General features: G+C 42.2%; 1 protein-coding gene across 1 annotated transcript; it reads left to right on the forward strand.

Moving 5' to 3' along the window:
- Positions 1-24,137: 24,137 nt before the first annotated feature.
- Positions 24,138-53,116, forward strand: LOC147884746 (uncharacterized). The gene is made up of 6 exons (XM_087397687.1): positions 24,138-24,442; positions 24,928-25,495; positions 46,551-46,669; positions 52,363-52,402; positions 52,495-52,639; positions 52,745-53,116. Exons 1-6 carry the CDS (start codon positions 24,397-24,399, stop codon positions 52,865-52,867), a joined length of 1,041 nt encoding a protein of 346 aa, XP_087253813.1. The 5' UTR covers positions 24,138-24,396; the 3' UTR covers positions 52,868-53,116.
- Positions 53,117-72,089: the final 18,973 nt, after the last annotated feature.

A 72,089-nucleotide genomic window follows, 5' to 3' on the forward strand; every position in this document is an offset into this window, starting at 1 on the left:
AAGAGCAAAGGCATGTGCATCAGCAAGTGCAGCATCATCATCCAAACATCTGTCATATGCATCAAGTCTATAAAGACCTCTAGACAATGTGCCAGTCAAAACCAAGGTAAAGCCATGCATAGCATCATACACTACACACCTCACACCATCAAAAAGGACCTGAAAGCCACATGTAGCAATGGTTGAAATAGAAATGAGGTTCTTATGAATGTCTGGAACATAAAGCACATGTTGTAGGGTAGCAATACCACCAAAGACAGAAGTAAGAGCAACTTACCCAAAACCTTTCATGGTATATGATGCATTATTGGCACATGTGACATTGCCCCCCTTAGATGTAAGCTCCAATGAGCTAAATAACTTCCTACAGGAAGTGATGTGCTTGCTAGCACCACTATTAAAGAACCAAGCATCACGAACATCTGAAACTACCATACAAGCATCATGAACATCGGGATTATAGTGACATGTAACCAAGAAAGCCCAATGCTAGTCTTGTGCAAAATTAGCGGACTCATGTCAATCTTCTGCACTAGAAGAACCAAATAGTACAAGAGCAGACTCGTTCTTTTTCTTTTTAGATGCTATGCACTCTTGCATACAGAAATATCATGCCCAGTTTTCCTGCAATACTTACATCTCCTCTTCTTTTTGTTATCCCCTGAAGAAGAGGCACCATGTGAATGATTAGCATGGGAATGAGAGGGCTTTTGAGTTGAAACCTTGCCTTTACCTTTTTGTTTATGATGGGTAGCAAATGCTTGATCACTAGCCATAGAAGCATTGCGATTCACACGACTTTGCTCCTCTTGAAGAAGAAGAGAAACCAGTTGGTCAAATGAGAAATGATTGGCATCACCCCCTGCAACCAACCTCAATGTGGTAGCAAAGCCTTGATATAAATCAGGCAACCCATCAAGGGTATTAGAAACCAGTTGAGAATCAGGCATAATCTCATCAATGTTAGCCAACTGCTCTTTCAAATCCTTCACATTAGTGAGATAGGCATCCATGTTACCATCCTCATCAAGCTTCAAATCTTTCAACTGCGTGTGGAGATAGGTGACCCTCGCCTCATTCCGCACCTCATACAAAGATGCAAGCTAATCCCATGCTTGCTTAGCTATCTTGCAAGATTGAATATGAGGGATAACAACCCGTTTCAGTGAAAGAGCAATCAAGGTATGTGCTTTGGCATCACGATCATCCCACTGAATTTGCTCCTGTGAAGAAGGCAAAGCACCTGGAGTAGGAGGTGCAGGAGTCCTGGCTATAGCAGTAGAACCATCACCTGAAGAAGCAAAGGCTATAGGTGTAGCACCAGTAATAGTGAATGTAGGCCTAGCCTCAGAACCTGAAACAATATGCCATAGATTCTTGGCAACCAAAACATGTCCCATCATGTATGACCACATGGGGTAATTGGTGCCATCAAGCTTGTCATCGGCCCCAATCAGCCCAAAAAAATCATCTTTGCCACTAGACATGGTGCTGAAATACAAGGCAAATGCACCAACTCGCAAAGCAAATGAGAGAAAGGCAACCTCTTAGAATCAAGTGCCAAAAATCTGCCCAAGGTTCAAAGCTTATGTCTGCAAAAGGCTCTGTTGTCCCAAGGTGTACTTGTTGCAAGAAAAATCCCAAAGGCAACATGAGGCCTTCCAAGGCAACACGAGGCCTTTCCAAAATGTAAATAAAGCAGAAATTGGAAAAAGCCAATGCAACAATGGCTTACCCAATGATGTAGCCCGAAAGGATAGCAATGAAAGGCTCTAAATGTGAGCAAAGGAGGGCTGGAAATGAGAATTACGGAAAAAGAACTGCTCCCACGAGGAGGAGAGCATGTAGAAATGGAGCGAAAGAGATGCAATGGAGAGAAGCTTGGAGCTTGAGGCAAAGGGATGCCAAATGAGGAGGGAAGGGCTCAAAGAGAAGTCTTCGAATGAATTCAGCAACTCCAAATGGCTCCAAACGCCGGTACGAAGCTCGAGGCAGCTCCAAAAGGTTGAGAAACTTGAAAAATGACTGGTGCGCACCCGAGGTAGCTCTCGTACTGCAATAAATGCTCACTGATGCAGTGTATGGATTTTTTTGATGTAGTGTACGTTTTTTTGGAAGTGCCTGTATGGAATTTCGTACATTCTACAAAATTTTTTGACGTACTTTTTGAAAGTGCCTGTTCAACTGTATGGATTTTTCGACAAGTCTGTACAGCTAGGTTTTGCTACAAAAATTGCTCAGATTTGCTCCAAAAATCAGGTTTTTACTACAAAAATTACTCAGATTTGTTCCAAAATGTGTCTCCTTGCCGATAGCTGCTAAGCTACCTCTTTGGCCATAAAAGCTTGACTATGCAAGTCTAAGTTTGACTTTGGACAGTCAAAGTTTGACTGGTAGTTTGACCAAGATTTATTTTCAGTCTGCTATGCTCATTTTCTAGCATCTACTTGGTCATTTTTTGCTTAGACATCTTGCATAAATGTTGCTCTGACTAATTGCCTTATGCTTTAACATTTACTTCAGTCACATAGAGAAATCCAAGTCAAAGTATTCAAGTTGCTACTCTTTGAAGGATTACTTTTTATTGCTCATATCTCACCTATAAGAGAGAAGACACTGCCCAATTTTTTGGTTAGACCCTCTCATGGCTACCATATTGAATATGGACAAGTTCAATGGTAAGGGCTTCCACACATGGCAGATGAAGGTCAAGTTTGCATTAATAAGGGAAAACCTCTGGGGGCTTGTCAAACTGGCTTCAACTTCTTCTTCAACAGCCTCCAATGCTGGAGAATCCTCAGCTCCGACACACCCAGCAAGAGATCCTGCTAGAGAGGAGAAAGCATATGGCATCATTGCTCTTGCTTTAGGAGATGACTATATTCAACTTAGAGTCTCCTTCAGAAGCTTGGCAGAAGCTTGACATTATTTTTGGTGCTAGCTCTCACATCTCAAAATTATCACTTAAGATTGCTTTCTTTGAATTGAAGATGGTTAGTGGCACTCCTTTGGTTGCCCATGTCAATTACATGCAGAGTCTCATGACTCAACTTGCTTCTATCAACTCTCCTATCACTACAAATGATGCTATGGCAGTGTTGCTCAAGAGTATGCCTGAAGATTATGATCATGTTGTTACCACTTTGAAAAATCTTCCTAATCCTAATCTTGAAGGTCTTATCTCTGTTCTTCAAGAAGAAGAAAGGCACATGGAACTCCAGAAAGGCAATGACACAGCCTATGCCATAAAAATCCAGAAGGGCAAGTTTTCACCTTGCAATCATTGTGGGAAGTCTAATCACCTCTCAAAAGACTGCTTCAAGATCAATCCATGCAAACACTATGGCAACTTCAAAGACAAAAAATGCCAATCTACTTTCAGTTAATGTGCCTCCACAAGATGAGGCATCCTTTGAAGATTATGCTTTTTTAATCATCTCCATGTATGCTCCAGATCTCTCTTTTTGTTGAGTCAGGGTACTCAGCCTGGATAGTCCTCCAAAATGAATGAAATAAACTATTGTGTTTTGTAAACACCTCTAGTCACCATATGATGTAGGCCATGTGTATCTGTTTTTGCTCCATGGTACCTCTTGCAGACATTGTGTGCATGTACATGCAGGGGAGATAACCATTGGAAGGTCTTTTGTATCCCTTTTGTTTACCTTACACCCATGGGAACCCTTGCTAGCTTGAGATCCTAGCCATTGATAGATCCATGACCACCATGAGATGGCATGTGACACCTTGTGCTAGCTGTATCCTTGACATAGCCTGAGGCATTCCCTTGAGGGGGGGTATGTTGGGATATCTCAAGATGTATGCCCCAAGCACACCTTGGTTTCTATGTGTGTGTGCTAGAGGCACAGTTAGGTGCCCATAAGCACTGTTAGGTGGTGGTAGAAGCCACATAGGATGATTGAGAGAATCTAGGAGAAGATTGAGGAGATGATTATGGAGCTCAGAGGTCATCAGTCATGTCAGTGATCATGTAAGAGGTGCCTACTTAAGGATCTCACCTTTCTTCATTCCATAAGCAAGAATTCTGAGTTTGTGTTCACTCCATGCTTTCCTTTCAGTTTACCAACATTATAGTCTACTTAACTTCCAATTGGAGCCATACTCACATTATGCAACAATAGTATGTGGGTTTGAAAGAAACCAAATTTCCACTCCAAAGCATAGGATTCCATTATTGATACAAAAATTCTTTCACATTTGAAATGTGTCTTATTATCACAACTAGTTCAATAATCAAAACAAATGCATTGCTTGATATGTTGAACTCAGTAACATAAACATCATGTCACCCATATGCGGGAAGAACAAATTGTCTGCAGACTTCATAGCATGGGATTGCATCAACACTTATGACATTCAAAATGATTCTTCTTATTAAAAGTGTTATCAACCATGAAAGAAATGAATGTTTAAAAATACTTCACCCATATGTTGGAAAACCCGTGTCATTTATGACATTCAAAATTGTTCTTGCAACCATCGTGTAATTCCTAGAGATTTTGCCCATACTTCCCACCCCTTCCCTTCAACCACTAAGAGGTACCTAATAGTTTTGTAGAACACTTGAGATATCATCACCTCCTAATACAAAACCATTATTAGTATTTGTAGAACACTTGAGATATCATCACCCCTTAATACAAGGCCATTCTTACTATTTGTAGAACACTTGAGATATCATCACCCCTTTGCTTCAGCCACGAAGAGGTACCTGATAGTTTTGTAGAACACTTGAACCATTCTTACTATTTGTAGGGTACTTGAGATATCATCACCCCTTCCCTTCAACCATTAAGAGGTATCTAATAGTTTTGTAGAACACTTGAGATATCATCACCTCTTAATTCAAAACCATTCTTACTATTTGTAGAACACTTGAGATATCATCACCTCTTAATACAAACCATTCTTACTATTTGTAGAACACTTTAGATATCATCACTTCTTAATATAAGACCATTCTTACTACTTGAGAGATTAATGGATTGAAGGTTTGAGGCTCATAGGAGATGAAGGAAGAGAAAGTTAGTTTCAACATGAGGACAATAAAACTAATTGGAAGATTTTGACTTATGTATTATACCTTTTTGAAGACTATGAATTTAAGTCAGTTTCAACATTAGGATGATAAAACTAATTAGAAGATTTTGACTTATGTATTATATCTTTTTGAAGACTATGCATTTTAATGAGGAGAGGCACGCACACTACTTAGTAAATACACTAGTACTACTACTAGCCTACGACTATTAAGCCTAGTAGCACCAGTGTAATTTCAAGCCTTGTGTCAGCCTTTTGATAGTTTTCTTTAATCATTAGTGTAATAGCAATTATTCCTTATATCACAAGAATCTTGCCAAATTTATTCAAAGTGATGATTTTGTAGTCTACAGCCACTATCACTCTAACTCTCAAAAATATATTAAATGTGAGGACCCATTTATCTTGTATGATCAACCTTGAACTATGTTGCGGCTACAGTTCACAGTGAACTACTGCAAGGATTTAATAAGAACAAAAACAATCAGAATCAATAGGACATTACTAGAACAAAAACAATCTTAATCGATATGGTGATGTTCGGTGTGAAATAACCAAATTAAGGATTTAATAAGAACTAAAACAATCATAATCAATAGGCTATTCAATGGCCCTAATATGCACACAAATTACAATGTGCCTCCTAACTCTTATGCATTCTAGCTCCTCATGTTTGACAAGAATGCAAACGATAATGAAATCACATTGTCCTTACTTTCAAAGCACATCAAAGCACCAAAAATAAATGCAAATGCATAAGATGATGTGATTTACTATATTGAATATGTATAGATCTAGATAGACCTATATATATGCATTCATAGATCTAATTGATGATGTAAGTTTGACGGTCGTAATAATAGTATATGTACTATCATTGGGATTAGGACTACTATTGGTAATAAATTGTATGTAGTAGTAGGAGAACTACCATTAAGGAACACTCCAATAAAATTACTAATGGTGGTGATAAAACTACCACTAGTAGTTTGGTAATTACCCTTAACATCTACAACAAATATTTGATGGGTAGCTAGTATTAGGTCAAAAGGCCTCAATTGTGCTATAATAATGGACCAAAAAAGGGAGTGCTATAGCATCACCTAAGGGTCACTTTTTATCCATGAAAGAAACAAGTAGGTGCAACCTAGGTCATACAGATCTAGATCATGTGGAGTGGTTTGTGTCTCTTTACTTGATAAAAAAGTTGCACTACCTTTGATAGTAACTACAAAGGTTGCTACCATAGTACCATAGAGTAGCCCCTAGGTTGCACCATCACCCTTTTTTGCTTTTGAGCCATTAAGTTTGATCCACTCATTTTTATGTAAAATTCTTCTACTATATGTTCACATGTCCTTAATGGGATCTTTGCTATAATCCCTTCCATTGTAAGTACTTTTCCTATAAGTTTCACATATCCTTAACAAACCACTAATCTTCAACACAGATTCATTATTATGTTTCAAGCCTCAAACTCAAACACCCTTGTAAAAGGGATAATGTATTAAAGCTACATTCAATCCATCAAATTTTTTGAATGATAGTTCTATTGAAAATTCATGTATCATCAATAGGATTTCATCCATTATATGTTCATTTGTCTTTAAAAGTATGTCTAAAAATTCATGTATGTTCAATATTATTTCTCTCATGTGTTCCAATATCTTAAAAAGGATACCTTTATTTATGTCCAAACTTGAGCATTGATTTGTATTTCTCAAACACAATTTCATTCCATCTATTCTTTAGAATGAATTTTTTTTGTGATATGTTGTGGCCAAACATAATGTCTTTCCAGATATTATTAAGAATGAAAATTTTGGCCTTATGTTGGCAAGTCTATGGAACGAGGTTGTGGCCAAAGTCTGGTATGGTGCATTAGGTCTTGATTAATGCTTCTTTAGGCTTGAATATTTAATGCATTAAATTCATGACTATTATTTAGGCTTAAATATTTAATGTATTAATTTCATGACTTAGGATTTTACACATGTCCCACATTTAATGCAAATTAATATCCTACATAACACAACAAAGTATCATCATCTCCCTTCTCAAAATCATTGCTACCTAGGCACTCTCCTGGCATTTTCATTGCCTTGCATTTGAGTCATCTATAATGAAGAATGTTGCCTGCATTTGCACTCTCTCAGAGTTACCGTCAGCATGATCTAATTTCATGGACCCCAAAACCCTTGGAGATTCCCATATCACACCAACGGTAGCTTTCTTATCCACTCTCAATGCTAGTAAGAGCCGGTCCCCATAGATTGATACAATTTTTCCTATCTATCTTCTCCATGCCCCATGACGGAATAGGATATATTCACCCCCCTACATTTAATGCAAGAGTTGACACAACTTTTTTTGGACCTGACTATGTAGTTTACATCCCAAAGTTGGTGCTAAAATTGCAAATTGGGCATCTCCATTTGCCGAGGGGTGCCCCTAGCAACCCCCTAGACTTGCTCTATTTGTCTACTTGGGCCTCTCCATGAAAATTGGAGTGGGGCCTATTTCCCCCATCTAGTAAATATGTATGCATCAAATATGTATGTGTGTGTGTGTGTGTGTATGTGTGTGTGTACATGCATGTATACATACATGTGTGTGTGTGTGTGTGTGTGTGTGTGTGTGTGTGTGTGTGTGTGTACTAAAACTACTAAAACTATATGCATCAAATAATGTTGATCAATTTTTGGCATACCCCCCTCCAAAATCAAGACCCCCATTGCAAAGAAAGGTAAGGAACACAAGTCTTGTTCTTATGCTCATGAGACAACAAAATGCATGAAAAAGGCAACCAATCGGGTCCTACTTTTGATGTATGCATGTATGTATATATGTATGTACATACATACATACATACATACATACATACATACATATATATATATATGTATGTATGTATGTATGTATGTATGTATGTATGTATGTATGTTTTATATATATATATATATATATATATATATATATATATATGTATGTATGTATGTATGTATGTATGTATGTATGTATGTATGTATGTATGTATGTATGTATGTATGTTGATGCATATATGTATATGTTCATGTATATATGTATATATTGATCCATACAATTTTGATAGATGGAGAAAATGGACATGAAAACCATCTAAATTGGATCTTGCCATTCGATTTGATATATGACATGACCCCATTTGGATTTGTTAGTCCAAAGATAGGGGGTCCTACTTTTAGGGCATGAATGCCTGAAATAGGCAGCCTATTTCATGCATTTAGGCCTCAAAAGTAGGACCTATTTCATGCATTAATGCGCTGCCTATTTCATGCATTTAGGCCTCAAAAGTAGGACCCATTTGTTGCCCCCATTTGGCAACAAATGGACATGAAAACCATCTAAGTTGGCTCTTGCTGTTCGACTTGATATATGACATGACCCCATTTGGATTTGTAAGTCCAAAGATACGGGAACCTACTTTTAGTACCTAAATGCTTGAAATAGGCAATGCGTTAATGTGCTCCCTATTTCATGCATTAGGCCTCAAAAGTAGGACCCCATTTGTTGCTGAGGTCTACTTTTAGGGCTTGAATGCCTAAAATAGGCAGTGCATTAATGCGATGCCTATTTCATGCATTTAGGCCTCAAAAGTAGGACCCCATTTGTTGCCAATGGGGTCCTACTTTTGAGGCCTAAATGCATGAAATAGGGAGCGCATTAACGTGTTGCCTATTTCAAGCATTCAGGTCCTAAAAGTAGGTTCTTGCATCTTTGGACTTACAAATCCAAATGGGGTCATGTCATATATCAAATCAAACTACAAGAGCCAACTTAGATGGTTTTCATGTCCATTTTCTCCACATACTAAAACTATATTCATCAAATAATGTTGTTTATCAATTTTTGGCATCCCCCCCCCCCCCCCCGCCCAAAATCAAGACCCCCATTGCAAAGAAAGGTAATGAACACAAGTGCTTGTTCTTATGCTCATGAGACAACAAAATGCATGAAATAGGCAACCAACGGGGTCCTACTTTTGCTATATGTATGTATATATATATGTATGTACATATATATATATCTATGTATGTATATATGTATGTATGTATGTATGTATGTATGTATGTATGTATGTATGTATATATATATATGTATGTATGTATATATATACATATATATATATGTATCTATGTATGTATATATGTATTGATGCATATATGTCTATATTGATGTATATATTCATGCATACAGTTTTTATAGATGGAGAAAATAGGCATGAAAACCATCTAAATTGGTTCTTGCCATTCGATTTGATATATGACATGACCCCATTTGGATTTGTAAGTCCAAAGATACGGTGTCCTACTTTTAGGGCCTAAATGCATGAAATAGGCAACGCATTGATGCGTTGCCTATTTCATGCATTTAGGCCTCAAAAGTAGGTCCTAATGTCCTATTTCAGGCATTTAGGCCCTAAAAGTAGGACCCCGTATCTTTGGACTTACAAATCCAAATGGGGTCATGTCATATACCAAATCGAATGGTAAGAGCCAATTTAGATGGTTTTCATGCCTATTTTCTCCATCTATAAAAACTGTGTGCATCAAATAATGTTGTTTATCAATTTTTTGCATACACCCCCCAAAATCAGGACCCCCATTGCAAAGAAATGTAAGGAACACAAGTGCTTCTTCTTATGCTCGTGAGACAATAAAAAAGAAGACTGGCATCCCAAAAATGGCAACGTGTCAATGCGCTGCCATTTTTGGGTTGCCAAGCCTCTTTTTTGTTGTCTCGCGAGCATACATATGGAGTATTGAAGTAGTAGTATTGAAGTAGTTCTACAATTTGGATGCATTAAGAGCATTAAGATAGCAAGGAAGAGTATAATAATTGAATACATTTTTTTTTCAATACATATTGCTAGTAGTGAGCCTACAAAAAAGAGGCTCTACCCCTCATAATGTCTTTGGATAAAGAATACGAGATTGCTTGATGCTTGGATTATAGCTGGCAGCGTTGCGTGGGCGGAGCCACTATCTACCTCAAGTGTTGGAAATTGATGTATGCCTCAAGTGCTAGAATGTGCAAATCATGGCCAAAATCACAACCCCTTAGAGATTCCATGAGGGCTATCATATCCACATTTTTTTCCTTTTACTGCTACACACATGTCACCTTCAGAACCATTCGTCATCACAGGCCATCCCATGATCCAAGGCATTATTCAAAGACAAAGTATTTTTGACAATTCCCAAATCGAGTTTACCAAACAATTCCTAATCTGATTGATTTCCTTCACTAGACTTGTAATGCTTGCAAAGCCCTTGCTTAAGCTTGAATGAGCCTCTTGATTTTGGGGGTGTAATGGTAAAAAATGGCAGCATGTTGCGCTGCCATTTTTTACCATTACACCCCCAAAATCAAGAGGCTCATTCAAGCTTAAGCAAGGGCTTTACAAGTCTTGTTTTTGGGTGGCAGAAGCACGAAAATGGTAGTGCATTAATGTGCTACCATTTTCATGCTTCCCCCCTCTAAAAACAAGACCCCTAAGCTTTTCATTAGAGACACCAAAATGAGGGAAGATCGGAATCTTGTTGGCCTTCAAACTGGTCGATGGGGGAGAGTGCATTGTTTTGAAGGAGCCTGCCAATGAGGGGAAGGACAATGCAAGGAGTAGAGGAGCTGGCCAATGAGGGGAGGGACAGTCTTGGAATTGCCAACAACAAGCAAGATGCAAGGTGGTGAGCTGGCCATATGTACAAGTGGCAGTTTCACTGGTGATGTGGGAAACCCTCAACCAGATAGTGTTCCATGATAACCCGTAGTTAGGGTGGAGAGAGTCTAGGTTAATTGCCCTAACTATCGCCAACTTAAGAGATCTCAACTGGCTGCTTATCAAGAAAGACCCGATAGTCAGTAAGACACTTCTAGAAATCAAATTGTGTATGGAGTGATCTGCCAAGCTGTTCACATCGTGGGCTTAAGGCATTTGCCCATTTTGAGCCAACTTTTGTAATTGGTCTATTAGGGCTGACCACCCTCTTTTTTGACTAATATATGCAGCATGTTTTGTTTTTTTAAAATAAAAAAACCCATCCCTTCTTAGAAAGTAATATGGGAACTTTATTATTGTAGGCAAATATGTGATGTTAATTTTTCTCTTTATAGATCCCAAGCCTAACAATGGTTGGATCATCTTTTATAAAATATCCCTAATCATTAGTGAGTCCTTTTCAAATAAAAGAAATGTCATAGTCATCACCATAATCTATGGAAAAGTTCCTTCCTTGTACTATATATGATCTTCCCAAGCCTTTTGAAAGCTCAAGACCATGTCTCCATGGTGTGTCTGTATACACTAGCAATTTATAAGACCTACATCCTCAAATAGCCTAATGTAGAAAGATGTTTTGTGTCCACATCTATGAAAATGCCTATGCAATATACCAACAAATCCATATAGGGCTTGCATGACTAAAACAAAAGCAAAGCAACTAAGAGCACATAAAAAACAAGACAACATAAAAACCATACACACACAATGCAAAGATAGCACAAAACAAAGGACAATGCATTGAAACTATAAAGAGAGATAGAGAGAAGTGAAACATGGAAAAGAACAAAGACTCACTAGCTAAAAATGAAAGCTATGACAAAATACAAGAATCATGATCGCCAAAGTACAAAATTATACAAATTCACGATGCTAGGACCTAGCTAGCCAAGGCATACAACTATAACAAGCAAAGAGCAATCATGAGGTACAACTATAAAGATTTGCCGATTATTTGTGAGATTCAAATAAGAAACATCAAGAAAACAACACAAACTAAATTATATATAAGTGTTATGGGTAAATAACTCCCACTAGTAAACAAAAAGTGAAAGGATAGCCAAAATAACACAACAGAATGAGGATTTCACAAATCTTGAAGGGTCAAAGCATGATCAGGTGTAGCCAGTCAAAAAATTATTTTGGGAGCAGATCATGATGAGCACTGGTGCTCTTCATGCTCATGATGATGTGTAACAATCCGTGCACTTGCCGAATGTTTTAGTGGCATGCACATCGTAGGGACCCAATTTTCAACCTGCCTCAATGTTTTCCTAGCCACCATCTCTCTAGGGACTTCTTATTTGCACAATACTACTAGTATCATCCAAATCAATTTTCCCACATGGACGTTGTTGTAGCTATTCTACTGCAACCACTGTGCTAGCTCTTGACATGGAACACATGGCACTATGCCAGTGTGCTACTTGAGGCCATAGTTAGGGTTCTTAGTGACACATGGCATTGTGTAGGCTCAGCTAGGTCAACCACCGCAATGACTAGAATCAGCCCAATGGTCCATATACAAGTACCACAAAAGAACATCAACCCTTTAAGTGGTGCCGATTGCCATGGTGGCACTTGTTGACTAGCATCGTGGCCCATATCAACCACTGCAAGGACTGCCCCATGTTAACCATTGCCGATGGTCACATGAACCATTGTAGGTGGTGATTGCTGCAACAAAGTATACAGATGGTTTTTAGTATAGTTTTTAATGAATTTATATACAAAACATTACATAACTTTATTGTCAAAATATTATTTTCACAAATGTATACAAAATAGTGTTTGGTAAAGTCTTTATGAATTTATATTTTCACAAATGTCCTTTATAGTCAATACTATGTGTTTGTGTGCGCTTTACCAAGGCTTGGTTAATCTCTCTCTCTCTCTCTCTCTCTCTCTCTCTCTCTCTCACACACACACACACACACACACACACACACATCCTACCCCTTCCTCCTTTTGTTTAAACCCTTGTTCCTTTTTCTTCCCACCTTATCCCCCCCCCCCCCTCTTTTACTTCCCTATTTACACCTACTTCCCTTAATTATCCCTATTTACACCTACTTATCCCTAATTTTCCTTATTTTTTTCCTTTTTTCTAAAACTTTATCCCAATACTCTCCCTAATTTTCTATTTTATCAAAGAAAAACTAATAAATCCTTCCCTAATTTTCCTTTCTTCTAAACTTTTAATTAATGACACTTGTTCGTGAATCTCTCTTAAATTCCATTATTTTTCCTCTATATTTTGTCTTTGCTTAATTGTCACTCATTAAGTCCTTTTCTTTTCTCTTCTCCCTAAACTTTATTCTTAATTAAACATTTTTTTCATTATTTTCCTTTTTGCTTTACCTTAATATTCTCCTTTCTTTTTGTTTTTTTGTTTTTTCCATCTCCTTTCCATTATTGTTTCCCTTTTCTTCTTCCCATCTCTTACTTTCTTCCCTTTTTTTGTCCCTTAATTAAGAAACCCCCGCCCCCCCTCCCTCGGCCCTTTTTTCTAAATTTGTAAACCCTTCTTATTAAAATCCTTTTTAAAAACTCCATAAGTTTTTTGTAAGTCTTCTATCTTCTAATTTTACTTTATTTTTTCTTATCATTTTTCTCTCCTAATTTATTTAATTTTTAAATTTCATTTTTTACTTTTTCTTTCCTTGTTTATTATCATTATCTTCCCTGATTTTCCCCTCTATTTTTTGTTTATTTTTAAAATTTTCTAATTGTCTTATTTTCATGTACTTAGACCCCTTTTTTTCTCTACTCTTATTGCCTAATTTTTCCCTACTAAATTTTTGTGCTAACCCCCCACCCTCCTCACCTTTATCACCAACCCTATTTAAACTAATATCATATTAATTCCTGCCATCATTGTCGACCCCCCCTATGGTTTTCCTCATCGCACGTCTCCCCAACCCTTAGCCTCCCTAGCTCTCTACCTACCCGACTCCCTGACTGCCCAACCTCCTATCTATTGAAAGGCGTTCTTGCATTCCATTCTACCCACCTCCAAACCCATCACATCGACTGTCTTCTACCCTCTGCAACCTCGCTTATGACTTCTCCTCACGCCTCATTCGTTCTACCTTCAGTTACACCGTACTCCTGCACTCCTCGCTATTGGCACCCGTGATAATAGCCTTTCCCCTCGGTGTCTCTGTCCCCTATGACTCCCCCCTCTAGCACCCGTCTTGACCTCTAACCCTGCCTAAGTATCGACGGATTGCGTTTCGACCCCTGTGCACCATCACATAGTCCACAAACGTCTTCAGTTCACGTGCTTCCAGTTCACTATCAACGTTCCCACCTCGCTGTGCATAATGTCACGTCCCTTCTTCATTTATTCAAGATGCACTCTTAGGTCCTTAGTTATTTCACATTATTTAACTTATTTAACCCCCCCCCCCCTCTCTTTTATTCTTTTCCTTTCATGCATGTACAAAACCCACCCCCTTACATCTTCTGTTCCTATTTACTTCTTCTCTACATATTTATTGCCCTTCCCCTTCTCTAGTTTTTTTTAATAAAATAACCCCCCCCCCCTCATCCCTTTTTTTTCTTTACAATTTCTCCCTTATTTTATTGGTCTCTTTTCACTTTTTACTCTCCTCCCTCTTCTCTAGATACTCATTCCATTTTCCCCCTTTTTACATTATCCCCCAAATTTCCCCCCCAATTTCTCCCCTTAAATATTTATTGTAGTATCCCTTAATTTTCACAAACAAGACCAAAATCCCCCCCCCCTTTTCCCCTAACCTTTTCACAACTAATTCCGTTCAAAAAATTTAAAAACCCTCCTTCCTTTAAATTTCCCATGCACTACTCATTAACTCCTTTTTATTTTATGTGCTCTTCTATTAGTCTTAGAGTAGTAAAATGGTCACATTGATCTCCTTTTTGTATTGTATTTCAGTATTTTCCTAATGGTAATTTAGAAAAACCTTCACATTGACATGTTCTCACCGCCTTGATTAGTCTGAGGCTAAGTGTTAATTTTTATTGTGACCCCAATAACAAGGAAGGAGTGTTTATGACACATGTCTTCCCAACTAAAGCTGAAGCTAAATCTTACTGTTTTTCTTGTTGGATGGTGGCAGGTATGCAGATTCTCCTCTTCAATAAAAGAGATGCTTGTAAGGACTTCACCAACTTTAATTTTTTGTTTTTGTTTTTTTTTTGCTAAAAGATTATTGGAACTTCTTATCAAAAAACTCTTACATACTTTTTATACAATTTTGTAGGTGCTTTACCTACTCACTCAAACACTTCCTTAATTCTATAATGTTCTCTTTCTACCCCTTTCCCTGACTCTTTTGTCTTTTAACTATGCAAAAGGGGTAGTTCTCTTGTCTACCACACACACACGGACACACGCACACACATGCACATGCGCACACACAATACCTTTTACACTCTCAGATAGCATTTTTTTCACTGATGCTCTGCCTATTCATCTCTCTTACATCCCCCCCCCCCCCCTCTCTCTCTCTCTCTCTCTCTCTCTCTCTCTCTCTCTCTTCTTATCTCCTCTGTCTAATTACTCCCCCCCCACCCTCGGTGCACCTTCCCCCCCCCCCCCCAATCTCTTTTTCATTTATGCTAAAATCCTCCCCTCTCCAACCTTTCCCCCTCAAAGCTAATCTTTCCAAGTATGCTATAAGGTTATTTATATTTCTAATGTTATTCTTCTTTTTGGCCTACCTAGGGGAAAGGCTATAGTAATCATTTTTGTTGGGCTGAGATGATAAAGCTTCTAATTTTGGCTGGCCAGGTGTCCATGTTCAAGGGGTAGTTGGGTTTTTTTTGGATGCGTGTGGGCCGGGTATCGGTTGTCCACCGCTGCTATTTTTTTCCTCTGTTTTTGCTATTTTTGTCCCCCTTTCTCTCTCTCTGTCTTCTTCTTCTTGTTGCTTGTTATTTGTGTCCCCATTTTTTTCTCCCTCTCTCTCTCTCTCTCTCTCTCTCTTCTTCGTCTTCTTCTCTCTCTTAGCTTCCAGGCAGGCCTCATGAATGATTTTTATCATTCACCTTGTTTCCTCTAAGGTTGTTTATATCTCTAAGGTTATTTCCCCCCCCCCCCGGGGGCCCACCCTTTATTACCCTTTATTTCCATAACTTTTCCTTAATATTTACTTCTCCTTTATAAAAAAATGTATTTCTCCCTTCTAACCTTTTAAATATATATTACCTTTCAAGCCCCCTTTTTTCTTTTTTTTAAAGAACCCAGTCGCTTGTATTTAATTGGGGGGTCAAGTCCAAAAAATACCCTATACAAAAATTGCTCAAACAAAAAGGGACCAGCTTGGAGCCTGCGTTGTAAGTAGCATGAGAAGCTTAGGGGACCAACATCGATGACTAGATCTCTAGTAGGGCTTTACTCACGACAAGGTTGTGCAAACTCATGGTCTAGCTGAGATCTCTTAAGTTGGACTTAATTAGGGACAAGATCGCCATTTTTGTGAAACATGCAAGGTGACGGGATTGGAACACCACTTGTTTCCTTATCTCCCAAACTGCCAGAAAGACGACTACATGCACATATAGCCATGTAGTGCTGGGAGTAGAGGGCAGGTGTTTAGCCTCTTCGAGAAGGGGTAGCTGCTAATTACCTACACTGGAGAACTTGTGAACTACCACCTCCACTTTCCTCCGGACCTCCCTAGTGACAGTATAGTTCCAAAGCATGTACCTGACTATCTCAGGATTAACTTGAAATCTTTTTGCCAGTCTTCCTCTTACTACGAGCCATTGATGAGATATTTTCCACATAAAATCTTGCCTTGCCCACCATGTAGTTCTTCTGCATAGTCCTCTTTCTTGCCTTCCACCAGCCTGGGCTACGTATTAGGATCCATTTCTAGTTGAGTGTTGACTACTAGCTCAAGGAAGATCATGTAGAGAAAAGGGGTCTTCCCCTCTCCTAGTGGCAGTGCTCCACCTTATGTTTTTTGCAAGGCTGGCATCACCTTTAGCCAGGCGAGAGAGCTCCGGGATGACATCCTCAACCTAAAGGTCATAGACTGTGTTATGCTTAGGGCCAATCTCTAACCACTCCTCGTTGCATGTCTCTGGCCCGCCATCTTTCCACTGCAGCATGAAGGATGGAGTGCGCTTCATTTTTCTCCAATGGCTCGAAGCCATAATAGAACCTTTTTGCCAGCATTGCAACATAGGAAGCGGGGTCTTGCTCCTACTTGTCATCATCCTCAGGCAGCGTTTCCTTTACCAGCCCTATCTCATTTGGGGTTCTTTTCGTTTTGCTATTCGTCGCACTCATCATTTCACCAGATAGGGAGGACGACTTGCCAGATATTCTCTGTCTCTTAAGGGTGAGACCTGCCTACGTGTCAGGCATGCAAGAAGCTCGAGTAGTTGCTCTACTCAGAAGCTCGGTGTTTCCTCCTTTTTCTTTGATTTCTTGGCAGGTCCACTTTTCTCCAATCAAACATCATCTAAGATGCATGATGTCAAGAAGGGATGCTTGCTAGTTGGAGGTGTGACACATAGATTGAAAGATACTCTTTTGAATTCTTGGTGTATGACCACCATGAAATTGAAGTAAAATGATTGGATAGAGCTCACAAAAATGTGAGGACCCTTGCTTTATACAAATCCAAAATATTTTACTTAGACTTTATTAAAGGATCCATATCATAGAATGTCCTTGCTTCAGGTCCTAGGGGGGGGGCCTTCAGTAAGGAATATGTTAAGATAGTGCGTTTATAAGAAGCCGTTAATTAATTGGACATTCTAGACTTTTTTTAACTCAGGAAGTATAATTACAAAAGGGAATTCAACTTTAAGCTTTAGGAAAAGGTAAAAGTTTGTGAAGGATTAGGATAAATATAATGGAGGTATGACTGTATGAGTGCAACTCCCAAGGCACTTTGAAAGCTAAGAAAAAATGTAGAGTATGCTGAAATCTATAATGTCTATAGTAAGTAGGCATGGTAGTAGATAATCTCCTACATCCACATTAGTTGAGTAATCGTAATTAATATTCAGCTAATTAGTAGGAATGATTAAGATTAATAGAATCATAATATGTTGTCTACCTCTATGAAATTTATAAGGGCCATCATAATAACGAGTAACTTGAACCGTCTAACACGGGCTATAGGCCCGCTCCGCTAGGTCTCAAGGTTGAGATCATAGATTGTGTTTACTAAAATTTAAGGTTTCATTTATAAATCTCAAACTTTGAGGAACTTTAAGACAATTTCTGAAGAACTTATACAGACATACCAACATGCACGCACGCACGCGCACACACACATTCAAGAATTTTCAGCTATCTTTCATTAAACCAAACTTTTGAAAACACACACACACCCCACTAAATATTAAAATATAAATAATATTTGTCTATGACAGGTTAGAGACCCGCTCCATTGGGTCTTAAGGTTTGGATCCTAGGGTGCCTTTAATTTCAAGGAATAAAAGTATAGCTTTCATTTACAAATCTCAATATATGAATGCTTTTAAATGAAATTTCAAATTGGATCTTTAAATTATTTTCAGGTGTGAAAAAGTGGTTTTGGTACATCTCTCTCTCTCTCTCTCTCTCCATGTGAAAGTTTACAAATCTCAACATTTGGATGCTTTTTAGTAAGTTTTCAAATCAAACCCCAATGAAGCCCTAATAGTGCATTTATTCAGATAAAATGTTTTTAACACTAATAATCTCTCTCTCTCTCTCTCTCTCTCTTTATCTATCTATGTATATATGTATATATATGCATATGAATATATGTGATATACACACACATACACTTGCATATCACAAATGTATTCACATGCTCAAGTGTATGTATGCTCATGTATATGTGTCGATACATGCATATGTGTGTGTGTGCCTATGTGTGCGCATAGGTCATGGTGTGTTTACACATATATGTGTGTTGGGCCTTTGGGCATGTTTTAGTGTGCACATCTCTATCTACGTGTCCATGGGGTCAATGATGTGTGTGTATCTTGTGGATATCTTGTGTGTTTACTCACCCATATAAATAAAAACATACATATGTAGAGACATACATTATAATAACACCACACATAGAGGCACACTCACACATGCCTAGAGAATCAGCATACACCTGTCGACAAACCGTCACATGTGTATGCATATGTAGATTAAAAAACCTCCACATGTGCATAAATATACATACATACACACTTGCACATGCACGTGTGTAGGGACACTTGCCTTCTCTTCTTCTTCTTTCTTGCCTTTCTAGCAATTCCATTTCCATAGCTCCCTCATCCCTCCTCCTTCTTCCTTTCGACCTTTGCAGTTCCCATCTCCATGTCCAAATTCCCAGATTTGTAAATCTCCATCGTCAACTCTCCATATCGCATCCCACAATTGGCATCCCTATAGCTTGCAATTCCCACCGCAATCTGCACGACTTCCACTAAATTGTCATAGCACCATCTCCCATAGCAATAGCTGGAAGAGGCACCGGCAATAGTAGCATAATGAAGTAGCCAACAGTTGTAGTAGGAGGAGCAACAATGGTAACGACTTTGGGGAAATCTCAATCCTCATCTCCTTCCTATATGATCTCCATGGATTGACCCTCCCTCAATTCCTCTCCTCTTCTCCCCCCAATATATCATCATCAGGATCAATGGCACGATGCATCATTGGTAGGTCTGTTCTCTCCCCTAACCCTTTATTCAGAGGAGAAAAAATAATAACTCTAGGGCAATCTCAGGCTGAAGGGTGACAAAGACCAACGATGGTTAAGGAGCCTTGTTTAGTTAGAGTGGGGACATAGCCAAGTGGTCCATAAGCTTGTATGGTATTGATGGCACATCTCTCTCTCTCTCTCTCTCTCTCCTCGCTCTTCTCTCTCTCTCTACACTCTCTCTCTCTCTCCTCGCTTTTCTCTCTCTTTCTCTCTCTCTCTCTCCTCTTACTCTCTCTCTATATAAATATACATATATTTAAAAACATATACAAATTTATATTTTTGTATAAATATACTTTTTTTGTTTGTATAAATACGTGTGTCAGTTGCATTTACTCTGCCTGTGATATGCGTGTCACCTTCCGAGTCTGGAGTTCGTGAGACCGGCACTACTCTAGTCTCCTCCGCAGTACTCTAGTCTCCTCTCTCTCTCTCTCTCTCTCTCTCTCTCTCTCTCTCTCTCCCTCTCTCTCCTCTTACTCTCTAGAGATATATATAAATATACATATATTTAAAAACATATACAAATTTATATTGATATATAAATATGCATTTTTTTGTTCGTATAAATACGTGTGTCAACTGCATTTACTCTGCCTGTGATATGCGTGTCAGCTTCAGGGTTTGGAGTTCGTCAGACCAGCACTACTCTAGCTTGCCAAATCAATGGTGGGCAGACACTCTTGCACCGCAACATGTGTCTCGTTTGCTCTCTCTCTCTCTCTCTCTCTGTCTCTCTCTCTCCTCCTCGCTCTTCTCTTTTCTCTCCTCGCTCTTCTCTCTCTCTCTCTCCCCCCCTTGCTCTTCTCTCTCTCTCTCTCTCTCTCTCTCTCTCTCGCTCTCTCTCTCTCTCTCCTCACTCTTCTCTCTTTCTCTCCTTGCTCTTCTCTCTCTCTCTCTATCTCTCTCTACATTCTCTCTCTCTCTCTACACACACACACATGTAGAGTATAAAATGATATAATCTAATATAAATTATATATAATATCTTTATATTATATTATAATATATAATGATAAATTATAATATATAATACAATATTACATTATATATACGTGTGTGTGTGTGTGTGAATATAAATATAAATGTATATATATAGTTGTTTATATCTATATATAGATAAATATAAATTTACTAAAAATATATAAGAATTTATATTTATAAATAATTATACGTATTTTGGTTCGTATAAATATATAAATATGTAAACTATATATGACATATATATATATATATATATGTATATAGTTTATGCACGCTCTCTCTCTCTCTCTCTCTCTCTCTCTCTCTCTCTCTCTCTCTCCACATCACCAACCCACCACGTGTCTTCCCTCCCACGCAGCCCGCGTGTAGGTCCGTAGTCTGCTGCCGCATTTACTGAGCGTCCACTGTTGGCTGAGCTGCCGCATTTATTGTCCCACAACATGTACTGCGCCGCAGACTCCCGCTCAGACACTGACTGCGCTGCCGCATTTTCTCCCCTTTCGTCTCTGCATTGCACTACAAGGTGCCACATGCCCGCCTTGTCCGTTTGTCATGGCGGCACGCCATGTGACATACACCATGTGTCCCCCTCTGCTGCGGCGCATTTACTCCCCCCTCTGTCTCTGCAGGTACACCACGTGTTCGCCTTGGCGGTGCACCATGTGCCCCCTTCTGCCGCGGCCTGATACATGTGGCACTTTGGACTCTGCTTTGCATTATGCCATGTGGCGCCCCTTTCACTTGCATTTTGTCCAGTGTGCCATGTTGTCTGCCCGTAGTCGGCGATGTCGTCTCCCTCACTTGTGAGCTTGCACCATCGTGCCACATGGCATTTTCGTAAGTCTGTCTCAATGTGACAGTCTGTCCCCTCGTTCCACCTCCCACCACGTGGCGTTTTAGCATTCTCTCCTCCTCCTCTCCCTCGAACCTCCGTCCTCCCCCTCGAACCTCTAAAATTAATCCTCGAACCTCCTAATCCCTGCCATGTGGCTGCTCTGGGATTTGTCTCCTTAAGAAATAGTATAGATATAAAAGACGATCCTTATAGGGGTCATCATAATTATGAAACATGGGTGAACATCTAGTAAACGTCCTATCATAGATTTTGTACATCTTAGGCTACATTTGATAATGTAGAACACAATGTGAACTCTTTATTGTGAATGAAAGGAAGTACCAATATGGGATAATATCAAATAAAAGAGAATAAATGGCAATTATAAAATATCCATGATCTACTAATATATAGGGAGCTGCACCAAAGATCTCACATCATACATTTGATTGACTACGTAATGTGAGATACAAACCTTCCAAGCACACCCAAAAAATTATAGATATAACATTGCTATCAATTTCCTTTTTGATGTACTTCGTTCTTGTTTCCAGGATGTGACAAGAAAACAAGTGAGAGTGCATGTCCTTAACCTTTCTACCTCAACATTGTTCTAGCATTTAAGTTCTTTGGGATGGTGATAACCTCATTTTCAATGTAAAAGTGTTGTACAACAAAAATTTTCATGGCATTTCCTTGTCATTTAAGACACATGAAGACCTTGTTAGTTTAACTCATTGTGGATGGATTAATATTATATGGTCCATCGTGCATGTCTTGAACCTTTCTACCTCAACATTGTTCTAGCATTTAAGTTCTTTGGGATGGTGGCAACCTCATTTTCAATGTAAAAGTGTTGTACAGCAAAAATTTTCATGACATTGAGAAATTTGAAATATATATGGTATAATGTATAATAGATTTTTTCCAGGAGAAACTCCATACTTTTATCAGTTGAAAAATAAATATGCTTTGAGTACAAAGCCTTACTAAAATTATACACTGCAGAAACTAATTACTTTTTCCAATAATAAAGAGTAGATGTTTGAGTTGAACTATTCTTGACGAATATCGTCTTCTAAAAGCCTTTTTATGTAATGAGGTGATATAGTTTAGACCCCATTTAGCCGAGCCTTGTTAACACATGTGCACATGCATATGGTGTTATAACGAAGGCTAGATGTAAGGAGACCAAGTTAGATGACAAGCAAGGTTTATGACTTCAAGAATGTCACTTAACCTTGTGTCTCCTCTTTGTTTTGTGTATATATTCCTTTACCATGTCTCTGTATGCCATGTGGGTTATGTTGTTCTAGCACATAGCAACAAAAAACAAAGACAAAGTCATCAAAGGATATCTCCTATTCCATGCTCAAGGTATGTTGGTAGACCTAGCTTCTAATAAATAAATTTAATTCATGGTTTGGTACCTTGATCTTATCGTCCTTTTTGAAATAAGCATGATGAAAACCGATGTGGCTTGGTTTCCTTATTCATTTGATCTCATTCTTGTATCACAAAAAGTGTGCCTTGTGTAAGGGATATCGATCTTGAAAAGGAAGGTTGAAAGAGGGTAAACAATTGAAGCTTGTTGGATGGATGAGAAAGTATGGTGGTGGTGGGGTTTGGATGGGTAGACTATTATAGGAGGGTTGTTTGGGGTGCATGGAACATAAGCGCCATGTGGTAAGCATGGCTGAAAGTGGGTGAAGGCTTAATGGATCTTCTAAGAGGATTTGGTTGTTGTGTGTGTGTGTGTGTGTGTGTGTAAGAGAGAGAGAGAGAGAGAGAGAGAGAGAGAGAGAGTACTTTGTGGATCTACACATGCTCACAGGCCTGTGCACACACAATGTTCTTGTATTCGGAAGTTTGCACGTGGGCGAGGGACGATGGATGTGGGATAAGATGCTAGTTTAAGATTGATGGTGGAAAACTTTCTTCCCAGGTAGTCAAAATAAAACACTCTCTCCAAGTTAGCTGGTTTTTGCATCTAAAAAAAGACACATTTTGCTCATTTTTTACACTAAGTTACTCAAAATATTAACCAGTATTCTAAAGACAAGGAGAGATGATTTTAAATGCTTGCGGAGAACTTTTTTTGCAACGAGTCAAAATAAAGACACTCTCTCTAAGTTAGTTGGTTTTGGCATCTCAAAACACACACATTTGTTGATTTTTACACCTAATTGGTATTCTGAAGATGGAGAGAAATTGGAGTGGATCCGAGTCGACGGTGCAAAGTACACTAAAGGGCAGTTTTTTTCTCTCACCCATTTGGGGGGAGGAGGTGGGGGGGGGGGGGGGTAATGGAAAACTTCTTTCCCAACCAATCAAAATAAAGACACCCTCCAAGTGAGCTAGTTTTGGTGTCTCAAAACACACACATGTGCGAGATGTTACACTAAATGATAGTCGGCATTCAGGAGAGAAGAAGAAGACGAAGAAGAAGAACTTTTTGAAAGGTGAGGCCACAAGGCAGGGGCATCACGGGGACTTCAGACGTCGATTATGGGGATGGAAAGCGGCAAAGCGACCAACAAGAAGGGTGAGCAACGAGTGTGGTCACCAGGAGCAAGAGAAAGGGTGACAAACAAGTCTAGGAGAAGGGTGTTCCAGCACAGAGGGAAACCAAAGGTGGAGTAACGAGGGTTAGGTTGGCAACGGTAAGATATCCACCACAAGATTGGAAGAAGAAGAAGAAGAAGAAGAAGAATAAAAATAAAATAGAAGAAGAAGACACAGAAACAGAAAGAGGGAGGAGGAGGAGGAGGAGGAGGAAGCTCTCTGGCTATGGCTATGGCGATGGCTGTGGAGCTTCCGGCTATGGCTTTCCCTCCCCTCCTTTCTTCTTCTTCTTCTTCGTCCTCTTCTCCTTCTTCTTCCGGCTATGGTGGAGCTTTTCCTTCCATCCATCGCTCTCGCTTGCCTTGAATTCATCCCTCACCCGCCCCGCCCTTTTTTGCACCACTCCCCCCTCCCACCCTTCCCCCAACACCATGCCTCACCCGCATTGCTTCGCCTCCCCCTCCTTCCATGTCTCAGGTACTTCTCCTCCCCTTCCGCAGCTCCTTTTCGGTGAAACCTTTCTCGCTGTCTCCGCTTTTTCGTTCCGTTTTCGTCGCTCCAACTGCGCGTAACGCCATTGCCGTTTTCCCCTTCCCTCTGTCATTTTGTGTGTTCTCGCCATTGCCTTCATGTCAATTCATCCGACAAAACGAAGGCCGGATTGCCTTTTAGGATAGCCGCCTTCTTCGTTGATGCTTTTCACCTCTTGCCCTGGCCTTCACTCGCAATGAAATGCATGGTATGTTCCTCATTGTTTTCTCTTAGAATGTAACGACGAGTACATTCTCAAAGCCTGGATACTTGAAGCCAACATTACCAACCCAGATTTATGGCTTGACGAGCCTTTTCTCGTTTGCTGTATTCCTCCGGCGTTTACCCTCTACTTGTTGCAACTCTGTGCAAGTCCTTACTGTAATGACACAAACAGCAACACCTGATATTCGTCTGCACCGTTTCTTCAGGCACAACTTACCTTTTGAATTCTTTGCTCCAATTCGGCACTCCGGGAGGAAAGGCACTCTTCGGTATATCACTTTGTTCGCCGGGAGATGGAGGAAGATTTCTGAAATCTGGAATCGCCCCTTTACTCTCTGTTGGAAGTATCGTAAGCTCAAGTCTCGGAAGACATTCTCCCTGGAGCGGTGTTTGCAAGAACTTTCGGATGGCTAGGTTCTCCTTGGGAGCGTCCAAGAATGATGTATCCTCCATGAGCCAGAAATCCGATGACAGCGCCAGAAACAAACCAAAAGCGGGCTCATCCCCTAAAGTAGCGTTTTTTGACGTCGACGGCACAATCACTCGGACAAACGTGGTGCTTGCGTATTATACTCATCGTATCACTGAATTGCCCTTCATCGTTAAATTGATTTGGGTACCCTGGTTCGCAATCACCTGCATTTTCTATCTCATCGTAGACTCGGTTAATCGGGCCGTATTCAACAGGATATTTTATTTAAGTTACAGGGGAAGATCAGTGCAAAGCAAGAACCAAATGGCGGAGTTGATCTACCGAAATTACTATCGTCCTAGGTGAGAGACCCATTCGACAACGCAATTACTTTCTTTGTTCTCTGTGTGGCTTGAAGCTATCAATGATGAAACAAAACGGTGGCTGTCTTCTGGCAAGCTCGAGCTGCATTACAGCCAAAATTCCAGTCCGTTTACGGAATGAATCGCACCAAGTAAGTAGCACCAAACCTAACCACTCACCCGCCTATACCTAGCCTAGCCCTTGAGCTCAGAGCTCCCTGGCTATTTTTCACAGCATCAGCTATTCTTGCAAGAAAAGTCCCAAGCAGAGGTGGCTTGAGCGAAGCCTTTGGAGGCAACCCTTAGAATGTTGCATAACGGGTGTCCGATAAGAGTATGTGATCTTAGTGCATCGTGGTCAACTATATGACATCCCTTCATGGAGCACGAGAAACTGCATGCTAGCATAGTATTGATCAGTCATGCGGGACAAGCACTCACGATCAGCATTACAAGATTAACACTTTTAGATGTCCATTACAAATATATAGACCGTTATCCTATACCATTAATATGTCCTAGTTTTTACCTAAGCTGAACATAGAAGGCTGCTGCTTATATACTAGTGGACAAAAGTTTCTCTCGTGTATGATGCAACGGCTGCTAGTATTACTATCAAGCAATTCTATATCAAAACGATTAATGCTGCCAAATTTGGCATGACAATATCAAGCAATGTGCGTGACCTTGACTTGTAGGAAGTCACACACTTGAAAGCCAGCAGTACTTCTCCATTGATTTACCATGGTGCCAATGGTTTTTTCCTCTGAAATTTGATGACATAACAAAATGGTGCTAAGGTTTTGCAAATTTGGCTCTGTCAAGACCCCTAGAAAGCATTGGATACAATGCCGGTGGTGTTGAAGAGAAGGTATTTGGCCCCACCATCCTTGCCGTGTGCATGAAGACATGCCCTTTCAAATAAGGTTGCTCATCCTTTTTCAGGTAGCTGCATTATGTAGAGCGTTTGTTCCTATGACTGCACCCCTTTTTATGTGTACACAGTGAGCTTGCCCATGGATGGCATGGATTATCTCATCCTGGAAAGGTTTATTGAAGCTGTCATAGAAGGTTTGCAGAGTAGAGATTGACAGCAGTCTCACAAAGTGTACAATTTTTTATAGGAAACACAGCAGTCCCACAAAGTGTACAATTTTTTATAGGAAACACAGCACTACCACAAAGTGTATTTTAGTTTTCATTAAAGATGCGTTTATATGCTTGCAAACCTGAATCAAAAGCAGTCCCACAAAGTGTACAACTTTTTAGAGAGCCACATAAATGATAGCTCCAATAGCATGTAGACTAATCTGTGTAGAATGCCTTAAGAAAGGGTCATGTAGGCTTTATATCGTTTTAAGGTCCAGCTAACCAGCCATGTATATGGGATTATTAGCCCACTAATGACAGGAGAATGCTCCTTATTTTTTTCTTAACAACTCACATGGATGAACTCTTACTCTGACAAGTGGACAACTGATCCTTGTACTACTCTCGGACACTTCTCTAGCCATAGCAAGTATCGAATTGTTTTTGTTATAAATGGTCGAGGAACGACTTTGCCCACAAAATAAATTATTTAGGGATTTGCTGCATTTGTAGAGAGATACAAAGGCCAGTGATAGTGAAGACCCTATTCCTTTTCTGGGAACTGCTCATTATAATATAAAGTTTATAGATTCCACAAAAAAAAAAAGAGTGAAGACCCTAAGATGAAAGTAAATCTTGTTATCCTTCAGTCCAGGAGAGTAGGGAGTTGCTGTTCAATAGTAGATGGAAGACCTTGCATTTTGACGTAATACTCCTCTGGCACCTTGTTTTTATTATATGATCTTTAAAGACAAAAATCCTAACTGGTTATTTTCTTTTTGTTCCATTTCTTACATGGGAGGTAATTCTGCTGCAGCAGTAATATCAGACCCAACATGTCTATTTAAATAGAAGCATATGTGTATCTTAGTGGTTGTGGCATGTCCCTGAATTAATTTGTACTTATAAAACTTATGTGCAAGCTAATACTATTGGTATTGCCCTTAAGGGATATATTTTCTGCTTATTTAATCGCAGATACATCATAGAAGTTCCACTTCCCTCCTGGTGGATCAGCATAAGGTCTTCATTCTTGCATATGTTTTTATGAGATTGTCGAAGTTAAGTGACATGATAACTACTAAAATTCAGATTTCATTTGCATTGTTGTTATTTGAAACAGAATTTTGTTTCTATCCTGTTTATGACTTACAATTCTGGTTTTTCTACATTGAATGCTGAATTGTATGATAGTTTTCGAGATAATGTCTTTTTGGGAAATTTTTTAATACTACGTATTAAGCATGAATTTCAAGACGTATCTCCTGAGTAGTTACCGTGTGGAACCATTGTTTCATGCTGTGGTTCATGGTATTGATTTACTCTCGGGTAGTTAGCGAATGTTCACTCTAAGATGGGAGATGTGAAGCACAAAATGCTTCTTTTTCTATACACAGTGCTAGAGTTGGCTTCTACTTTGCAATGCAAGGAGGAGTGGAGTTGAGGAAGGAGAGTATAAGGTACAGTTACAACCCGCATCTTATATAGGTTTTAAGGAGACCTCAAATAGCCACCCAGCCCCTAGATTAGGCGACTAAAACGAGTACCTTCCCAAAATATATGTAGCACGCTTACTACCATGCAACTTACTACCACACAACTGGCTGTACACATGGCTTGGGTACCATGTCACCCATTGACTAATCTAGCTGGTTTGTTGCACCGCCAACTCACAACTGACGTACTTTGTGGCACGCTGTACACATGCTTGTGTGCCATGTTACCCATTAACAAGGTACTATTTGCTCCACATCATATGGATGAATCAGTCGTCATGGCATCATATGCCATACCATCAATCCATGCTACCACGTTACTAGTTGGCTTGAATAATCGTTTTCAGTAGACAGCCATGTATGTTGTCCTTTTCACTTGACTAGTAGTTGGCTGAACCATGATGTATGTAACTGATGGCTTTTCTTGCCTTATAGGTGAGCATCCAAATCTAAGTGGATGTCCAGAGGGTGGAGCGTGGGTTCTCGAACACCCTCAGTCAATGTGCAATCTTTGGACTATTGCCCAGGCCCAATCTCAAGTAGCTTCAATAAGTACTTATGTGTCTCTCGATTGAGTGCCTTTGTAAAAATATCAGAGGTTTTCTCCTTGGTAGCACAACAAAGAAGATGATATTTTCCCCTACCAAGCATCTAGGATACATCTGAGCCATAGCTCTTGACATTGCTATCCAAGCAGTCGGTTACTTTGCATCCATTGAGGAGAGTGAAGTTGTAAAGCACAACTTCTTGCTAGCATAAAAAACAATACCCAAAAGTAGATCTCTGGGTGTTTGGCTCCACTATTCAATTTGAGTCACAAAACCCTTGGAGAATGTCTCCTCCCCCTTGTGTCTATGGAAAAGTGGCTCGACAAACCAACCAGAAAAGCTAATGCAGGTGTTGTATTGGAGAGAGAGATGTGTTTGCCAATCGACCTCCAATCGACCTCTAATAGTCTGTGGTGTCTACCAATGGGGATGGTTATCCACAGATAACTTTGGATGTACCTGCATTGGAGTTGATATGCATTCCTGTTATCTTGTATGCTTTGAGGATCTCTCTAGAATACTTTTGTGAAATGAAGTTGCCATCACCATGCTGATGCACCTCAATCTTGAGGATAGTGCAATTGTTCGAAGTCTTCTCTCACCTCAAATTGAATCTTTTTTATCTTCTCCTCACAATCACCGGTCAAGATTAGATCATCATACTATAAAATAAGCAAGACTCTCTTACCTTTACCAAAAGGCTGGCAATTGAAGGACTTTTGAACAATGTGATCCATTTGAAGTACTCATCAAACTGTGTATACTATGCCATTAAGGCTTGTTGTAATCCTCAATTTCCTTCTGGTCTGCACACCTTGTTTGCTAGAACTTGGAACTGTGAGGCAGTCCGTTCATTTAGCCAAGATGGAGATTTTGACAACCAACCGCTCTATTGTATTTGCGATTTGTTGTAGCATCTTCTCAGGGCTCCGTGTGTGCTGAACTTTGTATCAGATTATTTTTGACCCCTAGTGTGTGCGCTCTCTGCTCCCACTCCTCCCTCGTTCACTTCATTTCGATCCCCGGAAGAAATTCGCTGTTGTTTTTCATTAGAAGTATCAGATTCTTCCATGGTGATTATCTACTGCTATGAGATGTTCGAGATTGCTAGCTCATCCTCTAATTTTTTGATTGAGATCCTTTTTGGTGCTAACACTGCCTTTAATAAATTAATGTTTTGTTGAATTTTCTCCAATTGGGTGGTCTCTTTCTATAGGCAAGAGTACTGTCGATAATAGTCCCACTACTGTAGGCAGTTATAGAGATGTTATTGGCAGTAGTATGCTTATTACCAGTGTTGCAATACCCTTATTGATGGCAATACTATTAGTATTGCCGACATAAGATCTCACCGATGGTGCCATTGCCTTTGTTGACAGCAATAGTATATGTTATGGGCAGTAAATCCATTTTTACCAGTGGTATATTTAATTTTTACTGGTGGTATCATTACTGGCGTTAAGTTGCCAGTTTCTCGTATTTTTGGACTAGAAATGTTTTCCCATGTAAAAAAGATGTACATAAACATAAATCATGCAGAAAATATGTAATCTCTGGGTGTACCATCCACATTGATTGGTATTGAATCCCTCAGATCCTAAATGTTAAGCTAATCAATTAGGAGTATTGAACCCCTCTGATCCTAAATGTGAAGCTAATCAATTAGCAGAGGGCCAAATGATCCCCAACAAAGTTGGTCAAAGTTGAGATGATCAACTATTAAGAAATCGACCAACAGAGGGTACGCACAGTGGAAGACTGATAGAATAGCCCAAGAGCTCACACAGTGTGTGTGGGGTTTGGAATCGCAAACTTCTTAAACTTGCATGCATCAAACAGATGTGCAGACTCATCAATAGACAATGAACGAGCCAGATATAGAAACCACCAAAATAATATATTTCCGTCCAAAGCTATGGACACAATACAAAAGAGATAGATCCAGAGTCCCACCAATGTTGTGGTCCTCTGATCTTACCACAAGGTACTTCTCCTATCTGCTGGCTATCTCTAGACTCGAGCCCGCGTGCTCCACCTCGAGCGTATGTAGACTTTCTGTCCAGAATGACCTTGCTGCCTTGAATGTCAGCCTAGGTGGGCAGCCCCTTTCAAGCTTTGTCTGCAGCACACAGGTCCTCTTGGTCCTCCTGAATGTAGGCCCCAAGGCAGCTGCTCCGCTGCTCCAATTTGCTTGTGAATGGCTGCTGTCCAGAATGACCTTGCTGCCTTGAATGTCAGCCTAGGTGGGCAGCCCCTTTCAAGCTTTGTCTGCAGCACACAGGTCCTCTTGGTCCTCCTGAATGCAGGCCCCAAGGGCAGCTGCTCCACTGCTCCAATTCGCTTGTGAATGGCTGCTCCAGAGAATGTGGAATGAGGGCCTGGAGGCCCTCCTGGCCCTCCTTTTATAGCCCCAAAAGCTGCTGCAAAAAACTGACCAGCCATGCCAAATCTGGCCGACCAGACTGGCGGACCTGGTCTGTCAAAAACCGACTGGTTGGCTGCCCCTACCAGCCCAACTAGTGCCCTATATAGGGTCTTTCCTGGCCCTTTCAATGCCTTTGTTCCAGGCAGGGACCCAACCCTCTTGAGCAGCCTAACCAAGGCCTGGTAGGGTGGCTCAACCAGCCCCAACCAGCCCTACTGTTGGGCGATCTGTTTGCTGATCTGTCCTCTTGGTCCTCCTGAATGTAGGCCCCAAGGGCAGCTGCTCCACTGCTCCAATTCGCTTGTGAATGGCTGCTCCAGAGAATGTGGAATGAGGGCCTGGAGGCCCTCCTGGCCCTCCTTTTATAGCCCCAAAGGCTGCTGCAAAAAACTGACCAGCCATGCCAAATCTGGCCGACCAGACTGGCGGACCTGGTCTGTCAAAAACCGACTGGTTGGCTGCCCCTACCAGCCCAACTAGTGCCCTATATAGGGTCTTTCCTGGCCCTTTCAATGCCTTTGTTCCAGGCAGGGACCCAACCCTCCTGAATGTAGGCCCCAAGGGCAGCTGCTCCACTGCTCCAATTTGCTTGTGAATGACTGCTCCAGAGAATGTGGAATGAGGGCCTGGAGGCCCTCCTGGCCCTCCTTTTATAGCCGTAAAGGCTGCTGCAAAAAACTGACCAGCCATGCCAAATCTGGCCGACCAGACTGGCGGACCTGGTCTGTCAAAAACCGACTGGTTGGCTGCCCCTACCAGCCCAACTAGTGCCCTATATAGGGTCTTTCCTGGCCCTTTCAATGCCTTTGTTCCAGGCAGGGACCCAACCCTCTTGAGCAGCCTAACCAAGGCCTGGTAGGGTGGCTCAACCAGCCCCAACCAGCCCTACTGTTGGCGATCTGTTTGCTGATCTGTCCTGCCATATTCCTGCGCCATTTATAGGGTATGTTGCAGGCCACGTGCCTACCTGCATACCTCCCAGATAGCTTGCCATGTAGGCACATGTACCCCGGGATACCCCGCCATCTTGTGCTGCTCCAGATCTGCCTCTTCCAGGCCCGATATGCATCGTCATCTGCCATGGTCTTGACGCCATGTATGCATCGCCATCTGCCATGGTCTTGATGCCATGTGTTTCAGCCACTTTGATGCGTCCAGGTACTTTACTTTTTCTCTCTGATCTTTGCCCCCATGTGGGCAGCCATCTTGCTGCCCATGTGGCCACCCTCAGGACCCAGGTTCAACCCCCCCCATGCTCTCCTCATATGGGGGCTTATAGATGGGGATGTGACCTTTCCAACTCCCCCTCTCACCGACACATCTTGGCCCAATGTGAACACGTCGATGATGATGCTCCAGTGACTCCCGGGTGGTAGTCCTCTGGAACACTTCGATGAAATCTTTTCCTGGCTTTTCATCCAGTGGCTCTTGCTCCACTGGGTCTAGTTTTGCTTGCGCACACCATCGTGTTACACAGGTCCATCTCTGGTAGCACCTCTTGGCACAACCACCTTCAATCGCGTTCTCATCTTCGAACTTGAGCAATCCAGCCGCCATGATCTTCCAGTTGTTCCCCTCATAAGGAGTCTTCTAGGCACCATGCTCTGAGGGTCTGTTTCAACCCGTCCTTCCTTTGGCAAGGTCCGCAACAAATGAATATCTCCAGATAACCTGGACCACAAACTCTCACTAAGCTCTCAAGCAGGTACTCTTCTGGCTTTAGTACACTTTGTCCATCACCTTCCAGCAATCTGTGTCCGAGATTTGAAGAAGCACCCACACTTCCCCTTCTGCCTTCGAAGAAGGCCAATTCCTTCCAATCTCGCATTACTTGAGACAATTGAAGAGTAGATTCTCTCCACAACATGCTATAAAGGCTCAAATGAAGAACATCAAGTACATACCAGATCGTCGTACTGCTTGTGTGCTGGCTCTGAAAACAAACCATGCACCTCATTGAGGCACATACCAATAGCTTGTGTAATCCTGTACTGTCCCCTTCTGAAGTACAGCATCCATTTGAACATGAAACCCTTGGGCATTCCATGGAATCCACCCTTGTGTTAGTATCAACAACTATGCACTTGGAAGGTACCAAGCACTCCATGCTGTCCTTCACCTTCACAAAGGTTTCCGACTCCTGGTCGACCCACATCTCAATGTCAGACATCATCACTGTGGTTTCTAGGTCAACATATTTAACCTCAGTAACACACGGAGATGTCACCAAGAACAACTCTTTGATTACCACATTAGCTTTGGCTTTTGTGTCACCCTTTGAATTTGAGTCAGACTCCTTCCTCTTGTTTTTCTGATCGAGCTTCTTCTTCTTTCTACAATCCTTCGTAAAATGACTTGGCGTGTCACAATAGAAGCACTTCTTCTACTTCCTCTTGGAAGTGTCCTCGTCATCAGAGTCATCCTTCTTGGACTTGCCACCTTCACAAAGGTTTCTGACTCCTGGTCGACCCACATCTCAATGTCAGACATCATCACTGTGGTTTCTAGGTCAACATATTTAACCTCAGTAACACACGGAGATGTCACCAAGAACAACTCTTTGATTACCACATTAGCTTTGGCTTTTGTGTCACCCTTTGAATTTGAGTCAGACTCCTTCCTCTTGTTTTTCTGATCGAGCTTCTTCTTCTTTCTACAATCCTTCGTAAAATGACTTGGCGTGTCACAATAGAAGCACTTCTTCTACTTCCTCTTGGAAGTGTCCTCGTCATCAGAGTCATCCTTCTTGGACTTGCCACCGTTAGGCTTGCCCTTTCCTTTGCCAACGTAATCCTTCGCCAACAACGCCTTGTCATCTTTGTCGTTGTTGTAGAGCTTCTCCCTAGCTTCGTCGTGTAGCAGTAATGGACCCAACTCCTCAAAAGTCAAAGGTTTGGTTCTCTATCCTACTGTCACAGTCGTAACAAAGGTTTTGAAGCTCCGAGGTGGCCTCTTCAAGCCTCTTTAGTACCATCAAGGCCAAATGGCACGAGTCCACCTTCTGACCAATTGATGCCAGTTGATCCCTCACCACCTTGACCGTCGTACCGAACCTCCCTCATCCATATCTAAGTTGTAGAGCTGATACTGAAGAAGCAAGATCCGGGATGTGTTGTTTGTCTCGTACAGTACCATCAAGGCCAAATGGCAGGAGTCCACCTTCAAGCCTCTTGGAAGTGTCCTCGTCATCAGAGTCATCCTTCTTGGACTTGCCACAGTTAGGCTTGCCCTTTCCTTTACCAATGTAATCCTTCGCCAACAACGCCTTGTCATCTTTGTCATTGTTGATGCCAGTTGATCCCTCACCACCTTGACCGTCGTACCGAACCTCCCTCATCCATATCTAAGTTGTAGAGCTGATACTGAAGAAGCAAGATCTGGGATGTGTTGTTTGTCTCGTACAGTACCATCGAGGCCAAATGGCACGAGTCCACCTTCAAGCCTCTTGGAAGTGTCCTCGTCATCAGAGTCATCCTTCTTGGACTTGCCACAGTTAGGCTTGCCCTTTCCTTTGCCAATGTAATCCTTCGCCAACAACGCCTTGTCATCTTTGTCATTGTTGTAGAGCTTCTCCCTAGCTTCTTCGTGTAGCAGTAATGGACCCAACTCCTCAAAAGTCAGAGGTTTGGTTCTCTGTCCCACAAGCACAGAGTCCGCCGTAGTCCCTATGATCAATGCCAGGGCATGGGCATCTCTGTCTTCCCAAGCTTCGAGCTCCTTTCCATTTACTGGTAGGAGTATCTTCCTTTGTTTGTCCACCATATCCTTCAGCTTTGCCTCCTTTCCCGTTGTCCATTCCCACAACTTTCGAGCCTCTAAACGACTCTGGATCTTCTCCTTCCAGATCGGGTAATTTGACCCATCCAGTTTCCCAGACTCTCCAAAGTTAGGGATGGTGAAAGAAAGAAATCTAGGGGAGGAGGAAGGGAGAGCAGGGGCTGAAGAGGTTGAAGAGATCGACATCTCTGTTGCTAAACCACACAGCAAAGTCGAACAAACTCAACCTTCTGTAGACGAGAACTCTGAATGCACCTGACAGAACTTGAGTCACTCTCCTTCTCGCAAAAGGGCACTGTCCTCCAGTCTTGGAAGTCGATTCCCTAGAACTCTAAACGACTCTGGATCTTCTCCTTCCAAGTCGGGTAATTTGACCCATCCAGTTTCCCAGACTCTCCAAAGTTAGGGATGGTGAAAGAAAGAAATCTAGGGGAGGAGGAAGGGAGAGCAGGGGCTGAAGAGGTTGAAGAGATCGACATCTCTGTTGCTAAACCACACAGCAAAGTCGAACAAACTCAACCTTCTGTAGACGAGAACTCTAAATGCACCTGACAGAACTTGAGTCACTCTCCTTCTCGCAAAAGGGCACTGTCCTCCAGTCTTGGAAGTCGATTCCCTAGAGCTTTTGAATTAGGGTCGTCCTTCAGCAAGGTCCCTGCCTCCCACACTTGTGAGCCTCCTACTTGGGCTCTGATACCATGTTAGAAATTGACCAACAGAGGGTACGCACAATGGAAGACTAATAGATAGCCTTGGAGCTCACATAATGTGTGTGGGGTGTGGAATCACAAAGTTCTTAAACTTGTGTGCATCAAATAGATGTGCAGACTCATCAGTAGACAATGAACTAGCGAGATATAGAAACCACCAAAATAATATATTTCCGTCCAAAGCTATGGACACAATACAAAAGAGATAGATCCAGAGTCCCATCAATGGTGTGGTCCTCTGATTTTCCCGTTGTCCATTCCCACAACTTTCGAGCCTCTAAATGACTCTGGATCGGGTAATTTGACCCATCCAGTTTCCCAGACTCTCCAAAGTTAGGGATGGTAAAAGAAAGAAATCTAGGGGAGGAGGAAGGGAGAGCAGGGGCTGAAGAGGTTGAAGAGATCGACATCTCTGCTGCTAAACCACACAGCAAAGTCGAACAAACTCAACCTTCAGTAGACGAGAACTCTGAATGCACCTGACAGAACTTGAGTCACTCTCCTTCTCGCAAAAGGGCACTGTCCTCCAGTCTTGGAAGTCGATTCCCTAGAGCTTCTGAATCAGGGTCGTCCTTCAGCAAGGTCCCTGCCTCCCACACTTGTGAGCCTCCTACTTGGGCTCTGATACCATGTTAGAAATCGACCAACAGAGGGTACGCACAATGGAAGACTAATAGATGATAGCCTTGGAGCTCACACAATGTGTGTGGGGTATGGAATCACAAAGTTCTTAAACTTGTGTGCATCAAATAGATGTGTAGACTCATTAGTAGACAATGAACTAGCGAGATATAGAAACCACCAAAATAATATATTTCTGTCCAAAGCTATGGACACAATACAAAAGAGATAGATCCAGAGTCCCACCAATGGTGTGGTCCTCTGATTTTACCACAAGGTACTTCACTGTCCTTCAATCTTGCAAGTCGATTCCCTAGAGCTTTTGAATCAGGGTCGTCCTTCAGCAAGGTCCCTGCCTCCCACACTTGTGAGCCTCCTACTTGGGCTCTGGTGTGGTCCTTTGATCTTACCACAAGGTACTTCAGTGTCCTCCAGTCTTGGAAGTCGATTCCCTAGAGCTTCTGAATCAGGGTCGTCCTTCAGCAAGGTCCCTGCCTTCCACACTTGTGAGCCTTCTACTTGGGCTCTGATACCATGTTAGAAATCGACCAACAGAGGGTACGCACAATGGAAGACTAATAGATAGCCTTGGAGCTCACACAATGTGTGTGGGGTGTGGAATCACAAAGTTCTTAAACTTGTGTGCATCAAATAGATGTGCAGACTCATCAGTAGACAATGAACTAGCGAGATATAGAAACCACCAAAATAATATATTTCCGTCCAAAGCTATGGACACAATACAAAAGAGATGGATCCAGCTCCCACACTTGTGAGCCTCCTACTTGGGCTCTGGTGTGGTCCTCTGATCTTACCACAAGGTACTTCACTGTCCTCCAGTCTTGGAAGTCGAGTCCCTAGAGCTTCTGAATCAAGGTCGTCCTTCAGCAAGGTCCCTGTCTCCCACACTTGTGAGCCTCCTACTTGGGCTCTGATACCATGTTAGAAATCGACCAACATAGGGTACGCACAATGGAAGACTAATAGATAGCCTTGGAGCTCACACAATGTGTGTGGGGTGTGGAATCACAAAGTTCTTAAACTTGTGTGCATCAAATAGATGTGCAGACTCATTAGTAGACAATGAACTAGCGAGATATAGAAACCACCAAAATAATATATTTCCGTCCAAAGCTATGGACACAATACAAAAGAGATAGATCCAGCTCCCACACTTGTGAGTCTCCTACTTGGGCTCTGGTGTGGTCCTCTGATCTTACCACAAGGTACTTCACTGTCCTCCAGTCTTGGAAGTCGATTCCCTAGAGCTTTTGAATCAGGGTCGTCCTTCAGCAAGGTCCCTGCCTCCCACACTTGTGAGCCTCCTACTTGGGCTCTGATACCATGTTAGAAATCGACCAACAGAGGGTACGCACAATGGAAGACTAATAGATAGCCTTGGAGCTCACACAATGTGTGTGGGGTGTGGAATCACAAAGTTCTTAAACTTGTGTGCATCAAATAGATGTTTATACTCATCAATAGACAATGAACTAGCGAGATATAGAAACCACCAAAATAATATATTTCCGTCCAAAGCTATGGACACAATACAAAACAAATAGATCCAGCTCCCACACTTGTGAGCCTCCTACTTGGGCTCTGGTGTGGTCCTCTGATCTTACCACAAGGTACTTCACTATCCTCCAGTCTTGGAAGTCGATTCCCTAGAGCTTCTGAATTAGGGTCGTCCTTCAGCAAGGTCCCTGCCTCCCACACTTGTGAGCCTCCTACTTGGGCTCTGATACCATGTTAGAAATTGACCAACAGAGGGTACGCACAATGGAAGACTAATAGATAGCCTTGGAGCTCACACAATGTGTGTGGGGTGTGGAATCACAAAGTTCTTAAACTTGTGTGCATCAAATAGATGTGCAGACTCATCAGTAGACATGAACTAGCTTCTGATACCATGTTAGAAATTGACCAACAGAGGGTACGCACAATGGAAGACTAATAGATAGCCTTGGAGCTCACACAATGTGTGTGGGGTGTGGAATCACAAAGTTCTTAAACTTGTGTGCATCAAATAGATGTGCAGACTCATCAGTAGACAATGAACTAGCTTCTGAATCAGGGTCGTCCTAGAGCTTCTGAATCAGGGTCGTCCTTCAGCAAGGTCCCTGCCTCCCACACTTGTGAGCCTCCTACTTGGGCTCTGATACCATGTTAGAAATTGACCAACAGAGGGTACGCACAATGGAAGACTAATAGATAGCCTTGGAGCTCACACAATGTGTGTGGGGTGTGGAATCACAAAGTTCTTAAACTTGTGTGCATCAAATAGATGTGCAGACTCATCAGTAGACAATGAACTAGCGAGATATAGAAACCACCAAAATAATATATTTCCGTCCAAAGCTATGGACACAATACAAAAGAGATAGATCCAGCTCCCACAGTTGTGAGCCTCCTACTTGGGCTCTGGTGTGGTCCTCTGATCTTACCACAAGGTACTTCACTGTCCTCCAGTCTTGGAAGTCGATTCCCTAGAGCTTCTAAATCAGGGTCGTCCTTCAGCAAGGTCCCTGCCTCCCACACTTGTGAGCCTCCTACTTGGGCTCTCCATGTTAGAAATCGACCAACAGAGGGTACGCAAAATGGAAGACTAATAGATAGCCTTGGAGCTCACACAATGTGTGTGGGATGTGGAATCACAAAACAGTCTTGGAAGTTGATTCCCTAGAGCTTCTGAATCAGGGTCATCCTTCAGCAAGGTCCTTGCCTCCCACACTTGTGAGCCTCCTACTTGGGCTCTGATACCATGTTAGAAATCGACCAACAGAGGGTACGCACAATGGAAGACTAATAGAAAGCCTTGGAGCTCACACAATGTGTGTGGGGTGTGGAATCACAAAGTTCTTAAACTTGTGTGCATCAAATAGATGTGCAGACTCATCAGTAGACAATGAACTAGCGAGATATAGAAACCACTAAAATAATATAATTCCATCCAAAGCTATGGACACAATACAAAAGAGATAGATCCAGCTCCCACACTTGTGAGTCTCCTACTTGGGCTCTGGTGTGGTCCTCTGATCTTACTACAAGGTACTTCACTGTCCTCCAGTCTTGGAAGTCGATTCCCTAGAGCTTCTGAATCAGGGTCGTCCTTCAGCAAGGTCCCTGCCTCCCACACTTGTGAGCCTCCTACTTGGGCTCTGATACCATGTTAGAAATCGACCAACAGAGGGTACTCACAATGGAAGACTAATAGATAGCCTTGGAGCTCACACAATGTGTGTGGGGTGTGGAATCACAAAGTTCTTAAACTTGTGTGCATCAAATAGATGTGTAGACTCATCAGTAGACAATGAACTAGCGAGATATAGAAACCACCAAAATAATATATTTCCGTCCAAAGCTATGGACACAATACAAAAGAGATAGATCCAGAGTCCCACCAATGGTGTGGTCCTCTGATTTTACCACAAGCTACTTCATTGTCCTCCAATCTTGGAAGTCGATTCCCTAGAGCTTCTGAATCAAGGTCGTCCTTCAGCAAGGTCCCTGCCTCCCACGCTTGTGAGCCTCCTACTTGGGCTCTGGTGTGGTCCTCTGATCTTACCACAAGGTACTTCACTGTCCTCCAGTCTTGGAAGTTGATTCCCTAGAGCTTCTGAATCAGGGTCGTCCTTCAGCAAGGTCCCTGCCTCCCACACTTGTGAGCCTCCTACTTGGGCTTTGATACCATGTTAGAGATCGACCAATAGAGGGTACGCACAACGGAAGAGTAATAGATAGCCTTGGAGCTCATGCAATGTGTGTGGGGTGTGGAATCACAAAGTTCTTAAACTTGTGTGCATCAAATAGATGTGCAGACTCATCAGTAGACAATGAACTAGCGAGATATAGAAACCACCACAATAATATATTTCCGTCCAAAGCTATGGACACAATACAAAAGAGATAGATCCAGAGTCCCACCAATGGTGTGGTCCTCTGATCTTACCACAAGGTACGCACAACGAAAGACTAATAGATAGCCTTGGAGCTCCTACTTGGGCTTTGATCTTACCACGCTTGTGAGCCTCCTACTTGGGCTCTGGTGTGGTCCTCTGATCTTACCACAAGGTACTTCACTGTCCTCCAGTCTTGGAAGTTGATTCCCTAGAGCTTCTGAATCAGGGTCGTCCTTCAGCAAGGTCCCTGCCTCCCACACTTGTGAGCCTCCTACTTGGGCTTTGATACCATGTTAGAGATCGACCAATAGAGGGTACGCACAACGGAAGAGTAATAGATAGCCTTGGAGCTCATGCAATGTGTGTGGGGTGTGGAATCACAAAGTTCTTAAACTTGTGTGCATCAAATAGATGTGCAGACTCATCAGTAGACAATGAACTAGCGAGATATAGAAACCACCACAATAATATATTTCCGTCCAAAGCTATGGACACAATACAAAAGAGATAGATCCAGAGTCCCACCAATGGTGTGGTCCTCTGATCTTACCACAAGGTACGCACAACGAAAGACTAATAGATAGCCTTGGAGCTCCTACTTGGGCTTTGATACCATGTTAGAGATCAACCAATAGAGGGTACGCACAACGGAAGACTAATAGATAGCCTTGGAGCTCATGCAATGTGTGTGGGGTGTGGAATCACAAAGTTCTTAAACTTGTGTGCATTAAATAGATGTGCAGACTCATCAGTAGACAATGAACTAGCGAGATATAGAAACCACCACAATAATATATTTCCGTCCAAAGCTATGGACACAATACAAAAGAGATAGATCCAAAGTCCCACCAATGGTGTGGTCCTCTGATCTTACCACAAGGTACTTCTCCTTTCTGCCAACTATCTCTAGACTCGAGCCCGCGTGCTCCACCTCGAGCGTGTGTAGAATTTCTGTCCATAATGACCTTGCTGCCTTGAATGTCAGCCTAGGTGGGCAGCCCCTTTCAAGCTTTGTCTGGAGCACATAGGCCCTCTTGGTCCTCTTGAATGTAGGCCCCAAGGAGCTGCTCCATTGCTCCAATTTGCTTGTGAATGGCTGCTCTAGATAATTTGGACTAAGGTAGCGAGGGCTTACGGAAGCAAAAGGATGTACAAGAGTGGAGCAAGAAGTGGAAGCCGTCACATCAACTAGATTTCAAGCTTTGTCTGCAGCACACAGGCCCTCTTGGTCCTCCTGAATGTAGGCCCCAAGGGTGAATGGCTGCTCCAGATAATGTGGACTAAGGTAGCCTGGAGGCCCTTGTAGGCTCACGGAAGCAAAAGGATGCACAAGAGTGGAGCAAGAAGTGGAAGCTGTCACGTCGACTAGTAGAATGAAAATGAAATTACAAAGTACTAGATAAGAGAACCCTAGGACCTAGTGTCCTAGTGGTACCACTAGTACTAGGTGTTATAAGACACAAAGTACTAGGTGACCTAAGTGCCAATAACTAAAGCTACATGGCACATACCAGGGTCCAGAGGGCATCAATACGACCGGGAGAAGATGGCCTATAAACCTAGTGTCCTAGTGGTACCACTAGTACTAGGTGTTATAAGACACAAAGTACTAGGTGACCTAAGTGCCAATAACTAAAGCTACATGGCACATACCAGGGCCTAGAGAGCATCAATACGACCGGGAGAAGATGGCCTACAAACCCCCTCCATGGTATGGGCTGAAGTATTCTGGAAACGTCTCAGAATACTTGGTATTTTTTGGTCATGGTGGCACATGTTCATCCAAAAGGATATAGCCACCTATGAATGTACAAGGTATGCCATATCATGTAACAAAGGGAACCAAGTGTAAAGCCTGTCGAAAGACTTCGAACTTGGAAATAGGGAAGTGCCTTTGTAAACATATCTGCTATGTTGTCCTCTATGGGAAGGTAGGCAACTCTATGTCTACTGCTGACAACCGCTCTCGAACATAATGATAGTGAACTTCAATGTGCTTGGTACGCGCATGAAACACTGGATTACGCGCAATGGCCAAAGCACTCTGGTTGTCAGTGTAGACCATAGTGGAGGATGTCTGGCGAATACCAAGATCTGTAAGTAACTGTCGAAGCTAGACACATTGTACTGTAGTGGTGAAGGCTGCCCTGTACTCAGCCTCACAGCTGGATGTGGCAACTGTTGGTTGCTTCTTGCTGAGGCAAGAGATACATGAACTGCCAAGCAAAAAACAGTTGCCAGTATGTGACACTCTGGTGTCGGAACAACCTGCCAAGCAAAAAACAGTTGCCGGTATGTGACACTCTGGTGTCGGAACAACGTGCCCAGTCACTATCCGTGTAAGCATGCATGGTAAGTGAACCCTGATCACCATAGAAGAGGGCTAAATCCTGAGTGCCTCTGAGATATCTGAAGACTCTCTTCACTGCCTACCAATGCTGTGAACTGGGCATGTGCATGAACCTGCTGAGTTGGGATACTGCAACTGTAACTCAGGTCTGATGTGGCATAAGTAAATGAGACATCCAACAGCCTGCTGGTAAAGAGTGATATCACATGGTGGGCTCCCATCATGAGCTGAAAATTTGAAGCCAGGGTCCACTAGAGTAGAGATTGGCTTGCAATCCTCAAACTTAAAACGATCAAGGAGCTGTCCAATATACTTGGACTGTGACATCATGATACCCCCTTCAACATGAGCAAACCGAATGCCCAAATAATAGTGCAGCTGTCCCATGTCTGACATTTCAAAAGCTTGCTGCAAATCAGCCTTGAAAGATGCAATATGCTGAGTATTAGGGCCCGTGATCAGCATATCATCCACATATAAAATCAGCACTAAAAAATCAGATCCACTCCCACGGACATAAAGAGTGGGCCCTGTGGGGCTATTGTGAAAACCAAGGGATAGTAAGTGTGCATGAATTTTAGCATACCATGCCCTGGGTGCCTGCTTCAAACCATAAAGGGCTTTTCTCAGCCGGCATAACTTGTTTTCAGAGCCAACAAACTCAAAGCCAGGAGGTTGTGTCACATAAACTTCTTTCTGCAGATCCCCATGAAGAAAGGCGGTCTTGATGTCAAGCTGGTGCACTTGCCAATAATGATGGGCTGCAATGGCAATGACACATCTAATAGTAGTAATCCTGGAAGTGGGAGCAAAGGTCTCCTCAAAGTCAATGCCTTGTTGGGCATACCCTTTTGCAACAAGACGGGCTTTGTGTTGATCTATGTTGCTATCATATTTCCTTTTTAATTTGTAGACCCACCGGGTACCAATGGCATGCTTGCAGGGAGGGAGAACTACTAATTCCCATGTGTCATTTTTGGCAATAGATTGTAGCTCAGGTCTCGTTGCATCCATCCACTCTTTGCTGTCAAAAGCATGTTTATGGCACAAAGGCTCTTCATTGCAAGCTGTAGCAAGGAGTGCAAACTCAAGAAAGTGACCATGCATCTATCTATTCCCTGATCTTGTCCGGGCAGCAAGAGGTTGATCTTGTTTGCTGTCTCTCAATGTGTCAAGAAGCCATCTGGGAACTTGCCTTTGTTGTCTATTGACAGCTCTTTCTTCAATCATTGCATCATGAATAGTGGGATCATTTTGTGCTGGAAGAGGAACCTGCAAATCAGCATGGGGTGCTGGCTGATCATTGCTTGTTGGAGGGCCTGTAGGAGGCTCATGTTGCTGGTCAAAGTCCTTCCCTCTGAGGGAAACAGAGGTAACCAAGAGTCAAAGGCATCAAACATGTCAACTTTTGGCTTAGCTTTGCAGTCCACAAGAGGAGATGGAAGAGGAACCTGCAAATCAGCATGGGGTGCTGGCTGATCATTGCTTGTTGGAGGGCCTGTAGGAGGCTCATGTTGCTGGTCAAAGTCCCCTTCTGAGGGAAACAGAGGTAACCAAGAGTCAAAGGCATCAAACATGTCAACTTCTGGCTTAGCTTTGCAGTCCACAAGAGGAGAAGCCGAATGTTCAGCAAAGATCACATCTCTACTTACAATAATCTTCCCAGTTTTTGGTTGGTATAACCGATACCCTCTGCTCTCTTGGCTGTAACCAATAAATATGCATTTGATTGCCTTATCATCAAGCTTATGTCTCAGCTGAGATGGTACATGAACATATGCAAGAGACCCAAAAACTCTGTTGTGTGAAAGTGATTGCTTCCTGCCTTTCCACAATATTTATAAGGCAAGGACTTGGCCTTAAGCATGCATCTGGCCATCTCCATAGTGGACCTGTTCTTCCTCAGGAAGAGGATTACACTGAGGAGTGTAAGGAGTAGTGCATGAGTGAACAATGCCCCGTGAAGACAAAAATGCATCAAACTCCTTTGACATATACTCTTTCTCCCTATCTGTGTTGAGGGTGACAAGCTTGCATCCTGATTCAATCTCAACCATATTCAGCCACCTCTGAAAGCATGAGAACACTTCAGATTTGACTTTTAAAGCATATACCCAGCGAATCTGATAAAGAGAAGCCAATTTGTCCCAAGCATCCTTTGCTGTCCTGCATGACCGGAATTGTGGAATAATGATTCTATCTTGCATGATAAAGCAATACAGGTTTGTGCATTTGCATATTCTTGCGCCATTTTTAGGGCATGTTGCAGGCCATATCCCAGGCACCCACACGCCTCGCGAGATAGCTTGCCTTGTATGTGCCTGTACCCCGGGATACCCCGCCATCTTGTGCTGCTCCAGATCTGCCTCTTCCAAGCCAGATCTATGCCATGTATGCATCGCCATCTGACATGGTCTTGACGCCATGTGTTGCAGCCACTTTGATATCCAAGCACTTTGCCCCCATGGCAGCCATCTTGCTGTCCATGTGGCCATCCCTTACGACCCAGGTTCACCCCTCCCATGCTCTCCTCATATGGGGGCTTATAGATGGGGAGCTGACCTTTTCCAACAGATTCATCTATGAAGCTATCGTCATAATGTCTATGAAGAATGGGAAGTTTGAAAAGGGGGGGGGGGTGGCTTACAGAGAGCTAAATAAACAAACCATCAAAGACTTTTTTCTAGTACCATTCACTGTCAACATTCTAGATAAAGTGGTGGAGCACAAGATGTATTTATTCATCATTCATCTTTAAATGGGAAGTACAAATAAGTACCTTTTGCACTTCTCTAACTTCTTAGCTTCATGCTTTGGTTTCTATGATCCTTCTGAATACTTCATCGTTGCCATTTGAAACCTCAACCATTGTGTGTGTGTAGCATTTCCTCAACACTTTGAATAAAGATATGACCTCTCTCTTCAGGCTCAAGAGACCTCGTGGGCCTATGAGACAAAGTACAATCAAAAGGTAACTCATACGCTTAAGCCACTGTGGGCTGAGGCAAAAGGCTCACTTAGGCCCTTGCCGATTGCTATGCTAGCAATCTCAAAAACTTAAATACTTAGAACTAGTGCTCAAAATACATATCTAGGTGCCATGGGATGTAGATGTCTGGTATCTATGTCCGTTGAGTTGTCTCTTGCTTTGGCGGGGGACGTGGTTGCCATGATTTCTGTATCGGATGGGCCATATCAAGAGTGATGCCTTGGTTAGAACGATCCCCTCTAAGGAGAGCTGAGATAGGCTGAACCTCCATTGTACATGCTTTGGTCACCCTTTGCATCGTGTGTGGTCTCTGTCTCTCTAGCTCTGCCGCTCCGCATCGTCTCTTCCCACTGATCCACTCTGCTCTTCGGTCAACTATTTCCTTCTCCTCTACACCACTATCCCAAGGATGACTTGAATGCATAGAAGTCTGTGACATGTGCCTGTTCCGATCTATCTTTGCCTCTGTGTGTGTGTGTGAGAGAGAGAGAGAGAGAGAGAGAGAGAGAGAGATCACTCCTTGAGGAATCTTTTTTCTGTGTAGATTTTTGGACTTTAGAACAACAAAAAACTCTATGATTGTATATATTCTAGTCTTACAAAGGTATATATAGAGACCATTGTTTTGATGCCTGCCAGTAGTTGTTTTGCTTACCAGCATCTAGGTGAAAGTATAGAAGAAAATTGTGAATAATTGGGTGATGAAATGCTTGGAGATAAAAATCCAACTCAATGGAGAAAATAAATGATAGACTTGTTTTGTGGACCGATAGGCACACTTTTAATTGCTAAGGTAGGTAACAGTTTATGAGGATGACAACGGATTTATCTTGCTTTATATTCTTCTACTTCTGTTGTTTTGATGCTGCCAGTATTTGTTTTGCGTACCAGGCAACAGTTATGAGGATGATAACACATTTATCTTGCTTTATATCATCCTTCTTTTCTGGTTTTGATGCTATCTTTCAATTGACTAAGGTAGGCAGCAGTTTATGAGGATAATGGATTTATCTTGCTTTCTATTCTTCTTCTTCCATTGTTTTGATGCTGCTAGTGTCTGTTTTGATGTAGTTGAAAGTAGAGAAGAAGATTGTGATGAATAGTTAGGTGATGAAATGCTTAATGTTGGTGCCATTGACTTTGAGCAGGATATTTTCTGGTGCTGTGGACCTCATTCGGGAACTTAAGCAGGATGGTTATCAAATAGTATTCGTGACTGGCTGCTTGGACTTTCTGATTGCTCCTTTAGCTCATGAACTTGGTGCAGGTGTGTTCTATCTTGCACTTTAAATCAATCAATTAATTTAATTAACTTTGGAGAAATATTGTTGACTGCTTTTTTTTGGTTACTATTTTATATATATTTAGAGTTCTATGCACTTGACACGAGCTACAAAATATTATAAGGATATTTAGAATGTGGTTTATATACTTGGTCATGTTGTGGTCTACAAAGTTTGTTTGGATCAAGATTCACATCCTAGAGTTTCACAAAGTATGCTGTAATTTTTATGCCCTTGTTTTGTGAGCCCTATTAGGGCAGGACTTTTGGCATGAATAAAATATTTCATGACATATGTGATGATATATGGAGGTCTACCAACACCATGTTGCTAGGGCACATCAAAGTTTTTGCAAACCAAAAGAACTCCAAACATTAGCTGTATGTCCCCGCATGTTACATTGGTATCAGCGCAATATGGTTCCTTTTGATTTGAGCTAGGTTGGAGGGAGTCTTGCCAGCAAAGCTTAGTTATGGGGACTCAGTTAGCAAAGGAGGGACCGTGCTTGGGATATTGTTTAATTTTGTATTTTGTCCCTATCCCAGAGTGGTGGTAGTAACCATACTCTATTAGCTCATCCCTCCCTCCCTTCATCGCGCATCAAGCTGGCTCTCGTCTTCACGCGTTGGATGCAAAAAACAGAGTAGAGCTATATATACCTTTATAGTCCATCACATCCACAGTTCACATTTATTGAAGCCACTTGACAACATACAAAATGTACTTTTACTCCAAATCCTCATCTTTACATAATCCCAGATAAACAACTTCCTTAGAAATACTCTCCTGATCAGGCAAACTCATATCAATCCGCTCTTCATTATTTACATGCAATAACAGATGCCATGTATCTCCTGACATAACAGAGCGGTGCACCTCATACTAAAAATCCCACAACTCACAAGACAACCACCCACAATTTGACCACGGATTTATTTCCTTAGGCCTGTGTTGAGCCAAGCTCGGGTGGTGCAGCTTACTAGTAATTCACTGCTCATCTCATGCTTGAGTTCTCTTTGTACATTCCATCTATGTTTCCACACAACTAGTCCCCACATGTTACATTGGTATCAGCGCAATATGGTTCCTTCTGATTTGAGCTAGGTTGGAGGGAGTCTTGCCAGCAAAGCTTAGTTATGGGGACTCAGTTAGCAAAGGAGGGACCGTGCTTGGGATATTGTTTAATTTTGTATTTTGTCCCTATCCCAGACTGGTGGTAGTAACCATACTCTATTAGCTCATCCCTCCCTCCCTTCATCGCGCATCAAGCTGGCTCTCGTCTTCACGCGTTGGATGCAAAAAACACAGTAGAGCTATATATACCTTTATAGTCCATCACATCCACAGTTCACATTTATTGAAGCCACCTGACAACATACAAAATGTACTTTTACTCCAAATCCTCATCTTTACATAATCCCAGATAAACTTCCTTAGAAATACTCTCCTGATCAGGCAAACTCATATCAATCCGCTCTTCATTATTTACATGCAATAACAGATGCCATGTATCTCCTGACACAACAGAGCGGTGCACCTCATACTAAAAATCCCACAACTCACAAGACAACCACCCACAATTTGACCACGGATTTATTTCCTTAGGCCTGTGTTGAGCCAAGCTCTGGTGGTGCAGCTTACTAGTAATTCACTGCTCATCTCTACTTATTGGCCTTTCCATCAGCCCACACGATGATTATCTTCGGGACTTTTCAAGGCATCGACCCACAATCGAAATCCCACAGCCAAGACTCGTAATTACGGTCTTCAGCAAGAGCAGCAGCTCGTAACTCTTTACGTGATCATAACTGCTCCACAGCATCACCTTCTCAAACACTAAGCTCTAGCATTCCATAAATCTCCCCAAAACTGCAGTCAGTGACCAAAGAGTGAGAGGGACTGGCTAGCTGATCGCATCGATCATCTCTGCTCTTACACAACTGCGTTCAGCGTCTAAATCTTTCTCTTGCTCGTAGAGTACTCCATACTCATAGCTTCATGCTGCCACAGTCCTTGGTTTCTCTCTCTTCACACCTCCAGCCACACAGTAGCTATACCCAATCAGATTCTAGATCTCTCCCGTCGCCTTTTGTCAACCCACTCTCCTCTTATCATCCAAAGTCCTCCGGCCCTTGAGTAGTGTCGCCTCCCCTCTCCGAAGCTTCTCCTTCTGTCCAAAGTACTCCAGGCTTGCAGCCTCGATCCCCGTCTGTTCGTTTTCCTTCACAAGCCTCTCTCCATGCTCCAGCCGTCGCCTGGTCTCTCCTGCCCGATCCTTCCCTACTTAGCAGCTTCCACCGAGCTCATGTGCAGCTGCTCTGCGCTCCATGTGAAGTCCTCCCCTCCTCCAAACCGCGCATCCACCTGATACTCCTCCAAAAGTTCCCTCAATCCTCCTCGCAGTCGCGATCCCTCAGCAACAGAAGACAACTTCTGTGTAACTCCAGCCAGTCAAGGAATTGAAGAGCTTCCCATACTCTCTCGAGTTATCCCAATGGGTTGATCTCCTAGAGCTATTTGAGCATCCAGCTCCTCAGATACTCTGCGCGCAGCTTGAAACTCTTCTCCAGTTGGCACCCAAGCTTCATAGATGGCTCTTCATTTTTTAATCATCCTCCCTCCTTGCTCCTGGTATACATGCGCCGCCCTTCCGCCCTCCGAAGCTCATCACCCCGTTGGCTTGGGTTCTTCCATCCTTGAAGACATATCAACCCCTTCAGTAGTTGCCATAAATGCGCCTCTTGGGTCCATTGCTTAATTCAGCTTTCAACTCAGCTTTGAAATCTGCAATTATTCAGTATGCAATATCTCCGATGAGTAAGTATATGCACAGTCCAAAGACAATACATTGGCAGGCTGTAAAACACATCAAGAAGGATGGGGGGGATATTTTGGTCATCATTCTTTATGTAGATGACATGTTGCTCACAGGGTCAAATGAGGAAATAATTGCAGATTTCAAAGCTGAGCTGACAGCTGAATTTGACATGACAGATTTGGGCATGTTAAATTTCTATTTGGGGATCTAGTTCATACAAGACAAGCGTGGCATCGTTATGTCTCAATCCAAGTATGTGCTTTGCTCTTGAATACGTTCAACATGCAAGATTGGGTTGAAGCTTACTATGTATGATGTAGGTGAATCAATGGATGCCACACTTTATAGCTAGGTTGTTGGATGCCTCAATACAAGGCATGATATTCAGTATGTAGTATCTCTAGTGAGTAGGTATATGCACAGTCCAAAATACATTGGCAGGTTGTAAAACGCATCTTCTGTTATTTGCAAGGCACAGTCTTATGGCTTGATGTTTCCCAAGGGGGGTGACTTGCAGATGCATGCTTATAGTGATTCATATTGGGCTGGAGACTATGATACTTGGCAGTCCACCAGTGGTAATTGTTTCCTTTTGGGCAAAGCTTGCATTTCTTGGCTGAGCAAGAAACAATCTACAGTGGCTACTTGCTCATGTGAACTTGCTCATGTGAAGCTGAGTATAGGGCAGCTTTCACAGTGACAACAAAATGTGTTTGGATGCGTCGTTTGTTTGCTGACCTTCATCTCTTATTGGAGGGTCCTTCTCCAATTCTCACTGAGAGTCAGAGTGCTATTGTAGTGGCAAAGAAGCACATTGAGGTTTATTATAATTAGAAAACCGTTTGAATAGAAGAAGTATGAAAGTACAAGAGCGAGTGAGGTTTTGTCTAAGTGACATCCTATCCACTAACTGTAGTTAGGGATCTGACTGTGGTTAGGGGGGAAAACCTCAATGAGGGAAAAGTGCCCCTAACCTACTTATTACATTACATTGGCCGCTGCCTAGAATATACCAATAATTCTAACACCCCTCTGCAGTGCCAATGTGGTGTACAAGGTAGTGATCAATCACAAAAACGAGATAAGTTCAAGGCGCTACGAAATGCCTCAAACTTCTCACGTGCAAGTGCTTTGGTGAAGATGTCTGCAACATTGTCATGTGTTGACACATAGATCATACTGATCTCCCGTGCATGCAACTTCTCTCTGACATTTGCTCTTTTTCTTGCATTCTGCTCCCTCAACTCTCACACTTTGTTGTATCCACAACTCAAATGTATCCTCTTTACTCAATGTCTTCTTTGCAGAGGGGCGTTAGAATTATTGGTATATTCTAGGCAGTGGCCAATGTAATGTAATAAGTAGGTTAGGGGCACTTTTCCCTCATTGAGGTTTTCCCCCCTAACCACAATCAGATCCCTAACTATAGTTAGTGGATAGGATGTCACTTAGACAAAACCTTACTCTCTCTTGTACTTTCATACTTCTTCTATTCAGACGGTTTTCTCACTCTTGCTCTCACTCTTGCATTCTGCTCCCTCAACTCTCACACTTTGTTGTATCCACAACTCAAATGTATCCTCTTTACTCAATGTCTTCTTTGCTAAGTTTGCTCCCAGCTTCCATAGGTGTGACAGCCTTTTTGTATTTCTCCATCTGGATCTGCTTTAGAATATCAGGGCAGTATTTCTCCTGCTTCTTCCTCTAGAACCTCCATGTCTTCAAGGATCCAGCTGAGCCATAAAGACTCGCAAAGAAGTCAATCCCTGTCGGGTATGTCATGCTATATCTTGTGGTACCCTTCAAGTACTATAACATACGCAAGGAAACATGCCAATAATTGGCACAGCAGCTCCAGTGAGAATGCAATGTTAGGACGAGTGCTGGTATACTTTGTTGTATCCACCAACTCAAGTAGTTTATTGCCAACTTTAATAGCTGTGACAGCCCTTTTGCATTCCTTGACCTGGAACTGCTTTATAAATTTTTTGCAGTATTTCTCCTTTTTGCCATATCTCAATCCCAAAAGTAATACAAAAGACCTAGGTTAGTCATGTCAAACTCTTTATGCATCTGCAACAAACCTGCTCCGAATCTGCTGCTCTGGATCTATTGTGTCTTCTGGTTGCAAGCTACAGTCCTAATCTGCTGACAGTCGAGTCGCCTATGCTTGAGGACTGCTAACATTCTAGGCTTTCTGAGTGCAGTTATGGGATTTACAAGTGTTACATAGGTATGGGGTAAAGGTGAACTGATGTGATGCTTGAGCTGGCTGGCAGTCTGGCATACTGCTTCCACTTTATATCCAGAGGCTTTCCAGAGTTCTTTTTCTCTTGCCCTCATCTCATCAAGTGTGCTTTTCGGTTTTATGAGATACATTGAGTGGTTCTTTCTTTATTTCATCAGATGCGTTGAAAACATGAATGTTCACCCTTTTTTTTCACCCTTTTTTTAGTAGATTTCAAAGTTGCAAGAGTTACTCTTATCTAGGGTGCAGACTTTCACACAGATCATGTGCTTTACATGATGAGCATGGTTAGGATCCAGATAGTTATCTATTAGTCTCTTAACGGCTCGTTCAAAAAGAAGACTGAAACTGCAAGCTCTGTGCTTTCATTTCCAAAGTTTTGTGACTGTCATTCAATAGACCTACATTTGATAGTCCTCAGGTTTAAACTTTTCTATCCTGTCTATGTTGTTTGATCAGAGTTGTATAATGGAAGATCTGCTTTTATTGAAGCGGTTGAAGAAGAATGTAGTCATGTTTGGAGCCATTTGATCAAAGATAACTGCGTCGGTGTGTAATCGGCACTACTTTGTTCAAGTTTTTAAAACCTAGTTGGAATTTCATGGCTACAGATTTTGTCTATGCAGCAGAGCTGGTTGAAGAGAATGGCAGGTATGGATATTTCTGTTTTATGAGCCTGCACTTATTTTCTGACTTGGATGCGTCATAATATTTATTGCATGTGAGATGTTCTTTTGCATCAGATTTACTGGGAAGCTGAAAGGAATGGCTTCAAGTAATGCTGAGAAAGCTGATCGAGTTAAAGAGTACGCAGCGAACCATGGGATCTGTCTCGAGGATAGCTTAGCCTTTGGGGACAGTGTTGCTGATATACCAATGTTGGAAGTTGTAAGTTGTACTGGACATCAAACAATCACTCGGCCACTAAAGGTCGTCGAGTTGATCAGCAGAGTTTATATTTTCTGTATTACTGACTTAATTTACTTAATACAGGTTGGTCATCCTCATGTAGTCAATCCAGATGCACGCCTTCAAGCACTTGCAGAGAAACGTGGGTGGCCTATCATCAATTGGGGTTTGGAACCAAGAACAGCAGTTTCTGCCATTGCTGCATAAACATCAGCCGTGTTTCTGTAACAATTTCAGACCAACGAGACACTAGGACATGGAAATGGAAGGGAAACATAAGTCGTTGCAGCGTGCTTGCCATTTTTTCAACTTCCAATTTTTCGGCAATAATCTTACACCATTTCCACGATTGCCAATTGGACTCTACACTATTATTATGTATTATTTAGGTGTGAGATTTCTTGGGTTCGTGTACCTCTTGTATCTCCTTCCCCTCTTACTTGTAAGATCTCTACCAAAGTTCACTTCTCAAGGCCTTTTTCCTTTTTCTTCTTCTTCCTTGATTGAACACACTCACACTCACACTTACGCTCACACTCACAATCATGCTCACACTCTCTCACTCACAGACATGCATGTACATGTGCACAAAAAGAGAGAGAGAGAGAGAGAGAGAGAGAGAGAGAGAGAGAGAGATGAGTGCGTTTAGGAAAAGAACCAAAAAGGAGAAGGACCTACAAAGAGTTTATCAATTTAAAAAAGCAAAGGGCCTACAAAGAGTTTATTAGTTAAACAAACGAGGGGCCTACGATAGCTTTTATTAATTTAAAAAATGGGATTTCTTCCTTATTACAAGGCATTTCTTTACATTAGCAATTTTGATTTGAGTTGTTACCTCCCAAAGCATAGTGGCTCTTGGCTAACCAAATTACACAACGGCATGCTCCTCTCAACATAATATTGGTCCTCTAGATGTTTTTGCACCGAGTAATCTACTTTCACTTTAGTACCTTTCATGACACTTGACCTTTATCTTACCAAGCTTGGCACCCTATTTGAAGTTGGACATGGCTATAAATCTCTTTGGTTCTATGGCATAAAGCACACCTTGAGTACCTTTCATGGCACTTGACCTTTGTACTTTGGATTACCAAGCTTGGCTCCCTACTTGAAGTTGGACACAACCATAAAACATGGATGGCTAATCTCTTTGCTTTTATGGCATAAAGCATACTTGTGATCGATTGGCTAGCATCGATGCGTGCTTTGAAAATTGCAACCTTTCATGACACTTGACCTTTATCTTACCAAGCTTGGCACCCTATTTGAAGTCGGACATGGCTATAAATCTGTTTGGTTCTATGGCATAAAGCACTTTGAGCACTTTTCATGACACTTGACCTTTGTACTTTGGATTACCAAGCTTGGCTCCCTACTTGAAGTTGGACACAACCATAAAACATGGATGGCTAATCTCTTTGGTTTTATGGCATAAAGCATACTTGTGATCGATTGGCTAGCATCGATGCATGCTTTGAAAATTGTAACCTTTTTCCATCTTAGTGCCCTTGTAGAACTCCATCCCTCCCATCGTTTCATGGCACAAAGGGCCATGCTAGTTGACCAAGCGTCCATGGCAACGTTAACTCTAGGTCCTTGTTATTTGCAGATAGCCTAAGTGGACACTCGTGCGTCTTCTACCAAAATGAAATGTAACGGTGTGTACACAATGAGATTGACATTGGCCATAAGATTTAGCCAATGGTTTATTAGTGCTTTTGCTCTATCTTGCATTTCTTGAAAGCCAACCCACCTAGCTTCTTATTTGTTGTGATGCCTACCCACAAAATGTAGTGCAACCTTTTATTTCCCTCCTTTTCTTGCCAAATGAATTGCCTCCAAAGCTGTTCGATTGGATTTGTTTTGTCAACCTATTTATTTAGTTTTTTTTTTTGCAATACAAAATCACACGAATATCTAATGCTAACTCCAACAAGAGCACTTTATGTCCTATTTACCCAAATCTATACACTTGTTCACCCACGAAGGTCTAGGCAATCTTGAAAGGCAATAGTTGAACACTTGGTAGTGATATTGATGAGTCTATTTGTTGGTATGCTAAAAAGAAGACACAAAAGTGAATCAGGTTGAGCATGAGTCCAAGAATAAGGAAGCACGGCCATTGAAACTCGAGCAAGGCAAGGGTAAAGGTAGAAATAAGAAAGACAAAAGTCATGGAACTTCACATATACACACCAAGGTCGAATGCCCTTTGTGGCAGGAACGTTTGAAGTTGCTTCAAAGTAATAACACCATTTTGCACACAGTATGGCATGTGGATGAAATAAAGCTCAAATAATGAAGAAGCTTTGTGACACCGCGTGTACTAAATGGCTCTAACTTATAAGGTGTTTTTGGCGGAGCAACTTAGGTAGTAGGGCATTTGCCCACTTGAGCGACTGCCCTTGTTGAAATCATGACACATGACCCCTTGTTTAGCTCGAAAAGTTTTGCAAGCAAGATTGTGGTGAAACCCTATATTTTGGATGCACATGCCTTTACTATTCGATGTGATGCTTGCCAACGTATGAGATGAATGCTTCCGCTTGATTACATGCCCTTGCAACCAAGTGAACATTGGGAAACTTTTTAGAGGTGGGGCTTCTACCTCATTGGTCCTTTTAAAACTACTAAAGATCACAACAAGTATGTTATTGTTGCTACTTATTATGCTACCAAGTGGGTTGAAGCAAAAGCTATCAGAGATAACTCAGCGTGCACTCCACTAAGTTTCTTTTTGAGAATATAATCTGCAGATATGTTTGTCCTATTGAGTTGTAAGTGATCAAGGCATTCATTTCACGAGGTCTTTGAAATCCTGACAAAACAATTCATGATTGTGGTTGTTAGTTACTACCCTAGGTCAATGGACAAACCAAATCCAGCAAAAAGACTTTGAAATTTGTACTCACAAGACAATTAATGCTAATCGTATGTCATCTGGGTGAACCTGAAGTAGTAAATTAGAGACTAGAACAGGTTAGCAAATTGGATGAATTGAGGTTATGAGCTACGTGGGTAGAGAAGGTAATTTAAAGGAGGAGGAAGGCTTGGGATGACAGGTATATCATGCTCAAAAATCTCAAATAGGATTTCCTTGTGTTGTTATACAAAATAAGGGATGATAAGATGAAGCTTAATTTCCAAGTTGGCTAGAATGGCCCATAGAAATTAGTGGAAGTTCATGTATGGCACTGTTGAATTAGTTGATCTAGAAGGTAAACTGATTATTGATATGATCAATGGGAGCCAAGTCAAGTCTTACCAAAGTGCCACAATGAGTTTAGCAACAGTGGATAAAGCACAAAGGCCTAATTGAATACCACATGGTACCAAGGCTCTCAACACTACTAGCACTAATCATGAGGGCTATAGCCAATGGGTGCTAGCAAGAGGAGTCCCATGAGATGCTTGAATTAGTAGGTGAACCATGAGTAACGAGCCATTAGATAATGCAATACTTTGCACTACATCACCTTCATCTTGCTCACTCTTTATCTTCGTTCTTACAACTTCTCCCTTACGAAACTTGGCTACCTCATAATCCTTGTATTCATTTCTTTTCTCGTTCCCTCCCTAGTCATGGCTTCTAACTCATCGGCGGGTGGAGGCAAACGAGCTATGAAGCACTAATGAGTGGCTCTATAGTTACAAGGGCCTTATGCATTCATCAACATGCCACATCTATAAAGATGTTGAAATAAAACGAGCTTTTGGATATGGCAAACTTACCATGGGCACATATGTGGAGCTCCAATGTCACACATGAGCTTCTTGACTCCTCCAAAGGTGGATACACATAGCATCAACATGCAAGGAAGGTGGATCCACCTCGACAAAGGGCTTTATGCATGAATATTGATGCTAGCTCCGATGCGGATTGGTCACTCAAAGAGGGAGCAATAGGCGAAAGCAATCCATTATGATTGACAGTTTGAAAATGACACATTCCATCAGTCCCAAGGATACCTCATTAGCAAGGCCAAGGACGTTGTCTATCAATTTTCGATGGACCGTATCAGGATGAAGAAGAGTCCAAGCTACATTCCAAGAAAGCTCGTGGCCAAGGAACTCACAGCCTACAAAAATAAATAAAAATTGACTGACTCGAGATCTCCCTGAAACATTTGATAAGCAACTCAAGGGGTTGTGTGTGGCACACCAAGCTCACTACAAGATTGGCCCACACCTTTGCATGATTAGGCATCGAATCGAGTCTGTAGTAGTGGGATGGCTAAGAACTCCTAGATTTGAGGGACTAGCTCCACAATTGTTGCTTATTGGCACAACAAGTGAGACCTTCACAGTTACAAAGAAGGAAGCATCAACAACGGAGGAAGGAGGAGGATTGAGCACAACGTCAGAGGCTGGCTCTACAATGAAGGAGTCTGAAGACACCACACTGGAACTCAGTTAGGGCATCCACCTCCCCTAGTTTCGATCATCATATGCAAGACTGACTCAACCACTACCCACCTCCATCGACAGACATTAACTCCAATTTCGGAGAACCTCTTGCCACCACTATATTGCCTCATCTCTAGAGAGCGAATTCGGGCAAGAAGTGCTCATCCCCTAAACTTCCCCTAAAAATCTCAAAGTTCAGCCTTCTTCCGCACATATACAAGCCTCATCGGATCAAAATGAGGCCACAACAGGAGAGAAGACCAGTAAAGATGTGACATGGGATACCATAGACTCAGGAGATGCAGATAAAGGAGAGTAGAAGGAGATTGCCAAAGATGTTGTGGAGAAGCAACAATCCATTCTTGAGCCAGATACATTAAAGTGACATTCTATTGATATCATTCAGAAGCGAGAGGTGCCACCAGCTACCTAGGATAAGGAAGAGCACAATAGGCCCAGTCCTAAGCCCACAATAGAATCTAATTTGATAACTACAATGGTTGCACCTACAAGCTCAGAGGAAACTATGGTAGAAATCTAAAGTAGCCATGGAGGTTCAAGACAATACCACTACCTACAACAACCCGAGTGCTAACACAAAATTCATCGTGGCTACAATTGATGTGGAGACAGTGGTGGCCCAAGTCGATCATGTGGCCACTGAGCTCGAGAATACTACCATGTACTTGCAGGTTCTTGGGTTAGAAAGTTTGCCTTAGGGGGCAAATACTTTAGAAGTCCCAGTTGCACTAACCAATGTTTCAAAGCAAAAAAAGACTGGCAAGGGAAAGGAGATTCAAGTCCTAGACAAGGAGAAAGACAAAGAACCAGCACCAAATCATTGCATCCTAGGCTCATCTCCATTGGCAGCCCAACGGGCGCCTCGCCTACCTCCCTGTCGAATTGTACTACTAGGTGAGGGCATCAATACTCTCTTCTACTCAGAGGACTTGTGCATCCCACAAGTGGTGGCTAACAATTGGCAGTAGCCGTGAGAGTTGTAATGGAAGGAGCTCGATTTGCCTACCATGTGGCATAGACATGGATAACGATGTTGAGATATCGAGCTCCACTCATGATATGCCAAGGTGACCGTTGTGCATTTATGTCATTGACTTGTTAGCTATAGATGTGGTTGGTACACCGCCCATGAATAATAGCTGGATGACAGCTATCCTTATGTACTCTAGTTAGTGGCTCAGTTAGTATGCCACCTTAGTTAGCTGAGTTTGGTTTGAGACCCACATATAGGGTTCACCTTTCCTTTTGTACTTAGAGTGTTCTTTTGGCTTTCACAACTAAGAAGAGGAAAACTGTTTTCAGCCTCCACCTTTGTGTGTATTCCCCCATTGTGTATGTGAGAAAGCTGCAGACTCCTTCCTTCTCTCCCTCTCTCTTCACATGGTATCAGAGCCTGATTCATGGTAAGGAGCTCAAGAAAGCAAACCAATTTCACAATGTCTTGGTAAGAGGATCAGTGTTGCTTTCCTTTTTCCGAGTTTGGGAGCAAATCTCTACAGGTAGCACACCGGAAAGTGCAAGAGTGCACCATCTCAGATTGAGATGCCCTTCGCGATGTGGCAAGAGGGTAGTACATTATTTTTTTGATTCGAGGTCATTTCGGGGCCCGTTTTGGTGGCGGAAGTTTTTTGCAGGCACTCAAAAAAGAGCCCTGTTTTTGCTGTGCGACCACTGCTCTACAGGTCGGTGAAAAGTTGTTGCTGAAATTACATCGTATGCATGTGCGCAGAGATACTGGGAGTGACAAAATCAATGTTATTGCCTGTTGATGCAAAATCGTTACTAGGAAGTGACTGTGTGGTCAAATACCAAGTTCGTCAGTTTTGTAGATTTGCCCTTGTGAGGCAGAAGTTGTGTTTTTTGCGGTGACAGAATATTTTATAGTTTTCTGTAATGGCGTCTGATGCTCTTTCACAGATTGTGACTGAAAAGCTTGACAAGAACAACTTCCAAGCATGGAAGTTTAGAATGACGAATTTCCTTATGGGAAAAGGCTATTGGGAACCCATTACTAGAGCTGAACAAGGTCATATCTTCCTAATGTTCCCAATCAACAGGAGTTACAGGCATTTAAAGGCTGGCATGACAGAGCCAGGAAAGTTATGTACTGGCTGTCTATCAGTATTTTAGATTCTATGATTGTGCACATTCAAGATGCAAGCATGCCAAAGGAGGCATGGGATACTTTGACAAAAATGTATAGCACAAATATGAGAGTGCTCTCAACGGAAGCAAGAACGGAAGAAGGAGAGAGAGAGACAGAGAGCCACACAAGTTTTGGTGGGTGCAGAACCACCCTAATCTTCTTTTTCATTCATTTATATATGTGTTTGAGTATTGTACATAACCGGGGTAAAGGCACAGTGACCTTTAACCCCCACAACCTCCCACTTAAAGGACAATGTGCCTTTAAGGGAGAACAACCAGTGAGCATACTATCCAATGCCCATCAATACACGACAATACTCAAACCGCTCACTAGGTAGACTCTTAGTCAGCATATCTACAGGGTTATCATCTGTATGAACCTTGACAAGCTCTATGCGCTTGTCCTCAAGTACCTCCCTGATGAAATGGTACCTGACCTCAATGTGTTTGGTCTTTACATGAAAGACCGGATTCCGTGCTAGCTGAACCTTGACAAGCTCTATGCGCTTGTCCTCAAGTACCTCCCTGATGAAATGGTACCTGACCTCAATGTGTTTGGTCTTTGCATGAAAGACCGGATTCCGTGCTAGCTGAATAGCACTCATGGAATCACTATGCAATGTCAGTACACCTGTATGAATCCCCAAATCTCCCACTAGCCGATCAAGCCATATAGCCTCCTTGCAACCCTCTGTGGCTGCAACATACTCAGCCTTAGTGGTAGACAAAGCAACGCACTTCTGTTCGCGAGACATCCACGACACTGCACCACCTGCAAAGGTGAACACATAACCAGAAGTGGATCTCCTACTATCCACATGCCCTGCATAGTCTGAATCTGTGTACCCAAGTACATGCATGTCTCCTTTACCAAAGCAGATGCACATCTCCTTGGTACCCTTCATGTACCTCATGATGCACTTAACTGCCTCCCAATGCCTCTTTCCTGGATTAGCCATATACCGGCTAACAACTCCCACTGCAAATGCAATGTCTGGTCTAGTAGCTATCATAGCATACATAAGACTCCCAACCGCTGATGCATAAGGAACCTTGGCCATCATGGCCCTTTCCTCATCTGATTTGGGACTATTTGTATGACTCAGTTTCACATATGGAGGCAATGGAGTACTCACTGCCTTCCCCCCCTCCATATTGAAACGCTGCAGTACTTTTGTAACATACTCTTTTTGTGAAAGCCAAAGGAGTTTCCTACTCCGATCACACGTGATGCGCATACCAAGAATATGACCTGCAAGTCCCAAATCCTTCATACCAAAGGCCTCATGCAACTTGGCCTTTAATGCATCTAGCTCATAAGTATTCCTGCTAGCCAATAGCATATCATCCACATATAGTGCCAAGATTATCAGGCTATTATCCTTAGCCCTTTTAGTGTAGAGGCAGTGATCAATTTCACTCCTCCTAAAACCCTGGGACCGAATGAAAGCATCAAACTTCTGATACCATTCTCTAGGTGCTTGCTTAAGACCATAGAGACTCTTCTTTAGCTTGCAAACTAAATGCTCTTTGCCCTTTCTTCAAAGCCTTCCGGTTGCACCATGTAAATTTCCTCATGCAAATCCCCATGCAAGAAAGCTGTCTTGACATCCATCTGCATAAGCTCCATATCCTCTGATGCCACTAGTCCAAGCATGCATCTAAGTGTGGTCATCTTCACAACCGGAGAGAGTATCTCATCAAAGTCCACACCCTTCTCTTGCTTGAACCCTTTAGCGACCAAACGGGCCTTGTACCTAGGCACATCATCACCTGTGACCTTCATTTTGTAGACCCATTTACATAGCAATGCTTTCTTTCCATGTGGCAAAGAAACCAAGTCCCAAGTCTTATTCTTCATAAGTGAACTCATCTCTGATTGCATAGCATACTCCCACTTGCATTGATCCTCACGCATCATAGCCTCTCTGTAGCAAGAAGGCTCCCCGTAATCAGTAAGCATCACATAGTCTACCCCTGGAACAAACTTATCAGGCGGTCTAGACACTCTAGATGATCTTCTCAAAGGCATTTCAGCTTGCTATCCCACTTGCATATCAGCCACATTTGGCTCATTATTTCCACCAATGGATGATTCATCATCTACCCTTGATTGTATACCTGTGGGAGTACTTGGTGGTACCATTTCTTACACATTTGGTGCATGGACAGCTTGCTGTCTATCAACATATGCAGGTGGATTCACATCCTGGAAAGTGATTCTCCTCATTTCCACATCCCTCATGGGTGCCTTATGCATCTTCTTCTCATTGAAGACCACATCATGGTTGCGTATGATCTTCTTTGCTTTTGGATCCCAGAGACGATAGCCCATCTCTCCGCTTTCACCATAACCTAGAAAGATGCATTTCCTAGACTTAGGATCTAGCTTCTTTCGAAGCTCTTTTGGCACATGTGCATATGCCTCACACCCAAATATATGCAAATGAGAGTAAGAGGGCTTCTTGCCAGTCCATGCCTCTTTAGGAATACCACCATTCAAACTCTTACTAGGTGATCTATTGATCACATGCACTGCAGTCTTCATTGCCTCAGCCCAAAAACCACCAGAAAGACTTGCATTGGAAAGCATGCATTGCAACCTTTCTTGAATGGTATGGTTCATCTTTTCTGCAACTGGATTTTGCTCTGGAGTATGAGGGGATGTGTGCTCCCTCTTAATCCCACGTGTATCACAGAAATGCTGAAAGTCATGAGAGAGATACTCTCCACCATTGTCAGTCCGTAGGCATTTAAGCGTTCTACCTGACTGATTCTCAACCAAGGCCAATCATTTCTGAAATACCTGGAACACATCACTCTTCCGAGCTATAGCATAAGCCCACACTTTCCTAGTTGCATCATCAATAAATGTCACATAGTATTCAGCCCCGCCTAATGACCGTGTAGGCATGGGACCGCATACATCTGAATGCACCAAATCAAGCTTTTCAAACTCTTTCTTTCCCCTTCTTTTATGGGCTGATTTAGTCTGCTTCCCATAGAGATAGTGCTCTCAAAATTCAAAATCAGAGAAACTCAAATGCGGTACATAACCCAAACGGCACAAGAGTTTCATTCCATTTTGGCTCATGTGCCCCAACCTGCAATGCCACAAAGAAGTGCTTGGCTGCTCGGTTATTGCAACAACATGACCAAATACCCCTGATACATGTAAGGGATACAAAGTCCCACACTTGGCACCCCTGGCCAAAAGCATAGAGTCCTTCTGAATTTTCCAACTTTGAAAGCCAAAAGTGGTGTGAAAACCAGCATCATCTAGCTGACCCACTGAAATAAGACTCTTGGTCAGCTTAGGCACATGTCTCACATGTTTCAAAACAAATGCAGACCCATTTGCAAAAGAAAACTTTATGTCACTTACTCCCACTATGTCACATGCATAGTCATTTCCAAGATGCACACAACCTGTCTTTCCACTATCATAAGTGGAGAACCATTCCCTATGGGGAGTAACATGGAATGAAGCACCAGAATCCAAAATCCAATCTTGGGAATATGCATCATCTGAAGTGGTAAGCAACTCTGCAGATAAACTAGACATGAAGAGAATGTCATTGTCACTATCATGTGTGACTGCATTGATCTCCTCGATTTCACTTTTCCTTTGTCCTCCCTTGGACTCTCTTCCTTTTGATTTGCACCCCAATTTGCATTCTTTTTCTTATCCTTTTGCTCTCTTTTCAGCTTGTAGCAATCCTTTTTCATATGGCCCTTCTTGCCACAGTGGTAACACTCAATGTTTCATGCCCTGGATTTGCTACGAGACTTCCCTCTTTCTTGGGACTTCCCCCTGAACTGTGATCTACCCCTTTGCACATTTAAGGCTGCATCCTGCTTGTTGCCATCCATAGACTTCCGTCTAATCTCCTCGGCCAACAAGCTACCCACAACATCATCAAATTTCAGTACTCCACCAGGTGCAGAGTTACTGACAGCTATACGGAAGGTATCCCATGAGGATGGCAATGAACATAAGAGAAATATTGCCTTAGTCTCCGCATCAAAATTCATTTTCTGAGCCTGAAGCTGGCTGAAAATAATATTGAATTCATTCAAGTGAGAAGCAATGGAGACCCCTTCCTTCATCTGCAGCTCAAACAACCTCTTCATGAGGTAAACTTTATTAGAGGCAGTTTCCTTCTCATAAGTGGCACACAGTTTCTTCCACAAATCTTCCGTAGTCTGCTCATTTACTACTGTGAAATAAACTGACTCTGCAAGATGAAGTCTAATAGTAGACTTTGCTAATGCATCCAACTCATTCCAATCATCCTCAGACATATTTGCAGGCTTAGCTTCAATCTCTGCCAAGGGTTTAATCTGCTTCTTTTGAATAAGCACATCCCTTATTTGTTCTTTCCACAAAGAAAAATTTGTCCCATCAAACTTTTTAATGCTGAAAAACTCCTTTTCAGACATGGAAGAGGATGCCATGATGCAAATAAAGCAAAATCCCAAATGCTAGTGCCTGCAAGAGAGAATCACACCAAATACCAGGTGCACCCAAATGTGTATGCCACAATAGAGTGAAATATCACCAAAACTCAAAGCTCAAAGCATCAAAAGATGCATCTGACTCATGTGCATATACTATGCATCCATATGAGCAAATCTGGCCCAAAAGAAAATGCCAATAAGTGCCAAATGACTCAAGCATAAACACTGTCCACTGGCATATGCATCAATAATATCTCATCCAAGAGAGCATAGCACTATCAGTGCATCACCTACAATGTGTCAAAGCTGTCCCTCAGCATAAAATAGCATCCATGTGCAAAGCGTCCATAAAAAATAGCATCCCACAAGGCAATTTGGGCCTATCAGCGCATCCAATAAGGACCGCAATGCATCCAAATGGCCTATAAATCATCCATTGCAACCCAATGCATACCACGAATGAGCGCACACTGCTCAAACTGCAACCAGAGTGATCTGCATAAGGTATGCTCAAGAAATCATAGTCCCACGGTAATGACCGCTACTGAAAATAGAACCTGAGATGCCTCAAAACATGGGCGCCATTGCATAATCGGACTCAGCAAGAAAATCTGCAAATATCTCTCTTCTGCCAGAACTCCAAAATCCCAACCGATGAGTGAGAAATGGGAGTCAACACTTATCCACTGCCATGTGGCATAAATCTAAGGTTTCAAAACCTTAGAATGAAAAATGCATAACAGAGAGACGAAATCTAATACACAAAGATCTATAACTCTAAAAATCCTCCACCGAATTGCGCAAGAACTGACAGGTAGGGGTTTTTGGGCGTCCGAAACGCAATGGGACAGATGGTTTTGGAAACCGTGGTCTCAATCACTGGGTCCAACACACGGATTGAAAAACGTTTTTGGAAATAGAGCTATTTGTAAACTCCACCGGAGTGCGAATGATGAGCAACATAGAAGTTTTAGGACCTCCTGAGTCCACTGGAACTGACAGATCTGCAAATGGTTGCTCCAAACTTGACTTCCAACACCCGGGCAAAAAACGCAGAAACTGACACCTTCCCTCTAACTACTGTTCCTCCTTCGCCATGCCTCCCTTGCCCTCTGCCTCCCCAGACCCAACCAGTAGCTACATATGTGCCACTTCATCATCTATGCATCGGATTGCAGGTAGATCGCTACTTTGACACAGATGGCTCGGCGGTCCCTGGGCCTATCTATCAAATATGGCCACAACAAAATGTGAGTATCACCTTGATCGAACAAAGGATTGCAGTCCATTGCGGTTATATTCAGATTACCGTTTTTTTTTTCAAGCCAATCTTGCAAACCGATTAAGGTTTGTAGATGGAATGCAATTTTTGAATGCGGAAACAATTGACCCACAAAATTACAATCCTCATGGAAAAAATCCTGTTGAAATGCAATGCTTGAATGTGAAGATAATTGCGCTTAAGCGTATGTCACACTTATTACCCACCTAACCCCTACTTGGTCTCTTGACCCAATATAAACCCCCATTTCCCTTCGTCTCTTTGTACTTATTGGCTCTACAGCTTGACAAGTTATGACAACCGATAACATGGCGATCTTCTTACGCTTACCCTTCACCTCTACTTCTCGACTACTTCTCTCATCTCACCTCTCCTTCTCTAAGCTCTGCTTCTCTTGCCCGTGACCTCTCGTATACCCTCACACAATCGCTCTCTTCTCTGAACCTCGCTCGATGAGAGGTTCAAGGTTGCCACACAACATGCTTCGCAACTACCAGCACTTTGGTTCTCACTGTAGGCAGCTTGGTTGTCCATTAGTAGCTTGTGTGGCCTCTTTGCTACAGTCTTCCCTTTGCTCACGACTCTTCTTCACCTGCCGCCTCCCGTAACATTCTTTGCCTTCTTTGCCTTAGCACCCCTTTCCTGGCTACTTAGTGACTTCTTCCTTTCTTTCTACCAAGCGTTGTTGGCTGCATGGCAACATCGTTTGTTGCTGAAAGTTGGTACGTGACAAAAGCTTATCTTCTTCACTAGACATTGTGACCTTATCGACTTGCTTTTGTTGGATATGCCTCTTTCCGCTAGCTCCTCTCGCCGAGTGCCTTTTGCTTTTTTCTCATCTCTTGTTATCACTTGTTGAAGTCTAATTCCTCTTTTGTCTTGCAGTGCGCATAGCCTTGACGGTTTGCTACAATTTAGGTTAAAGTTTATCTATGAGACTCCACTCACACTCTCTTTGTCTGTCTGTCTCTGTGTGTGTGTATATATATATATATATATATATATATATTCTATGTTAATAACCTTTTGCAGTATGTACTTGCTTGTTTCTAAGTACGCCTACTTACTTTAGTTTAAAGTTTCTTGTGTCTACATGTATTCGTGTAGATCTTCCTTAAGATTTTATTGCATGGTCTAATTTGTCATTCCATTTGCATTTATTTACTATAATCTATTTAATTAAATATGTTTAATCATATAATGTATTTAATTTCTCATATAATGTATTTAATTAAATATGCTTAATTAATTTATTCATTTTACTCCTACCATTTGTAGGCCACTCTATGGGCTATCCATAGATGTCACTCATTCCTTGGTATGTGCCTTGTAGGCCTAGATATTATCAGTTAGGACCTATGGTACACTTAGTACTAGTTCCAGTTGGGACACCTAGTACATGTATGACACCCAGTTAGGGTTTCATTATATTAGGTGTATCTTTTGTATTCTTTATAACTTTGGTAATACAACTTCAGCAGCACGCTTCGCTTCTTGCCTCCGTATCATGTTGCTTCCGTTGTTCACTCCACCCAACAGTGGTATCAGAGCAGCTTTGCCTTGGTTTCCAGCCTGCCCCCGCGTAAAAACTTCGTCTGGATCTCACTTTTGCTGCCTACCTTCTTTCAGGATAGATTTTCAGCAAGTCGCCTCTCTTTCTGGCTTCTTGCTTCCGTCCCAAAGGTTTCTGTCGTGAAAAGTTTCTCCAGATTACTTCCTTCTGCTGGGCGACTGCTTCTACAGGCTGAATTGGCTGGAAACTGCATCGACTCTCTCTCCTGGAGCTTGACAACTGCATTCCCGGACTCCCATTTGCTGGTCGACACTCTTGTTGAGTGTTTTTCAGCAGGGCAACTTCAGATCTGCACCAGATCTATTGTGTTTTTGCTGGTTGCCTCTCCTACTGGGCACCATTTAGCTGGGCGACACCTATTCCTGGTGGTTTTCAGCTAGGCGACTGGATCTGGTTGCATTCCTGGCTGGGGCGACTGCATTTCAGGCATTTTCCTGCTATTTTTCAACTTGGACAGCACCATTGTCACTTTCTGAGTGATTGGTTTGCTTCCTGGAGCTGGAATACACTTTCAAATCAGAGATTTACTGCTACAACAATTGTATTTTGCTGTTTTTTGGTCATTTCTACTTGACATTGTACCCGTGACACTCAGATCTTGCACCAGAATCCCCTCTTTTGTTGGGCGAACTGATTTTGGTGGCATTTGGAGTGATATTTAGTCACCATTTGTTGATTTCCAGTCACTTTTGACTGCTACATACAGGCTGCGTGCTTGTCATTGACTTCTCTCAGCTTCTGGGCTGATATTTGGTCATTCTTTGGTGGACATTTGTTGTCTTTCTTTCATAGGTTCATCTGGTAAGCTTCTGTTCTTTCTGTTGCATAGTTGGCAATGCCCTTGTGCCTCTGGACTTGGCATTTCAGGTACCATTTGACAGTGGATAGTAGTACACTTTGGCAGTGATCTTGCTCAGTTGAGGTTATGCTTTGAAAAGCCTTGAGGCTTACGCATTCAGTCACTGATACTTGCAGTTGAGAGCTTGAGGCTCTTGCTCTTTGTTTTTGTCATTCTTGTGCATTTGACTGCATAATGGCTGGTGGCAAAGATGATTTCTTTGGGGTCTTTGGTGCTGATGATAAACTCGATGGGGTTAACTACCCTATGTGGTCATTTATGATGAGGCATGTCTTAGTGGCTAAAAATTTGTGGAATATTGTGAATGGCAATGAGCCTAGGCCTGTTAGGCAGGCTACATCTTCCATTAGTGATGTCACATCCAGTGGTTCTTCCCGTGATGCCTTTGTACCTCCTACTCAGGAGATGATTTAGTGGGATGGCCATGATGCTAGGGCACAGGCATTGATTGCTCTTTCTGTTAAGAAGAGTCTTATACCTCATATCAGATCATGCACTACTGCTAAGGACTCTTGGGATAAGCTTGCTTCCTTGTATCAGGTACGCAATGAGGCCCGTGTTGCCTATCTTCGCAAGCAGCTGAAGGATACTCGTCTGAATGAGGGTGATAACATGGATGCATATCTTACAGCTATCCAAGATTTAAAGGAGCAATTGGCTAATATTGATGAGGACATCCCTGACTCACAACTTGTATCAGGCACATTGGATGGGTTGCCTGACTCTTACCAAGGTTTTGCCACTACCTTGAGGTTGGTTGCCATGGGCAATGCCAACTATTATTCCTTTGATCAATTGGTTGCACTTTTACTGCAGGAGGAACAGAGCCGTGTGAATCGGAATGCCAGTATGCACTCAGATTAGGCCTTTGTAGCCAATGATCGGAATAAGGGAAGATTTCAAAAATCTATCCCTAAAAATACAGCAAATAATTAGCCTTCTACTTCATCCTCTCAGGGTAATTAGAAGAAGAAAAAGAGGTAATTATTGCAGGAAACCGGGCCATGAAATTTCTGAATGTAGGAAGAGGATTGCTTCTGAAAAGAAGAAGAAAGAGGCTGGACTTTCAGTCACATCTACCTCTGGCATTGATGCAAATACACATGGGCATGCTAATGAGCAAGCTAATTATGCCAGGGATCAGAATTGGGGCTTCATTGTTCAATGCCATTACAATCCTCGAGTGTATGATACAGATTCACATGCTTGTATGGTAGTTTCAGCCTCTACATGGTTCTTTGACAGTGGTGCTTCTAAGCACATCACCTCCTGTAAAACTTTGTTTACTTCTCTTGCTAATGCCCCAAAGGGGGGTTCCGTGACATGTGCCAACAATGCATCATATATGGTTAAGGGTATTGGGTAGGTGGCTGTTACATCAGTTACAGGCAGTATTGTCACTCTGGAGAATGTCTTGTACATACCAGGCATATGAAAAAATCTGATTTCTATTTCAGCCATAGCTACATGTGGATTTCGGATTGTCTTTGATGGGCATAGGTGTGCAATCTATGACTTAAGTCATGCTGATGCTATTGTATTGACTGGTACTCTTTAGGGGGGCTTGTACAGCTTGGATGCATATGACAAATGTAGTGACAGTTTAGCTCATGATGCTCATGCAGTTGATGCAGATGTTTTGCCTGATACTTATTTGTGGCATGAGAGGTTTGGGCATCTTAACTTTAATGCTATGGTAAAGTTATCGAAAATGGTTGAAGATATGCCACAGCTGCAGATTTCTCATAAGCATGTCTGTGAAGCTTGCTTGCTTGGCAAGATGCACCGCTTTGTCATACCTAAGGATGGTAGAGTTGGGGCATCACGCAAGCTATTCTTGATTCACAGTAATGTGTGTGGTCCTATGCGGGCTGCTTCCATTGGAGGTTTCTATTATTTTGTGACATTCATTGATGATTTTACCAGGTATACTTGGATCTTTGCATTGAAGTCCAAGTCAGAGGTGCTTACCTGCTTCAAGCATTTCATTGCCTTGGCTGAAAATGATTCAGGCTTGAAGATTGCACACTTGAGATCAGACAGAGGTGGTGAATATATGTCAGAGGAATTTAATGCTTACATGAAATCCCGTGGTATTCATCATGAGTGTACAGTGCCTTACACTCCTCAGCAGAATGGAGTTATTGAGAGAAAGAATAGGATAGTTATGGAAATGGCCAGGTGTATGCTTAAGGGCAAGAATTTGCCCAATATGTTTTGGCTGGATGCAGTCACATGTGCCAATTATGTGCTCAACAGGAGCCCCACCAAAGCATTGAAAACAGTCATACCCTATGAGGCTTGGAAAGGACACAAGCCAACCATTTCTCACATGCGTACTTTTGGGTGTTTGGCCTATGCACATGTGCCTTCACAGAGGCAGACAAAGCTGGATGATAAGGCTATAAAATGTATATTTTTGGGATACAGTGCAGAGAGTAAGGGTTATAGACTTTATGAGCCTTCCACCAGGAGGGTAATTGTCAGTAGAGATGTCATCTTTGATGAGACATCTTCCATGCCCTTGCGGGACTGCAAAGTGCAGTCTACACTTAGTGTCTCAGATATTTTTGATAGTCTTGTGCCATTGCTTGGATCTGATGACTCAAATGATGCACCACAGGGTTATGCTCCTCCACCTAATGCTCATTTACAGCCTACTACACAGTCCAGACAGCCACATGTTTTGACACAGATGCCATGTGCTTCTGAGGACATTGTGGAAGAGGCAGTAGAGCAAGAATTGGCTGATATTAGACAGCCTAAAAGAGCTCCTCATTGGCTCTTTGAAACTCTGAAGGACAACAAACTTGATGCTCCTTTGCAGGCACGTACAAGAGCTGCAGCCAAGAGAGATTTGGCAAACTCGGTTGCTCATGCATTGATTGCTATCGCATTTGATGAGGAGCCTGTTTGTCACAAAGATGCTTTCTCAAATGAATTGTGGATGAAAGCCATGCAGAATGAATTGGACTCCATTCATGCAAACAAAACATGGGAGTTATGTGACTTGCCTGCAGGCAAACATACAGTAGGGACTAAGTGGGTATACAAGGTAAAAAGAAAAGCTGATGGTTCAGTTGACAGGTACAAAGCCCATCTTGTGGCCAAAGGCTATGCTCAAAGAGAGGGCATTGATTATGAAGAGACCTTTGCTCCTACTTCATGCATCACCACCATTAGATGTGTTATTGCCCTGGCTGCCCATAATAATTGGGAGGTGCACCAGTTGGATATAAAGACATCATTTCTCAATGGTCTTTTGGTAGAGGAAGTCTATGTTGCTCAACCTCCAGGCTTTGAGGTTGAAGGGTCTGAACGCAAGGTATGCTGGCTTAAGAAAGCCTTATATGGATTGAAGCAAGCACCCAGGGCTTGGTATGATAGGATACACACTCATTTGCTCAGCCTTGGCTTTTAGAATAGTCCTACAAAAGTTACTTTATATATCCACAAGAGGGGGGAAGATTTGCTGATTTTGATCCTCTATGTGGATGATATGATTCTCACTGGGCCACATCTTGAGAAAATTGCAGATTTCAAGCAGGAATTACAGCAGTCTTTTTCAATGATTGATCTTGGCCAGTTGCACTACTATTTGGGCATTCAATTTGCTCGATCTGAGGGGGGAATTGTGATGTCACAATCGAAGTACATTGGGCAACTTCTACATAGATTTCAGATGGAAGATTGTAAACCTGTCTCCACCCCATTAGAGACTGGTTTTCATTTCTCTGCTGAAGATGGCAGTGGTCCATGTGATGCTACCTCCTATCAGCAGGCAGTTGGTTGTTTGCTTTATCTATGTCATACTCGGCCAGACTTGCAGTATGTGGTTTCTCAGTTGAGCAGATACATGCACAGTCCCACTCATCACCATTGGCATGCAGTGAAACGTGTCTTCAGGTACATCAAAGGCACGCAATACTTGGGCCTTCTCTATAGGGCTGATACTTCACTTATCATGCATGGGTTCACTGATAGTGATTGGGCTGGTTGCCAGGATACACGCAGATCCCACAGTGGCAATTGTTTTATGCTTGGTTCTTCATGCATCTCATGGTTCAACAAGAAGCAGGCTACAGTTGCCACATCTAGTTGTGAAGCTGAGATAGAGCAGCTTTCACAGCTACAGTAGAGTGTGTTTGGCTACGGAAATTACTTGCAGATCTTCTGATTGATCAAACAGCTCCTACCGTCATCCATACTAACAGTCAGAGTGCTTTGGCTATAGCACAAAATCTAGTGTTTCATGCTCGCACAAAGCACATTGAGGTTCATTATCATTATGTCAGAGAGAGATGGTCAGATGGTGACATCAAGTTGTCTTATGTTCCCACTGAGGACAACTTGGTAGATCTATTCACTAAGGCTCTTCCATGACCTAAGTTTGAAGCTTTTCGATAAGCTTTACACTTGGTCCCCTTTGTTACGTGATCTGCCTTCTCTGTATAGTCATAGGTTGCTATATCCACATTGGATGAATTTGTGCAACCATGACCTAGTCTTTCAGGTATCTTGATACGTTTCCAAGATACTTCAGCCCATACCGTCGAGGGGGGTTTGTAGACCACTCTATGGGCTATCCATAGATGTCACTCATTCCTTGGTATGTGCCTTGTAGGCCTAGATATTATTAGTTAGGACCTATGGTACACTTAGTACTAGTTTTAGTTGG

The sequence above is a fragment of the Dipteris shenzhenensis genome, chromosome 26, assembly GCF_047967505.1.
Source record: "Dipteris shenzhenensis isolate YYH24624 ecotype China chromosome 26, Dip_SZ_1.0, whole genome shotgun sequence".
Lineage (NCBI taxonomy): Eukaryota > Viridiplantae > Streptophyta > Polypodiopsida > Gleicheniales > Dipteridaceae > Dipteris > Dipteris shenzhenensis.

Coding starts and splice junctions, on each gene's coding strand:
- LOC147884746 (XM_087397687.1), top strand. CDS start 24,397: ATGCCTCACCCGCATTGCTTCGCCTCCCCCTCCTTCCATGTCTCAG. Junction 46,670..52,362: donor AGCTCATGAACTTGGTGCAG/GTGTGTTCTATC, acceptor TCATGGCTACAG/ATTTTGTCTATGCAGCAGAG. Junction 52,640..52,744: donor ATATACCAATGTTGGAAGTT/GTAAGTTGTACT, acceptor TACTTAATACAG/GTTGGTCATCCTCATGTAGT.